Source organism: Quercus robur, chromosome 5, assembly GCF_932294415.1.
Source record: "Quercus robur chromosome 5, dhQueRobu3.1, whole genome shotgun sequence".
In the NCBI taxonomy this organism is placed as follows: Eukaryota; Viridiplantae; Streptophyta; class Magnoliopsida; order Fagales; family Fagaceae; genus Quercus; species Quercus robur.
The window spans coordinates 74,680,697-74,741,644 of record NC_065538.1 but is presented as its reverse complement, the minus strand read 5'-3'; the positions used below and the strand labels follow the sequence as shown (position 1 = coordinate 74,741,644).

General features: G+C 35.8%; 2 protein-coding genes across 12 annotated transcripts; both read left to right on the top strand.

Moving 5' to 3' along the window:
• Positions 1-9,836: 9,836 nt before the first annotated feature.
• LOC126728702 (uncharacterized) lies at positions 9,837-11,162 on the top strand. The gene has a single exon (XM_050434487.1). The coding sequence runs from the start codon at positions 9,837-9,839 to the stop codon at positions 11,160-11,162; it is 1,326 nt and encodes a 441-aa protein (XP_050290444.1).
• Positions 11,163-17,603: 6,441 nt separating this feature from the next.
• Positions 17,604-38,371, top strand: LOC126727065 (probable F-box protein At4g22030). Of its 11 annotated transcripts, XM_050432526.1 has the most exons (4): positions 17,604-17,918; positions 26,542-26,653; positions 30,923-31,018; positions 36,035-38,371. In XM_050432526.1, exon 4 carries the CDS (start codon positions 36,210-36,212, stop codon positions 37,125-37,127), a length of 918 nt encoding a protein of 305 aa, XP_050288483.1. In that variant the 5' UTR covers positions 17,604-17,918; positions 26,542-26,653; positions 30,923-31,018; positions 36,035-36,209; the 3' UTR covers positions 37,128-38,371. The 11 variants fall into 11 exon arrangements, 6 of the variants coding, with proteins under 6 accessions (XP_050288483.1, XP_050288484.1, XP_050288482.1 ...); XR_007656138.1 differs by lacking the exons at positions 30,923-31,018; positions 36,035-38,371 and adding an exon at positions 28,172-30,431; XR_007656140.1 differs by lacking the exons at positions 30,923-31,018; positions 36,035-38,371 and adding an exon at positions 27,452-28,012 and having other exon boundaries at positions 17,604-17,896.
• Positions 38,372-60,948: the final 22,577 nt, after the last annotated feature.

Sequence of the window (60,948 nt, the reverse complement as noted above, 5' to 3'; positions counted from 1 at the left end):
TATGTTTTTGGCATTAAATTTTTTTATTTTATTTTTTTATTTAGGTATGTAGCAACCTTGAGTTCTACATTTTTTTTTTTTTGGTTAATGTATCACTTTAACTATCCTTTTTTTTTTCCTTTTTTTTTTTAAATGTAATTTTGAAATGTTGGTTGTGATTGAATGTATATCTTTTTGGCGTTAATTTTTTTTATTTAAGTATGTAGCAACCTTGAGTTCTACTTTTTTTTTTTTTTTTTTTTAATGTATCACGTTTGCTCTTTTTTTTTTTTTTTTTTTTCTTTTCTTTTCTTTTTTTTTAAAATTAATTTTGAAATGTTGGTGGTGACTGAATAATTTTAAACGTGAGTAAGGAAAGTGAAGTTTGAAAAAAAAAATCTTGATAAAAGAAAAAAAGGAAAAAAGAAAAAAGAAAAGAGAGAGAGAGAGAGAGAGCGAGAGAGAGAGAGAGAGAGAACGTGAGGTGAGTTTGCTTTGTTAACTAACAGAAAGTTGTCCTATTTTGTAGGGAGTTAGATATGTATCTTTATTCTGAACAATTTTAATAGGATTTTCAGGAAAAATTATCTCATCAAAATTTCAATCAAACACAAACTCTAACAAACTTAAGCTATTATCTTTACCAACATGTATGCTAACGTTGGTTTGTTAATTATTATTATTTTTTTAAATACTTGGTTTAATCCTAATTCTTTTATCTCTCTCAGGTTCACGTATGCACAAACTTTTTGGATTGCATTGAGGAGTCATTGGAATGGAATATTAGATAAGTTCGGGTGAGAGACTTTACAAGAATTATTATATGTACTAGCCTCTGAGCACGCGTGACTCTTCTATTTTTTGGGTAAGGGTTAATTTCGAGCATTTATTATAATTTGGGATTATTACATTTTCCAATCACAAAAAAAAAAAAAAAAAAAACCTAAGGATGTGATGAGTGTCATGTGTGGAGAAATAATTTTCCAATCACAATAATTTTTCATCACAAAAAAATCTAGGGGTGTGATGGGAAAATTATTTCTTCACACATGACACTCATCACACCCCTAGGTTTTTTTGTGATTAGAAAATGTAATAATCCCAAATTATAATAAATGCTCTAAATTAACCCTTACCCAAAAAATAGAAAAGCCTCTGAATACGCGCGTGAGCACGTGCTCAGAGGCTAGTAATGTTTAAAAAAATCCCTTATAAATATATAATTATGGTTCATGACATATAGTTAATTTCTCATTCTTTTCTGATGACAGTGAACTATGGATTGTGCAATCTAAAGAATTTATACGTCATTTAACTTTTCTTTTGGGTTAATTTTATTATTTGTTTTTTTTATTTGTAATTAAAGGAAGATAAAGACAATATAATCATTTTATTATTAGGACAAAGTTTAGCTACAAACTTAATTGTAACCCTCTAAAAAAATTAACATAAATACATATTTTGAAAATATAACTATTAGATTGCATGTTTTTTTTTAATGTTGTTAACACACATATCAAATTTCGTGTCAATCGGATATTATTTATTATTTAATTTATAAACTTATTTTTTATACATAATTTTAGACTACAAAAACTTGAAATTTTAACACTTAATTGATGACATAACTATGGATGTTTGATCTTTTAGAAATTTTGCAAGTATGGAGGATACAAAAAAAAAAAATGTAAAACAATAATGGATTTGTTAGAATTTACATAAAATAAAAAGATATTAAGTGGAGTTGTAGTCTTAGGATGCAGCAAAGTTTGTAGCAAAACTTTGTTCTTACTACTATTATAATTATTATTTTTTTGATATTGATATTGTTATTGTTATTTGTTTTTTTATGCATGTATAAAAGAGGGGCTTAGTGTCAAAGTGGCTTCACAGTTCACATGGAGGGAAGTTGGATAATTGGCAACCCATCTGAGAAGTTGCACTCTTGATCATAGTTTTCAGAACCGAACCGGACCGGGAGGTCGGACCGTGACACCCGGGAACCGGGATGAAAACCGGTTTTTTAAGCCTAAAGAACCGGATTTTTTGTTAATTCCGTGAACCGCTAAAACCGGGGTTGGACCGCACAGCAGTCCAACCCCTAGCAATTTTTTTTTTTTTTTACAATTTTATTCTACTTAATTAAATTATCCATCTCTTACAAGGAATAAAAAAAATTATAATTAAAATCCTTCAAAGATATTCAAATTTACTCAAAAATTAATCATAAATTTTAATGTTTTCATGGTTATTATTTTATTTTATTAACTTTCTTATTTAATTATTAAATATATGCTTGAAAATCATTAAATTTCCCTCACATATATAGATATATTGTCAATTTTGCTAGTTTTATAAATTTAATATCTATATTTAAGCTTTAATTAATTATTAAATTAATTATGACGTCATCACGGTTCGACCCCGGTTCGACCTCGGTTCGACCTCAAAAACCTTGAACCTCTCCCTTTTACGGTTCAATGAACGGTCTGGGTCTGAAAACCTTACTCTTGATCTCAAAGCCACGAGATAGTAAGTCGCTAGTTAAGTTCTCCATCTCTTCGTACACTCTCATCAGCTAGTAAGTTCTCATCGTACACTCTCATCAACTTACTGAGCACCTTTTCCACTACCATTATTGGTGCCTTTTATATATATATATATATATATATATATGTGGGGCCCAACGATTTATAGGCCGAGCCCATTTATTCATGGGGAGCCCTAAGGCCCAAGCCGAAGAGGGTTACAATCCAAACTCAATAACGTGAAGCACAAATTGGCCCGGAGAAGCAGCCGAGGACAGTACAGTCCTCGGCTGACCCAAAGTTCCACCAAGAAGAAGGGCAAAAGCGGTATAGGGACAAACTTGAAAGAAAATCTAAAATATCCAGGAAAGGCTGCCCTTACTATCTTCCCCATACCTAGCTCTGCACCTAACAGAGCCGTATGCTTTAGCTTTATCAACCACTCCCTACGACTTTTGTCTTGGACTGACGGGACAAGTATCAGTGTAGGAAAGGTTGACCCTACACGTGGACGAAGGAAAGTGAATGCAGGCTAGTATAAAAGAAAAAATAAGTAATCTAGAGAGGGGGGCTGGGAAGACTGGCCAAAAAGGAAGGGCTTCCAGTCCACCTCCAGGAGAAAGACTCCAAGGGTGAAGGCACTTTAATCACATATGAACACCACGAAAACCACCGCTGGGTAACTAAGGCCTAGCCTTTCGAATCCACTCTCTACAAATGATATTGTTTGGGCCCATTCACGTGCGAACCCAACACTACTGCGGTTCGTTGCGGAACGTGACCCTACAATTGGCGTCGTCTGTGGGGAAGGCTTGCGCGTTAGCTCGAGCGGCGGTGGAGTTGAGCTTCTGTCGAACAAGGGTCTACGAGGATGCCTTTACGACCGGCGACACGTTGTGGTTGTTCCGACACAAGTTCCCACTTGGGGCTACGCCTCGTAGTGCCAATGGCATAGCAAGTCTAGGGGCTTTAAACATCAAGTTAGCTTCCCCCACCTTATTCGAGGAGCTAACCTTTAGGAAGTAGGTAAATTAAGAAATAGAATACAAGTTTTGGACAAAACCAAGGCCTTGTATGGTCCTCGGACCCAAGTCTATGGGGAAACCAACTACTTACAAAGAGAATACAAGTTTTGGACAGAACCAAGGCCTTGTATGGTCCTCGGACCCAAGCCTCTAGGGAAACCAACTACTTAAAAAGAGAAGAATACAAGTTTTGGACAGAACCAAGGCCTTGTATGGTCCTCGGACCCAAGCCTCTGGGGAAACCAACTACTTACAAAGAGAATACAAGTTTTGGACAGAACCAAGGCCTTGTATGGTCCTCGGACCCAAGCCTCTGGGGAAACCAACTACTTACAAAGAGAATACAAGTTTTGGACAGAACCAAGGCCTTGTATGGTCCTCGGACCCAAGACTCTGGGGAAACCAACTACTTAAAAAGAGAATACAAGTTTTGGACAGAACCAAGGCCTTGTATGGTCCTCGGACCCAAGCCTCTGGGGAAACCAACTACTTAAAAAGGGAATACAAGTTTTGGACAGAACCAAGGCCTTGTATGGTCCTCGAACCCAAGCCTCTGGGAAAACCAACTACTTACAAAGAGAATACAAGTTTTGGACAGAACCAAGGCCTTGTGTGGTCCTCGGACCCAAGCCTCTGGGGAAACCAACTACTTACAAAGAGAATACAAGTTTTGGACAGAACCAAGGCCTTGTATGGTCCTCGGACCCAAGCCTCTAGGGAAACCAACTACTTAAAAAGAGAATACAAGTTTTGGACAGAACCAAGGCCTTGTATGGTCCTCGGACCCAAGCCTCTGGGGAAACCAACTACTTACAAAGAGAATACAAGTTTTGGACAGAACCAAGGCCTTGTATGGTCCTCGGACCCAAGCCTCTGGGGAAACCAACTACTTACAAAGAGAATACAAGTTTTGGACAGAACCAAGGCCTTGTATGGTCCTCGGACCCAAGCCTCTGGGGAAACCAACTACTTACAAAGAGAATACAAGTTTTGGACAGAACCAAGGCCTTGTATGGTCCTCGGACCCAAGCCTCTAGGGAAACCAACTACTTACAAAGAGAATACAAGTTTTGGACAGAACCAAGGCCTTGTATGGTCCTCGGACCCAAGCTTCTGGGGAAACCAACTACTTAAAAAGAGAATATAAGTTTTGGACAGAACTAAGGCCTTGTATGGTCCTCGGACCCAAGCCTCTGGGGAAACCAACTACTTACAAAGAGAATACAAGTTTTGGACAGAATCAAGGCCTTGTGTGGTCCTCGGACCCAAGCCTCTGGGGAAACCAACTACTTACAAAGAGAATACAAGTTTTGGACAGAACCAAGGCCTTGTATGGTCCTCAGACCCAAGCCTCTGGGGAAACCAACTACTTACAAAGAGAATACGAGTTTTGGACAGAACCAAGGCCTTGTATGGTCCTTGGACCCAAGCCTCTGGGGAAACCAACTACTTAAAAGTAAAAACTACGTTACGTGGACCTTAGAATCTCCCCGAGGAAAACTCTCCATTAACAATTGGGTTAATTCCTGAACTACATGGATTCTCTAGTTTGCCCTCGGATCCTCAACACCAAAGGGACTAGTACGGAATGGAGCAACATGTTTCCAAAAGCATAAGCGAAGTCATTCAATGCTCGGTCACCCCCTCGGATGAATTATTTAGAATTTGTCGTTCTCAAACAGTATTCTCGCACTTATTACAGAACGTTCAACCATTATCTCGGTTAGTTTCCTAAGTTCAACTTACTATGAATTGTTATTATTATGCCTGGTAGTGTAGGCAAATTAGAATTAGTTGGATTGTGTTTCAAGGGTTTTTGCTTTAAATATCGCCGAGGAGAAACAAACACATGGAGTACACCCATTCACAAAGTGGTGTTGCCAAAAGAATAGTATTCAAAACAAGTAAATAAATTTCCATTTTTACTAAAACAAAGAAACAGTACAGCGTACAATGAAAAGCTGGAATCAGCTTATGTCAGAGCTCACTACATAACCAAAAAGAAAGAAAGATACAAGAGAATAAGATAAAGCCGAGGAAGTGGATCAGAGGAGAGGTTGGCTACTGCTCCAAGACCTTGTTCTTCCTCAATGCTTTTACATGCCCATAACTCAGTCAGCAAAAGAAACCCAACTTGAGCCTCACACCGCTGAAGGAAAGGTGTAGGGAGCCGGAAGTTGAGAAGCCTTCACCAAAAATTTGCCTGCGACAGGGCAGAGACGATGATGGCGGAGAATCTTTCTTCTGACACACCAAAATTCTGGCATGAACAGAACCTGCTTCGGATTTTGACTAGAAGAGGGAGAAACACCCTTTCCCCTCTGTCGAAGCGGAGTATTCTCTTGAATTTATGCTTCCTTTGCCCGTACTTCACTATTCTGAGTCTCAGGAGGACACGGCGCCTCTGTGGCGGAAAGAGTTTCTTCTCCCCAACCCTCGCCTCAAACATGTTATGCTAAGGGGGGATAGCACTGGATATGGGAGTTGTGATTTGGGAGGAAACTGAAGAATTGGTGCGTAGGTGAAGCAACTTTCTCTCCTATTTATTTAAAGAGATAAGGTGGTGGCATTTAATTCACGCAGCGTCCCAAGGAACGCTACAGACAAGATGGCTCTGGCTCAATCTCCAACGCCACCTGCAACCATGGGATTAAAGGAGTCTTGGGAAGGTGCACCTCGAACATTGGGACGCCAAAAAGTACTGCGTGACCAAAAACTACATAAATACCCTTTAAGTTGTGGGCCTAGTGAATTCGCGGCCCAGGCCCGTTCTGCATGGGGGCCCAGGGACAATGGCCCACGCCGAGGAATAGCCGTTGCCGAGGATAACCTCCTGCTCGGCACCTCGCGAAATACCTGAGGAAAGGGAGAAACTGAACTACAGCCTTCGGACTCAAGCCTATGGGGAAACCAACTACCTGGGTGACAAAACTAGGTTTTGGACAGAACCAAGGCGTTGTGAAGCCCTCGGACTCAAACCTATGGGGACGCCCACTACTCAAATGGGGAAAGCCCTCGGCTCAAATACTTTAAAATGTTGAGGCCGATAAAAGTGTTAGGATGATGGCGAGACGCCCCACTATTTGGTAGCCTACGGAGGTTGTTCATTCTTGCGGGAAATATGTCTTCGGATGATTACTTCTTACACCGCATAGAGCATCCAGTTCTAATGTCGGCATTGTTTTGGGTAAGTATCGTTATTCACAGATAGGCATTGCTGTGTCAAATAATGCTATTAAAGTTATGGTGACATCTTTTTATTAGCAAGTATTTCGGCCTTAGTTGTCATTGACTCAAATGCTATATTATTGTGCCGAGCAGCGCTTGTAAACTTGTAAAAACATAGAAACAGAACATGCGAAGTAAAATAACAACAATTTTTATTAATATGAAAAATTATTACAACGTACAAAGAGGAGCTTAAACAAGCCTATACAAAAGGTAAACTGCCGAAGCAACAATAATATTTGCAATATAGATAAGTAAACAGTCAGGTGTCTTTTAAACTCGTCTTCAAAGTCTCTCCAATCTCTGCCTCAGTATTGCTCATATTGAGAGAAGAACTTTCTTTAGAAAAAGTTGAAGGAGAAGGAAGAAGAAAATGAAGGACAAGGAAGAAGAGGATGGAGGAGATGAATGAGGAAGATGGAGGAGATGAATGAAGAAGATGGAGGACATGAGTAAAAGAAGGAGGAGAAGAAGAGGGAAAAGATGAGAAGGAAGAAAGAGAGGCGGAAGGAGGCGCCAGTGAACGAAGAGAGGAAGAAGCAGGGGCACTTAGTCCCTGCCCCAGTCCTAACTCCTAACACATTGGCGCCATATTAGATATGCTCATGAGAGAGCGGGTAGTACTGATGATGTGTGTCCTCGGCTCAGTCACGCCAAAAATGTGACGTGACGAGTCCCTGCTTCGGATTTTGGCTAAAAGAAAGGCGAGACAAATCTTGAGTCTCCGCCATCCTTGCCCTGATCGAGCCATTTCGAGCTTCGTTAGAACATAGTGTTTCTGGGAGGGGAATAGTTTTTTCATTGCTTATTACTACGGTGAGTGTGTTTCAGGTTAAGGTATAACTGGAGAATAAGAATAAACTCCGGAAGGAATCTAAGGGTTTCAAATTTTGGTGGGATTAAAGGAATTCATCTGTGGGGGAAACAATTCTTGTTTCTTCTCTTTATATAGGGGACGAAGAAAAGAGTACTTAATGAATTCAGATCTCCAAGGAAATCTGCAAACATGAATATGCCCGTTTCATTCCCCCACGTCATCAAAAACCGTTGAACCTGGGAGGTCTCGTAAAGAGAAGATATTAAAGGCGCGCTTCAGATAACCAAACGGCGTAAACGCATCGTGCGCAAATCAAGGGGAATATCTTGTAGACCGGTACATTCCCTGGGCAGGTGAAGAGTCGCCAGCGTCAGTCAAGGGCTGAATTAAATGAGCTATAATAAAGGCTCGGTGTTATCAAAACCCCCCTTTCCAACCAGGAAGTCGGACAGCAGGGTTTTGAGGGGCTATTGTGAGGCCCAATGATTTATGGGCCGAGCCCATTTATTCATGGGGAGCCCTAAGGCCCAAGCCGAAGAGGGTTACAATCCAAACTCAATAACGTGAAGCATAAATTGGCCCGAAGAAGCAGCCGAGGACAGTACAGTCCTCGGCTGACCCAAAGCTCCACCAAGAAGAAGGGCAAAAGCGGTATAGGGACAAACTTGAAAGAAAATCTAAAATATCCAGGAAAGGCTGCCCTTACTACCTTCCCCATACCTAGCTCTGCACCTAACAGAGCCATATGCTTTAGCTTTATCAACCACTCCCTACGACTTTTGTCTTGGACTGACGGGACAAGTATCAGTGTAGGAAAGGTTGACCCTACACGTGGACGAAGGAAAGTGAATGCAAGCTAGTATAAAAGAAAAAATAAGTAATCTAGAAAGGGGGGCTGGGAAGACTGGCCAAAAAAGAAGGGCTTCCAGTCCACCTCCAGGAGAAAGACTCCAAGGGTGAAGGCACTTTAATCACATATGAACACCACGAAAACCACCGCTGGGTAACTAAGGCCTAACCTTTCGAATCCACTCTCTACAAATGATATTGTTTGGGCCCATTCACGTGCGAACCCAACACTACTGCGGTTCATCGCGCAACGTGACCCTACAATATATATATATATATATATATATATATATTTTTACAATAATTTCTCATATGCTTAACGCCAGTTTAGTAACTACCTGCATTTGCTAACTTTCATCTCTATTAACGACTTCAATTTTAACAATTTCAAAAATATAATTTTCTTGTATTTGCTCACTTTTATCTCTGCCAATGACAACAATTTAACAATATTAGAAACATAGCATTTGTTTTTTTAGAATATAGAGTATTTTTAACACACACAAACGTGGAGAGAGGATAAAATCTCAAAAATTAGGAATTTTGCTAAATCAAATGTACTACTAAATACCTTGTAAAAGTATATGTGTTTTCTAAACTTTAAAAAATTGGACCGAACTCGATAAACCAAAGATTAATACCAAATTGGACTAAGGGTTATTTTTATCAGGAGTAAAAATGGGCTAACTCGATCTGACACATTTTAAAGTGATTTTTTTTTTCTCACATTAGATCTAGATAGGATAGTACAATATATTTATTCTTAACAGTTTTACATGCACATTTAGTATTTATAGTGATTATATACGGTACCTAAAAAAATTATGGTCCATAACATTTAGTTTTTTTTCCCATTCTTTTATGATGATAGTGAACTAAATTTTTGTAATCTTAAGAATTGATATCTTATTTAAATATATTTTTGGGTAATTTTTTTTTCCTCTTGTTTATATTGAAAGGAAGATAAAAACAATATAATCATAATCATAATCATAATCATATTATTATTATTATTATTATTATTATTATTATTATTATTATTATTATTGTTATTGTTACTCTTTTTTCTATATGTGAAATAATATTGTCAACTTATATCCCACTAAGCCCAACCCACAACTCAATATTAAAAATTGATATTTTAATGAAGAGGTGATAGACAATATGTTATAAATTTAATAAAATAACATAGAAGAATTTACATGATGGATCCCATTGATAGGTTGAAAATTCATAATGACTCCAAAGTTTTGGGGCCAATATTTTATATTGTTGTATATATAAATTATTAAAACTCCAAAAGCAGAGGATGATGTCTCTCCTCTAGGTAGGAGCTCTCTCTCTCGTTTCCTAACGAGTTACTCCCTCCCTTGGTCTAACTGAGGGTTTGTATTTTCTTTGTTGGGCGTGATGGCAGACGACGTGATCAATAGTCTAGAGAACATGAAACTTACAACGGAGGAGGAAGAAGTTATTGTGGTAAAAGATGAAGAACGGAAGGAGGAGATTGAAAGCTGTGTGCAGAGTCTTCTTGGGAAATTTCTTACGTGCAAACCCTTCAATAAGAGGGCGGTCCATAACACTCTCAAGAAGGCGTGGGGTCTACATGATGGAGTCAAGATTGTGAAAGTTGGACAAAATCTTTTCCAATTCAAATTTCAAACGGAATTTGATATGGAGAGGGTGCTCAATGGGGGTCCTTGGTCTTTTGATAACCAAGCCCTGTTGTTACGCAGATGGCAAAGAGGTATGACGGACAAGAATGTGAAATTTGAGACTGTCTCATTATGGGTCCAAATTTGGGGGGCCCCATTTGATATGGTTTCTCCCAAGGTGGCGGTGGAAGTGGGAAGGCGATTAGGGGTTGTGGAGGAGGTTGAGAAGAGGCAAAAACAAGAGCATCAAAACCTCTTCATGAGGGTCAAGGTTGCGCTTCCAATCGCGAAACCAATCCGGAGAGGTGGATTCATTGCAGGTTCGGAGGGTGGTCGCACTTGGGTTACCTATAGATATGAACGGCTTCTGGTGCTTTGTCACTACTGCAGCTTGTTAGGACATGATGTCCGCCATTGTGCTGGCTTCTTTGCGGCATCTAAGAGTGGGGGCGAAGTGGTCTGTCAATATGGAGAGTGGCTGAAATCTTTGGGGGCTCGTTCATGGCAGCCAGACAGGGGTGGACAGAGCCGGCCAAATCAAGGTGCTGAAGCGGCAGAGGAGGTGGCTGGCCGAAGTGGGAAAGAAGGAAGCACAACAGCAGCAAAGATAGACGTTTCAGCAGCAATTAATGCCCATGATTTAGGAAATAATGAGGGCACCAAAAATTCAGCAACTGGTCCAGATATTGGGGGAGTTAATGCAGGCGTGATGGAGAGGAATGAGGGGGTTACGAATTTTATGGCTTCAACGTGCATGGCTATTAATTCGGTGGGTCCAAGTAAGGCTGAAATGAGTGAAGTAGAGCAGTCCAATGTGGAATCGGTGGCTGGTTCAGTTCATAATGGGCCTTTAAAGCCTAGGCCTAAGTGGAATAGGCTTACACGCATGGAGTACGGGCCTGGGGTGGAAAATAAGGGTGATTTAACCACTTCACTGGGGAAAAGAAGTGCTTCGACGATCTGGGAGGAGGAAAACGCAGAAAGTTTGGAGGTTCAGGGATCAAAGCGTGGGAAAGTACAAGATGTGTTAGATGACTTTTTTGTGGCAGGGGTGTCGAAACACCCTTGCCAGCCACAATGAGACTTTTGTGCTGGAATTGCCAAGGGCTTGGGAACCCTTGGACAGTTCGTGGCCTTCAAAAACTCTTGAAGGATCAAGTGCCCACAGTTTGTTTTTTAATGGAAACGCGACTTGATAAAAAAAGGTTTTGAGAAGCACTGCAGGGAGATAAAGTTTGCAAATAAATTAATAGTTAAGAAGCATGATTCAGGGGGTGGGTTGGCCTTGTTGTGGAATAAGGATGTTGCAATGGAGGTGATTAATTTTACTGAGAATCACATTTTGGCAAAGGTGATTGAAGAGGATTGGTTTGCATGGCATCTTACATGTTTTTATGGGTGGCCTGACTCTAGTCAAAAATCTAAATCATGGGCTCTGTTATCGCATTTGTCTTCGTTTGTGGATGGTCCTTGGTTGTGCATTGGAGATTTTAATGCGATATTGCACTCCGCCGAGAAGCTCAGTAATAGGCCGCCTCCTTACAAACAGATGGATGAGTTTCATGAAGCTTTGGAACACTGCTCCTTATCAGATCTGGGTTTTCATGGTTATCCATTCACATGGAATAACAAGCGACCTGGACTCGCCAGTACAAAGGAGCATCTTGATCGAGCTGTTGCCAATGAGGAATGGAAAGCTAAGTTCCCACAGAGTAAAGTCACACACCTGTCATCCCACGTATCATACCATTTACCAATCATTCTCCAAACCAAGCCAGCCAAGCACCGCATATCTAGAAGCAATATGGGGTTTAAATTTGAAGAAGCTTGGTTATTATGGGAGGATTGTGAGGCCGTGGTCCAAGAAGGTTGGAATAAAAGGGACGGCATGGTTTCTGCTATGGCAAAAGTGAAAGAGAAGATTGAGGGGTGTGGTAGGGAGTTACATGCATGGGGTGCATCTAAAACACAGCCCAACACTGAAAAAATAAAGGCACTCCAAAGGAAGATTGAGGGGTTGAATAGGGGTGAGTGTACTGAAGAAAATAAAGCTGAGTTTCTAGTGGTTAGTAAGGAGTTGGATGACCTTTTGCTTAAGCAGGAGATTTATTGGGCACAACGCTCTCGAATCTCTTGGCTTAAACATGGAGATAAGAATACAAAGTTCTTTCATTCAAAGGCCTCACAACGAAGACGGAGGAATTTTATTCAAGGGATAAAGAATCAGGCCGATAGATGGGTCGAGGAAGTGGAAGAAATAGCAGATGTGGCTACCAATTATTTTGAGAATATTTTCAAGGCCGGTGATTGTGACAGATTGGAGGAGTGCCTAGCTGCAGTACAGCCTAAGGTTTCTACTGATATGCGGGATATTTTGTCCAGTGAATACAGTCCAGAGGAAATCAAAGCGTCGTTGTTCCAAATGGGACCAACAAAGGCTCCTGGACCAGATGGTATGAATGCTCTCTTCTACCAAAAATTTTGGCATATTGTTGGAGATGATGTGATTAGTGCAGTGTTGTATTTTCTGAATAATGGCATTATGGAACCTGATTTTAACTATACACATATTGTTCTCATTCCTAAAATAAAATCACCGGAAAAAATAACTGATTGCAGACCCATTAGCCTTTGTAATGTCATTTATAAAATTATCTCAAAGGTCCTGGCAAACAGATTGAAGCAAATCCTCCCAAACTTGATTTCCACTTCCCAAAGTGCTTTTGTTCCTGGTCGTCTCATCACTGATAATTTTCTTGTTGCATATGAGTCGTTACATGCCATGCATTGTAGGAAGAAAGGTAGAAGAGGTTCCCTTGCTTTGAAACTTGATGTTAGTAAAGCTTATGATCGGGTTGAGTGGGCTTTCCTAAAAGGTATCATGACATAATTGGGCTCTACACCATCGTTTTCTATCCGTATTAACGGGAAATCTTTTGGTAATATCACTCCATCCAGAGGGCTCCGACAAGGAGACCCTTTATCTCCTTATTTGTTTCTTTTATGTGCAGAGGGTTTTTCCTCTCTACTTGCAAAAGCTGAGGTGGAGAATAGGTTGCATGGTGTGTCTATATGTAGGAGAGCTCCTAGTATATCCCACTTGCTATTTGCAGACGATTCCCTACTATTTTGCAGAGCAACTCAGGATGAAGTTCATGCATTAGCAGATATTTTACAGCTCTATGCCTCGGCTTCGGGGCAGCTCATAAACCTTGACAAATCTTCCATTTACTTCAGTAGCAATACGGATGGTGGACAACGAAATTGGATTAAAACTTGGCTGAAGGTTAAGGAAGTGGACCGGTTTGAGAATTATTTGGGACTACCAACTCTGATTGGGTGCTCTAAATATCAAGCATTTGCTGTTCTAAAGGATAAAGTCTGGAAAAAGCTACAAGGGTGGAAGGGGATTATGTTATCTAGAGCCAGAAAGGAGGTATTGATAAAGGCCGTTGCTCAATCTCTACCGACTTATACTATGGGAGTGTTTCAGCTTCCTGTAAAGCTTTGTGATGAGCTTAACGCCATGTGCGCAAGGTTTTGGTGGGGGCAGGTGGGTAATGAGAGGAAGATTCATTGGAAGAGTTGGGACTCACTATCTAAACCAAAGAAGGAAGGTGGTATGGGCTTTAGGGATATCCGGTGTTTTAATTTGGCGATGCTGGCCAAGCAAGGATGGAGGTTACTGAAGGAAAAGGATACTCTGCTCTATAGGTGTTTCAAAGCAAAGTACTTCCCACGGTGTAATTTTTTGGAGGCAGGGGACGTGAATAATAGCTCTTATGTGTGGAAGAGCATTATTGCGGCTCAACCGATTCTGAAGAAAGGTTGTTGCTGGAGGGTGGGTGATGGTTCTGGAATCCGGGTGCTTAAAGACAAATGGATTCTGAACCACCCCACAAATAGGGTGTTGCATCCACCAGAGGAAGAAGAATGGGAATGGCGTGTTTCGGAGTTAATTGACTGGTCACTCAAGTTGTGGGATAGAGGCTTAATTGAGAGGAGTTTTCACCATGAAGATGCGGATGCTATACTTCGGATTCCATTGAGCCGTAGACAAAATGATGATAATCTGTTTTGGCTACACTCAACAGAGGGGGAATATTCGGTCAAAATAGGGTACCATTTGGCTAGAGAGCTTAGAAGGGAGCATGATGTAAATGGAGAGAGTTCTTCGTCGAGGGAGTGCAGCAAGGTGTGGGGCAAGCTCTGGAAACTCCATATACCAAATAAGGTCCGGATTTTTGCATGGCGAGCTTGCCATGATATCCTGCCAACTTGTGAGAAGCTAGCTCGACGTCAAATTGTCATCGATGGCAGGTGTAGACTTTGCAAAAGAGGCTTGGAATCTGCAATCCATGCCTTGTGGGAGTGTAGTGTGGCTCAGGACATGTGGGCGGGGTGTGCGAGACGGTTGCAGAAATGTGGGGGAGTATAGTTTGATATGCTGCAGCTTGTGGAGAAGCTAATGGAAAAATTAAATACCGAGGAGCTCGAGTTTTTCTTTGTCCAGGATTGGATGATTTGGAACCAACGGAATACAGTTTTCCACGAGGGAGCTTGCAGGACCCATCTCGGCTAAACAAGAGAGTAGCTGACTTCTTGAAAGAATTTAGAGAAGCCCAACAACACTTGGTTACTCGAAGACAAGTTGCCAGAGAAGTTCAGTGGAGGCCACCGCCAAGAAATGGGTTTAAACTAAACTTTGATGCAGCCATTTTCGATGAACTAAATGCGACGGGTTTCGGAGCAGTAATTCGCAATGGGGAAGGAGAAGTAATGGCAGCCATGGCAGCGAAAGGACCACCGGTTTCGGGTAGTGAGGAGGCTGAGGTGTTGGCATGCCGCAACGCCTTGGAGTTCGTTGTGGATGCGGGTTTCACCAAGCTGCTAGTAGAGGGAGATAATGTCTCAGTTATGCAGAGGATTTTACGGTCTCAGCCTAATGGGTCACGACTTGGGCACTTGTATGAAGATATAAAATGTTTGTGTGCTGGTCTACGTGTTGTGTCTGTTGAGTGGGTTAGCCGTACAGCCAATGAAGTGGCTCATTGTTTGGCAAAGCATGCTAGAGGGTTAGTTGATGAGAGTGTTTGGCTAGAGGAATCTCCTCCTCCTGCACGAGAAGCTTTGTATCTGGATATGCTTAAAATTTAATAAAAGTCAGTCCACTTTCAAAAAAACTCCAAAAGCAGAGGAGCTTTTAGCTTTCCACGGTCAGTGATAAAAGGAACCGTTATAATCACCTACTTATCAAACCAAATTTTCTATAGCAGAAAGGGCAATGCATTGTCAATAAAAAGAACAAATCCTGTTTAGCCTAGCTTGGACTACTGGTACCGAGACCAGCAAGAAGAGTAAGATTTAAATATTTTATTCAGAGTGTGGATTGCCTTAGTTAAGGGAAGCTCTCTTCACTGATTTTGAGGTCCAACCCAAGCATATATATATATATATATATATATATATACACACACACACACAGAGTGTGGATTGCCTTAGTTAAGGGAAGCTCTCTTCATTGATTTTGAGGTCCAACCCATGCATATATATATATATATATATATATATATAATACTAGTCGCTAACTCATGCATTGCACGTGATTGTTTTAAATTAAATGTTAACATGTTCAAGTTTAAACATTTCTCAAATTTAATTATTGAAAGCTAAATTGGCTCTAATATAAGATGAAACATGTAATATTATGAAGTAATATTAAAAATGAGATAAATACAAATATTATGAAGTAATATATTACAATAATCATAATGTGCTCTTACATTTGGTTTAATAAGTATTACAAAAAAACCAGTAAATAGAATAAATATACAATTGTGCTTACGTCTTCAAGCTTTTTCAAATACTTTTCAAGAATGTATTTCCTCCCTTTCGTAGGCTCTTTTCTTTTCTCAACTTCTTCAAGCTACTTAATTTTTCGCCAAATTAGTATAAAGTATAACACTAAATTATACCAATTCATCAAAGATTTACAATGTAAAACCAAACACTCTTAATGTCAATAAATTTCATAATAACCCCACCCCAACTATTGAATTATTAAAAAAGTTCAACATTTCTATAATCTTCATGAAAATAAGTTATAAATAGATTATTCACACACAAAAAAACTTCAATATATCCAAGTTATAAATAAAATACCAGTACGAATTGTGCTAAGGTGGAACATGTTTAAATTGTACTATATGGTTTTATTCAAACATTAAGAATACAAAAGCCAAAAATCTAGATATTTATGGCATTTGTTTCAAGTTTATGCCATACCAAAACTAAAGGCATGCCTGATTGCAGTTCAAAAAGGCTTTGTGGCTTGGTAGTGTTGTCAAAATTTATGCAGTCTTCCAAACAAAAAAACTATCCAAAAGGGAAAAAAAAGTGAAAATCTGTGTGGTCTTCCAAACTAAAAAACAACCCTAAATAAATAAATAAAGATGCAGAGAGTTAAAGCAAGAACTGGGTCTTTTAAAGGGAAGGGAAAGGTCTAGAAACCATAAAAGGTGCAGGTTCTAGGGTTTAGAAAGAAGAAAATTGAGGAATAAAATCTCACCTTGGGTTAAATATCCTACCTTTATTTTTTAGAAATGACAAAAAATGAACTACAATGGTCTATATCCAAATAAGGTATGTCCAACTACTGCAAATGAAGCTAATTGAACTACCAGAATGCAAGCGACTAGAAGACATGGGGAAAATTGATAACCCTAAATTAATTTTAATTAAATAAAAAAAATTAAAAACAAAAAATTACAGATCTAAGAACATAAGAACTTGTTCTTCAATGTTTTTCCAATTACCTGGATCATAAATATTTGAAGGAATATGATTCAACATGTCATTATTATTTTCATTTTCTTCTAGTTGAACATCATTATGGTGAACTTATTCATTTGTGACATTTTCATCATTATTTTCATTTTCTTCTAAATTCTTTTGAAGTTCATTATTAAGATTTGTTGTATTGCAAAATTGAACATCATTGTTATCTTGCAATTGTATAATTTCATTATCTTCTAACTCTTTTTGGTGAATTTCTTGTTCATTTGTGATACTTTCATCTAAATTTTGTGTTATATTTTGTTTATTACTAATAACAAATTTATCTGTTGATCATTTTTGAGACTCAATTAATTTTTTTTAAAAAATTTTTCATATCCAGATGCATATTTTCTAGTAGACATTTCTAATCAAACAATATATTTATAAAGACTATAATAAAAAATAACTTTCAAGTGTAGAGCAAATGAGAAATAGAACATAATTTATATAAAAAGTATTGTCGTAATTTCACCGAATAATAACAAGATTTTAGCAATCTCAACTTACATAAATAAAGATTTATTCATTATATTACCGATCACTAAAATATATATATAGAAATACAAGATTAAAATTAAAAAAAAAAAAAAAAAAAAAAATCACAGCCATAACAAAAACAAGCCTAGCCCAGCCAAGAACCACCCATACAAATCATAAAACAAATCCTATTACATTTACACCTATAACCAAAAAAAAAAAACAAAGCAGCAGCATGGCCCAACCCTCTTAACAAATCTAAAGTAGAATAGAAAGCAAGCCTAAGCCTTCACGCGCCAGAATCAAAACCCATTATCCATTACCCTGCCAGAATCAAAATGCAGCACGGCACTAACGGCTACAGCGAAAAAAAAAAAAAAAAAAAAAGGCAGTCGGCGGAGGAAAGGAAGCTTGAGCCAGCAGCCAGGCCCAACAACAGTGGAGAGAGAATGAGAGAGGCGGAGAGCAAGAGTTGAGAGAAAGAAAAATGAGAAAGAGACGGTAAAATTTTTAGAGATTTAAGGTATTTTTATTTGTTTTGATTATTGATTGTTTTGTGATTAATTTCTTAAACCGAATTTATAGTTTATCTTGTTGAATTTTAGTTTGTCTAGAAGATAATAATGTTATTTTTGGGACAATTAATTTTATTTAGAACATTTTTTTTTTCTTTTGCTGTTTAACTGGGTATAACAGAAATTTTGTTTTTTTGTCATAAGCATGTTCCGGATTTTGTTAGATTCATCTTCAACCATTTTTTTTTTTTTTTTCTAAAATTTTGGGACCTCCCTTCCAGCAATTGCCTAACTCGCCTAGCGGAAGTGCCGGCCCTGTGGCTCATCATCCACCTCATGACCTACAACTCTAAACTCAGGTGCCGCCCTGACAGAACGGCCACAGCCAAAGTAGACTAGAAGGGCATAAGTCCAACTAGAAAAGCCAATACAAGACAAATGGTAAAAATCCTGACATCATGTCAAAAAAAATGAACCCACAAGTATCCTAAACGGACTTCGACCTCCATTACCCAGAAAAGTCGGTCTCAACGGAGCGACCACGCGCCTTCACGCGCCGCTAAAAGCTTCGAAGATCGCGGCCTACTCTTTCATATTCGTACAAATCCATACGTCAGTTCAAGGAAGTGACATTACCAGTCGATCCAGAAGGCCCCGATCCGCAAAACCTGAAAATTTTGGGTCCAAAATAACGTCCACGCGCCGCTAGAAAATCCGGCGTCACTGCCTTCAAAAGCACGCGCCATTTAACTACCCACGCTCTCACACGCGCCGGCATTCCCAACCGCTGACTTGCGCCCTTCAGTGCCATGACGTCATGGATGACGTCATCTCTCACTACCGTGGTTTGACCCGTTTGTGCTGGTAGACCTGGTTGGACCCGTTCATCTTGACCCGGATCCGAACCTCCTGTAAATAAAAAAAAGAAAAAAAAAAGCTTTGGGTCTTTGACCATGGTTGAACTTTGACTTTGACTAAAAAGTCAAAATTTTCAAAACAGACCTGTCTCACTTAGTTTTTCGAGTACATTCCGATTTTGGGATCCGTTTCTTCATCCAAAACTCAAAAATTGCGCAAACATCAAAGTTTTAGAAAGTTAACTTTTGCATAAATCTTGATCGAAAGTCAAAATTTTCAAGGACCTGTCTTGCTCAATTTTTCGAGTAGATTCCAATTTTGAGATCCATTTTTTCATTTGAGAATCCAAAAGTGCTCAAATAGTGTGATTCTACAGCTGTTGACTTTGATATGAACTTTGACTAAGAATCAAGATGTCCGAGTAGAGGTGAGTAGAAAGTCACCGGTACCGATCCAACCAACCGGCACCGATCATCCTGCACCACCACTGCAACCAACCAACGAAGCTGATGCCGGCGATCGGAGCGTAAAGGTAGTTCCGATGCCGGTGCGGTGCAGTTGTCGGAGCTGGAAATCCGAAACCGATATATGCCAAATCGAACCGATTAAGGGCAGCTAAGCTATACGTTCTTCAGTTCTTCGTTCTCCCTCTACCCTTTCAGTCAAAAAAAATTCTTCGTTCTCTCTCCAAGTTTGGTAATTGGTACATGTTCTGATTTTTTTTTTTTTTTTATTAATAAAACGTTGTCGTATGGGGGTGTAAAAAAAAAAAAAAAAAGAAGCAAAATGGTGCGTTTTATGCTAGGTTTTCAGATTCTGCAACTAGTATAAATTCATTTTTTTTTGTCTTAGAATCCTTTAACTCTCTCTTTCTCTCTCGCCTCCTTGCTGCTGGAACACTGAAGATGCTGCTCATGCTCACCCCCTGCCAGTCCGCTGCAATACTGTTGGTGAGTTTCATGGTCACAAACAATTAATCCGTTTCTTCTCTCTCTCTATACTCTAAGTCCACGAGTACTGACATCTTTTTTTTTCTTTCCAACAATTTGATTTTGAGGGAGACTGAGAGAGCTATCACTCTTCAATCATTCACTGAGAAGGATTTTGAGCTATAATCACTAATGATTCAAAATATTGCTTAGTATTTTCAATATTTTTCTTTTCAGGATTTTTGCATTTTTATTTTTATATTTTTTGACTTGGGGATTTTGAGCTACTTAGTGGAACTACTGTGGTACTGCCATACTACCTATTAGGCATTGGCTTTTGTTTATTTGTTATGATATATGTTCATTGTAAAGCATTTCTTTGGTCAAAAAAATTATTGATTTATTTATTTTTACATGGAAGTCGATATTAATTTTATTTGCATTACATTCTGATTTTAGTTGTTTAGGTTCTACCTCTCTATTGAGTTGATATATATTGAGATTGAATAATGTATATGCTTTTGGGTGTTGGCTGGATGTAGAAAAATATTATTGGGCATTTTTACTTTTTTTTTTTTATTTGACTTTTCTTTTGCTTCTGGTTTATGTGAGACTAGATTTTTGATGGCTTGCTAAATAAAAAAAATTGTTTGTATTTACTTGAAATCTTGAACAGGTTGATATATTGATATTGGGCTTGAAAGCCCAATTTTTTTATTATTAAAAAAAACAGTTTTTTTTTTAATATTTCAAACTGACCAAACCGACTAAACCGACCGCAAAAAACTGACCCTAGGCGGTGTGCTTCGGTTCCAACTATGAAAAAACCGATCTCTATTGGTTCAGTAATAAATTTGGAAAAAAACCGTACCGACCGAACCGCGCACACCCTTATGTCTGAGCAAAGCTTGTCCCACTCAATTTTTCACGAAGATTCTGATTTTGAAATCCATTTATTTGTTTAGGACTTGGAAAACACCCATTTGACCTACTTCTCCAAAGTATTGGCAGTGTCCAAAACTCAAGCTCCCAAAATCAAAATTTGAGATTCATCCATTTAGTTTGAATTCTCTCAAGGTTATCCTCCAGACTTTGTAAAGGCTTTCCTTTCAAAGAACAGATGAACTCTCACAAGTGTGCCTTAAACTTGAAATTACATTAGGTTACTAGTTCAATCCACCATTCTCGTTCGATGCCTACCATTCTAATCTACCATTCTCACCAAAAATAAAATTCTCATCCGCCATTCTCATCTAACATACCCATCTACCATTCTTCATCTCCCCACTATAAATAGAAGGTTTGGATTCATTGAAGCTCATCAAGAAAAACACACTGAATCATGAAATGAAGATTTGCTTATTTCAAATTTTCAAATCCTCCTTCTCACGGCCATTTCTCGCTATAGCTGCATCATTCTCAATACTTAGCAACCAATATTGCTTCATAATTAGCTTGAACCTAGCCTTCTCATGATTCAATAGAAACCCTTTTCACAACATCATTGTAGTTTTGAGATCCAAACAAACTTTGTTTCTCCACTTAATGACCACATTTGTCCATAAAATTTCACATAACCTAAGCCACATCATGACCTCGTGCAGCCTCAGATCTACCTAGCTAGAAGATCTAAGGCCAACTAAATCGCTTGTTTCTAAGCTCAAGAAGCCTCCTAATTGCTTTGAGGACCTCATAGTGTCTCTCCAATGCCTTGGTCTTACTACGGAAGCAGAGGTTCGGAACAAACAGCAACTTGACTGGTTTCTAAAACCAAGATCACAAGTTAGCTCCATCTTTCATTTTCTGTGCTTTTCCAACTTGTTGCAAGACCAGAACTCCATATCTCTCAGCTGACCTCCTGACTTTGTTCATATCTTTCAACAAGTTTCGTTGGTTAAGGGATGAAATGAAGGGAATTAAGTCGAAATCCCAACCTATGAGAAACAAAAAATAGAGAAAACACACGCCAAAGAAAGCAATCAAATGCACAAGACAATATTTACGTGGTTCAGCAATTTGCCTACGTCCATGGAGTTGCAGGGATTTCACTATTATCAGGGAAGAATACAGAGTACAACTTGTGTCTACAATATTTTCTCTCTATATAAAACACGGCAACAACACCACACTAAAAAACCCTAATTACAAAAGGCGGTTCCACAATGGGCTAAACTGGCCAAAAAAATTTTCACGAGGGCGTTGCCCTCGGACCCCTAAGAGGCTTGTCCATGAGCACTCCGGAGGCCCAAGCCTTCGCTCCATGGACTAAGCCTTAGTAAACTTCTCATTAAAAAACCACACAATATTATTCGGGTCGGGTTGGGTCATCAAACCGGATCAAACAAAATTAGGTTCCACAAAGCCCAACATGAAAGGTGTTAGAGCATCCTAAAAATTTTCTCCCATCCAACACTCATAGCAATCTTCCCGGTCCCAGCTCATCAGCAATCAGCCTCTGGTGTCGGTAAATGGTCGCCAAAGCCTCATTCCATGTTCCCCCCAGTGTGGGACCCAAAGGTCATCATTGCTGGTACCTCAGAACACACTTTTTTGGAATTACTCCAACTTAAATTATGTTTGATGTATTTCAGAAAGTACTCTTCTAAAATTACCTCAACTTAACTTCCGTTGGCATGGTCCCACCACATAGGCACATTTGACAACTTGCCACCAGACCTCATTCAACATGCAATCAGTCCCGTATTCCAAAGTATACTCCCCAGAAACATCTACACCAGAAAGTCCCCGACGTACAGGGGTGCTGTATGTTTCACCCATTCACTTTGCTTCATCTCCATCTTCTTTACAAGCACCACTAGTAGACCAAAAATCCATAAGCTTCTAAAATTACCTCAACTTAACTTGAGCGATACAATGACGCACGCACACTTAACCACTTTCCCACATGTCCCCTTCGTAATCCAAAGTATATTCTTCTGAGATAACTTCACCAAGGGTTCTTTAAAACACGAGGCTAGCCCCTTAGCTCTGCATGCTATACCCAGCCAACATCCTTGCCTCTTCCCCATCTTCTATACCTTGTGATCGCCACCAATGACCCAAAATACTCATCTGAAATTACCTCAGCTTAATCCCTGCCGATATGATTCAATCACCAAGTACATTCAATTACTTGAAAATGACTTTTTGTCCCACTGACTCATTTCAAATACCATGGAACACTCTTTTGAAATTACTTCAACTTAACCTTTGCTAAGAAGGCTCGGTCATGCAAGTACATCCAAATACTTGCAGACCCCTTTTCGGTCTCATCAAAGCCTTTCATATGGGTGGGTCTACTCTTCTGAAATTACTTCATCCTGTTGAAAGCTTCACCACCTTCAACTATTTCACTTGAAGAGTCAAGTGTAAAAATCCTTTTTCGAAACTCATTCTCGCACCACACTCGAAACTGTGTGCGTGAACAAGTCTCGAGGGAGCATTTGTAGAGAGGGAAAATTTCTGACTTATCACAAGCTAACACATCATGTTACCAAGTCCACAAAGTATACCTAATTACAAAGCATCATGTACAGTTACGAGAAATTTGCCAAGTTTCATTAAGGTAAAAACATGAAAAGCATACAAAATACTAATCGCACATCAGCGCGTGTAAGCGATTACATAAGCAGTCCAGCACGAGTAAGCGATGACGTAAGCAGTCCAGCACGTGTAAGCGATGACGTAAGCAACCCGGCACGTGTAAGCGATGACGCATGCAATCCAATCGGGTGTTGACGTGTAAGCGATGACGCATGCAATCCAATCGGGTGTTGACATGTGTCACCTTGAAAATCAAAACATTTTGGCCAATCAAAAGATGCCACATGTCTTGGAGAAAAAGTCTGAAATCTCCTCCAATCAGATTGACACATGTCACCAATCAAGTTTTGCCACGTGTCACCCACCCCCTAAGCTCCTATAAATAGAAGTCTTCCTAAGGCATTTCTACACACACCAAGACATCTTAGGAAGGACCAAGAAGACATCAAAGAAGATTTAGAAGTATAGAAGCTCTGCTGGAATCAAGCCCTGAAGCATCCAAGAACTTCAAGAACTTCAACCTCGAATGTGAAGAACATTCGTAGCAGAATCATCCAAACTGCTTGCCTCGATCTTAAAGTTTGCTGAAATCAAGCCCAAAAGCCTTCAGAAACTTCAAGAAACCACAAATTGGTGAAGCTCTACGGATTCAAGTCTCCAAAGCCCCGAAGAACTTCCACTACAAACCTTCAAATACGAAGAACTTCCACTACAAACCTTCAAATACGAAGAACATTCGAAGAGGAATCATCCAAATCATCTTCCTAAATCTCGAAATTCACTGGAATCAAGCTCGAAGGCCTCCAGAAACCTCAACAAACCATAAATCAATGAAGTTCTACGAATTTAAGCCTCTAAAGCACCAAAGAACTTCCATCACAAACCTTCAAAAAAGAAGAACGCACGAAGAACGCACGAAGAACGTGAAGAACAAAGAATTTCTAACAAGCTCATAGTCAGAGATTCAATATAATTCCGTTTCAAAGATCTTCGATCCATTCCTTAGCCAAATTGAAGGATATCTTGTGTTCAAATCAAAATCACATCACCACAATTCCAATTAACAAATCTTTCAAGGGGATCGAATCAAGAGATCACTCTTTTGTAATCACAGAGAATTATACCACATATTCATCAAAACAAATTCGCATTTGTGAAACTATTTTTACTTCTTTGACTCTATTTCAAACTAGAAATTTAGTCGTCCACACCTGTCATCTTAACAAGTTGTGAAAAAAATTGTATAGTGCTCTTTAATCTTTATATATAACAAGGCCAAAGGACAACTCCACCCCAATTCACCATATTCATCCGCTAGTCAAAACCATTCACAACACCATCAAAGCCTGGAGAAGAACTCAATAAAAGACCATTATTAGATTGTGAGCATGTCAATCCTTCAAGCTCCAATATTCTTGTACTCAACGGGTCCATTTTCACCATGTAGTTGTAGAAGAAGTATTAGAGCCACAGCCAATGCACCCAAAACCAAGATGAGTCCTCCGGAAGCATTGGTGGTTGCTAAGTTTTATGCAATCATGGAGGCTGTTGCTGATAGAGTGGAGATGCATAAGAATATTGGAGCACAACGTGACAACTGGAACCACCTGTTGCTAACGTCTATAAATTCAATAACTCTGACTGCTGCAACCATGGCTGGACTAGCAACAACTGGAGGCACTGGTGCACCTCTTGTGGCACTAAAGGTATCTTCTACCCTGCTATATTTATCAGCCACTGCCATGTCGGTGGTGATGAACAAGATACAGCCTTCACAACTAGGTGAAGAACAGCGCAATGCTGCTAGATTATTTAAGCAGCTTTATAGAGAGATGCAAACAACTATGTCTCTCTACAAGGTGACTAATATAGATGTGATCAATGAAGCAATGGAGAAAGTTTTGGCATTAGATAAGGCATACCCACTTCCTTTACTAGGTGCGATGATTGAGAAATTTCCAAAAACTGTGGAACCTACAGTGTGGTGGCCTCCAAAAAGACACAGAAGATTAGAGAGACTTGGTGAAGAAATAGATGGGAATGGCTGGGATGGAAAGTCGGAAGAGGAAATGAGAGAGATTGTTGAGGTTTTGAAGAGGAAGGATGCGGCTGAGTACTTGAGGTTGAGTCAAAAAGCCTTGAAAGTTAACAAGATCTTAGCAATTTCTGGCCCTTTATTGACTGGCCTTGCGGGTTTGGGGTCTAGTTTTTTGGGCACTACTCATGGGGCATGGGCTGTGATGCTTGCAGTCATTGCAGGAGTTTTGGCAAGCGTGGTAAACACATTGGAGCATGGATGGCAAGTTGGGATGGTGTTTGAGATGTATAGGAGCAATGCTGGTTTCTTTAGGCTCATGCAAGAGATTATAGAATCAAATATAAGTTTGAGAGAAGTTGAGAGAAGAGAGAACGGGGAACTATTTAAGATAAAGGTGGCACTACAGCTTGGCAGGAGTCTTTCAGAACTCAAGCATCTTGCTGCATTATCTTCTTCAAGAAATGGGGAGGAGGCCATTGAAGAGTTTGCAAGCAAGCTATTCTGATGATATAGTTGTTCATTAATTTATTTGAAAATTTTCTTTTTGGAGAGAAAATTTACTGGATAATTATGTGATCTAATCTTGTACATAATGCTACTCTTAAGTTTGGTAAACATTAAAATTATTTGGTAGGTATTAAAACTTAGTTGAAGTTACATTTGGTGTAACGTTTGCCTCTGTGATAATCTATGTACATCTAATTTCTAACTATTTTAGTGTTCTCTTTACATTTAAAGAACTCATGAAACTCAATTTGAATTGTAACTTATCATGTATAAATAATTTTTTTTTTTTGAATTTTAGTGTACTTATATTAGTTTTTGTAGAAAAAATACAGCTTCATGGTTTATGTTGTGACTGTGACTTAGAATAGTTTGGATTTCTTAACTTTTTTTGAATTTTAGTGTAGTTATATCAGTTTTCGCAAAAAAAATACAGCTTCATGGTTTAGCAAACCCATGTAGCCAACCCTTCTAAGATTTTTTACCCTAGCTTCATTGATTTCTGTTTTGTATTCTAGAGTTGATTGAATTGTAGTTTTAGCTGTGTTTCTCTTTGTATCTGTAGAATTTTTTAGCTGTGGAGCTGTGTATCTGTAGAAACACAGCTTCATTTTTTACCCCAGCTTCATTGAATTTTTTTTTCTTTATGGAAACTGAGCTATGGGTTTGAAACATAGCTTCATTGATTGAATTTTTTAGCTATTCTAAGTCACAGTTTTAGAGTAACACAGCTTCATTGAGTTCTATTTTGTATTCTAGAGTTGATTGAATTGGTGTGGAGTACATTTTTGGCTCTGGTGGAGTTATCAGCTTGCTTTCATCACACAACATTCCTGATAATCTTAGCGAAATTGGTGTGGAGTACGTTGAGGTTAGACATTCATTACATTGTTCAAATTGTGTGTTGCAACACAATCTAAATTTTATATGTTGAGGATGCTATGCTACCTTAGCGAAATTGGTGTGGGTAGATTTTTTGTAGCCCATGTGACCCAAGTGTTTAAAATAATTTTCAACACAAATAGAAAATTGTAGAGTGTAGCTTAACATTGTTTAAATTTTAGAAATGCCCTTGAGCACAGTGTTGTTTAGTTTTTCAGATTTGAATATTATATTGCTCAACAACATTATTTTTGTCTTCAAACACATGAACGTATGGACATGCAAGGTATGATGCAGCTGACACATTGATTAGATAAGATACATTCAAATACTTGCAAGGCTGCAAGACTATAACTGAAAGTAACTGCGTAAAACAAAATGGAATTCTTAAATCAATTAGAGGATTTAGTTTAGGCTTTTGCTTTTAATATTTGGGTTCCTTTGCCTCTATAAATTAATGGTCACTATGGAAAACATGAGTTGAAGTTAGTTGAAAGCAGCAACTATGGTGATGCAGGTGATTGTTTTTTCATTGGATAGAAACATTGAAATTTTTATGCTAATCTCTTTAATTCTTGAAGAAAATAACATATATAGGAAGAGTTCTCATTTTTTTTATGAGGGTAAGTTGCCTGCTCTCACAATCAAATTGTTTGATGATATGAAGGAGATTAAAAAAGAAAGGAAGAATTAAGATCAAACAAGTAGGGTATTTGAATATTGTAGTAATAGAATTAAGAACATCTGTTTCAATATCACGTTGATAACCTTATGTACATTTTGGAAGGTACATATTGTACTTTGTAAGTGAAAGGAGAAATTGGAGTTCTTTCTCAAGTGCAAATTTCTTGATTGATGCCTCAAAAAATTGTGTTTGAAGTGGTGCTGACAGGAGCAGATTTCTCTCTTGATCATCAACTGTTATCTCTACAATTTTATGCGCGTGGCTTTCCTTGCATCATTCCATTCTATTTGATGTAGTTTTGGTTTATTATTTTGTCTTTACAACTGTTAATGTTGATTATAATTTCTCTGTAAGTGAACATAAGCAAAAACGCATTTAGAATATATCACTAAATCAGTTACCTATTTAAATAATCTTAATTTTTTGGTGAGTTTTTATAATTCTTGGTAATTCATGTTGACAATGACACTGATTTTGGGTTTTTGCTCATTTAATTGGATGTCTAATACCATCCTATCTTAGCAACTCGATTCATGAGAAAGTCAAGAAAATTGTTGGAACCACCTTGCTTGAGATGGTTTTGTAAAAATCAAAATGATCAAGGAATCAAATGTCTCGATGAGAAACATAAATGTCATGACTATAGAGTATGTCTTTTAAATAAATAAATAAATATATATAAATACATATATATTTTCAATACATGTGTTTTTTTTTTTTTTTTTTTTGATAAGCCAATACATGCACTTATATTATATGAATTTACACTGTAACATTGGAAAAATTGAATAGAGGAAATGAAATAAAGCTTACACTTTGCAGATCAGTTGCAAATCAAGTTGAGAGCTTCTTTACTGAAAATCCAGGCCCTTTTATCATAATAGCTACATGTTTGACTGTCAAGACTTTTAAAGGCAAGTTCATTTCTTTTTTCTATTTCTCTTTATAAGTAATTATGCACCCAATCCTTGAAGACAAAAACGATTTTGAACTACATGAGAAATCATCCAATTGTTTGAAATACAAAGTATTTTGGTTGAATTATTATATAAGCATCCAATTAAGAAGTTGTATAACTAGCTAGAAACTCATATTTAGTTTTTTATTTTCTATTTGATTATTGAATGCCTTGTAGATTTTATAATTTTGAATTTGGTTGGAAATTTTTATTATTATTTGTGAATTTGAAAATTTTGGAGTGGGAGCTGGTATGGGGCCCAAAAAGACTTAATTGAAAACAAAAAACTTTTATTATGTTTATCTTTTGCTGGTGAAGAGGGACTAGGGGAGAAAATTTAGGTGTTGAGGCTGCTAGAGCTGGGGTTTTTCTCAAGCTTTCAAGCCTCTTTGTGAAGATATATAGGTGGGTCTTGGTTAGGATGTCTCTAAATTGTAAGCTCTTCAGCCTTAATGGTAGATTACCAAATTGTTCCAAGCTAAAGAAGGCAAAAGAACCTTTACATGGGCCTAATTCTGTCAGAAAATGGAGAAGAAAGCTTCTGTTTTTCTTCTGTCTTTTAGTTTCTATTGTTCTGAAATAACTTTTAGATCAAAGTTGTGGGCTCCCATTAATTCAACTCATAATTTTTTAGTCCTTAGACAAGGAACTTGAATTCAATTCCTACCTAAACAAAAAATTAATTGATATCTTAGCCTGATGATAAGGGTTATAATCATGAAACTAATGTCATAATTTTAAATAAAAAAATCCTATAGTAATTATTTATAAAAATAAATAAATAAATAAATAAAATAAAAAGAAGAAGAAAGATTTACATCAAAGTTAAAAACCTAAAAGAGGCAGTGTAATTTCTCAAAAAGACCTGAGCATCTAACACTGAAAGCACAATTGGTATCAAGGCCAGGTACTAGCTTTATGCTTTAACTTCTTTATAATTTATAATTTTGTATAGATTATAAACCACTAGCTTTATGCTTTAACTTCTTTATTACCTGAATCAGATCAGGTACAATTTTGTAGCTTTTAAATTGCATCTTTAATAGCTCTAGCCTCTTATTGTGTTAGTCTTGACTGTTTCATTTGGCTTGAATTGTCTTTTACGGTGCTTTAAAAACAAATTTTGTATTTGTAGAACCAATTTTGTAATCAACGTATGATCTTTGAGTTAATTATAGTTTAATTGGACTGTAGTGAAAATTGGAGTACTTATAAAATAAAAAGAATAGAAGAAGAAAAACATTTTGAATTGGACTATGCTGAAAAAATTGGTCAGAAATGAGAGATGGACTAGGGATGCAAGGTGGTTTGAAGCTGAAAATAGGATTTTAATACAATGACCAGTTTTGCTATTATGATTATGGTTTTTTATGTGGTTGAATAATTGAGTGGCAAAAAGATCACACTCCTCTTCAAATTCAAATAAGGGTAATTATGTTATGGAAATATTCTTAGATAAGCACATATTTCTATGATTACACTTTACGGCAGATACATTACAAGGCTTTTTTTTTAAAACTATTGATCACTGTGTGTGATAGATCTCTCTATTGAATTGGCTTTTAAATGTAATTTCTTCCTTCTAATTTGATATACAATTTAAAGAATCTATGTGCAAATTTTGGATTGGATATTAGCTTTAGGATGTTGATTATAATGACAGAATTTTGTATAACCTTATACACATTCTTATATAGTGACCACATGGCACTTCTTAAAGTTTTTGAAGGATAGAAGGATGCAAATAGTAATGAAAAGAGTCCTGTCACCTTACAAATGACAGAGGATATGAGAATACAATTTGTAGATCTATTTAGCATTGGCTTTGTAAACAAATTGATGAGTGCTAATATAAGTTCTTTAAGATTTTCAAATTTTAAAGCATTTGATTTGCTAAAATCTTTTAGTTACTAAAAACTTTCCCGTACAATACACGGGTTAGCGACTAGTAAATATATAATTATGGTCCATGACATAGTTTATTTTTCATTCTTTTCTGATGACAGTGAACTATGGATTGTGCAATCTAAAGAATTTATACGTCAACTTTTCTTTTGGGTTAATTTATTGTTTGTTTTTTTATTTGTAATTAAAGGAAGATAAAGACAATATAATCATTTTATTATTAGGACAAAGTTTAACTACAAACTTAATTGTAACCCACTAAAAAAATTAACATAAATACATATTTTGAAAATATAACCATTAGATTGCATTTTTTTTTTTTTTTAATGTTGTTAACACACATATCAAATTTTGTATCAATCGGATATTATTTATTATTCAATTTATAAACTTATTTTTTATACATAATTTTAGACTACAAAAACTTGAAATTTAAACATTTAATTGATGACATAACTATGGATGTTTGATCTTTTGGAATTTTTGTAAGTATGGAAGATAAAATAAAAAAAATGTAAAACAATGGTGGATTTGTTAGAATTCACATAAAATAGAAAGATATTAGGTGAAGTTGTAGCCTTAAGCTGCAGCCAAATTTGTAGCCAAACTTTGTTCTTACAACTACTATTACTATTATTATTATTTTTATTTTTATTGATATTAATATTGTTATTGTTATTGTTATTTGTTTTTTTATGCATGTATAAAAGAGGGGCTTAGTGTCAAAGTGGCTTCACATAGAGGGAACTTGGATAATTGGCAACCCATCTAAGAAGTTGCACTCTTGATCTCAAAGCCATGAGATAGTAAGTCGCTAGTTAAGCTCTTCATCTCTTTGTACACTCTCATAAGCTAACAAGTTCTCATTGTACACTCTCGTCAGCTTACTGAGCACCTTTTCCACTACCATTATTGGTTTTTTTTTTTTTTTCCACAATAATTTATCATATACTTTAACGCCAGTTTAGTAACTACTTGTATTTGCCAACTTTCATCTCTATTAACGACTTCTGTTAGGTTCTAAAGACTTAGGTTTTTATGTATTTAGAACTCTAATGTGTATTGTTGGCAAACCATGATCAAAACAATATATTTAGTCATATTTAGACTTGCTCAAAGTTGGTTTGCTTATGTAAAGTTAGAATAAGTTGATGCAGGAACCATTTAAGCTTCTCGGCCTGGTTCAATCGATTGAAGCTTAGGCTCAATCAATCGAAAATTGGGTCAGAGGCGTTTTTCTGCAAAGTTCCAACTTAGCCCTAGTTTGTTTAAAACGTTTAGGGTTTTTTAATTTGTCCTAAGTATAAAAGGCAAACCCTAACCACATTTTAGTGTTGCTCATATTGCTGCTTGTGTAAATCTCTTGTGAAATCTAGAGGAGCTTTCCTTTACACAAACTTAGGGTTTTTAAGGAGGAGATATTATCTACACCTTGATTATCAATTCAGTTGCTACCATTGAAGTTTAAAGAAACACAAGCGGGTGTGCTTGTATCTGGTGGTGAATCCAAGAAAGAAGGAGTCTATGGATTCGGAGCTTGCATGTGGTCGTGTCAGTAAGTTCTACTGGTGGGTAGCAATAAGAAGTCGAGCGTGGGGGCTTGTAATTCTTATTGTATGAACTTCGATTCTTTCAAGATAGTGGATTCAGGTTTACCTTGAGGATAACTAGGTTAAATTCTCTTCAGGTTTTTACCGGTTTGGTTTCCTGGGTGATCATAGCTTTGTGTTATTTATCTTTCCACTGCTATGCATGATATGATTGTTGTGATTGTGATAACCTAGATTTGTTAAATTGGACTAAGTAACAACTTGACTAATTACCTAGGTTAATCCAATTGAGTTTTTAAGGGGTCTAAAAACTATCAAGTGGTATCAGAGCGGGTTGCTCTCTTGTTGTTGATCTGTTGATCACTGAGCTGATCCTTGACCCCTATTGTCATGGAACACAGACACTTTCTTGTTATTCCTCCTCACTTTGATGGGAATAATTATGCTTATTGGAAAGTAATGATGAAAACATTCCTGAAATCGATTGATGAGAGAGTCTGGAACTCCGTTGAATACGAATGGGAGAAGCCCACTACTCCTGTTAGTGAGTGGCAAACTTCTCAAAAAGAAGCAGCCACATTCAATAGCAAGGCTATGAATGCTATCTTTAACGATGTTTCTATGGAGGAATTTAAGAGAATATCTAATGTTGAGGTTGCTCATACTGCTTGGAATATCCTCTAGACTGTGCATGAAGGCACAAAGGCTGTCAAAATCAACAAATTGCAGCAGTTAACTTCTAAGTTTGAAAGCATTAGGATGTTTGATAATGAATCTTTTGATGAATTCTATGCTAAACTTAATGATATTGTTAATTCTACTTTTAACTTGGGTGAAATCTATGATCAACCTAAAATTGTTAGGAAGATTCTTAGATCGTTAACTGAAGACTTTAGACCCAAGGTGACTGCTATTACTGAGAGTAAGGATGTGGACTCCATCCCTGTTGATGAACTTGTAGGATCACTTCAATCTTATGAGTTTGACCTACCCAAAACTAACAAATCCAAATCAATGGCTCTTAAGTCAGTTGATGATGTTGAGATTGGTGGATTTGATGATGAGCTCTCTGCTACAGAGATTGCTTACCTTGCCAAAAACTTTAGAAACTTTCTCAGGAATAGTAATAGAAAGGCAAGAGGTACGAACACTGTTGAACCTAGAAACTTTAGGAAGAATGATCTCACTAAGGTTAACAATAATGATAAACCTAGAGAAAAAGTAGGTCAATCTTCAAATAATTCTATGGGTCCTCAGTGTTTTGGATGTCAAGGGTATGGTCACATGAAATCTGAATATCCTACCTATTTGAAGTCTAAGGGTAAGGCTATGGCCGTAATCCTTAGTGATGGTGAAGTTTTTGATGATAAGTCTAATTGTGACGAGGATGGAAACTTTATTGCTTTTACTGCTACGACTGTAGTCAATGAAAGCATATCTGCTGAAAAGAACCCTTCTGATGGGGAACTCTCTGAGGATGCAAATCTTCAAGAGGCCTACAATAAACTTTGGAAAATTGCTGCAAAGGATGCTATGAATATTGAACTTGGCCTGAAGAAAATTGAATCTCTTGAGCTTGATAAGAAGAATTTGCTTGTAAAACTGTTCAATGCAAATACTTTTGAACAATGTGAAAACTGAGAATATGCTATTACTTGATAAAGTTAAATCTTTGGAACTTGATTTATCTGTTGCTAGATCTGCTAGTTCTAAACTTGATCAAATGCTGAGTGTTCAAAAATCTCCTTCTGACCAATCTGGATTAGGTTTTGTTGAAAGCATCTCTGTGTCTGCTCCCCATTCCACAAACTTTGTCCCTTCATCTTATTCTGAACCTTCTGTGAGTGAGATTGTGTGTGAAACTGTCAAACCCCCTGTAAGTGAGGTTGTCAAACCCATAGAAGTTTCACCATCTAGGAAGATTATGGTTGATCTAAAAGAGTCTAAACCTAAGAAGCCAACCCTGTCTAAGGACAAGTCATATGATAAACCTGCATGGGTTTGTCATTTTTGTGGAAAGTCTGGACACATTCGTCCAAACTGTTACAAGCTGCAAGCTACAAGCTGCAAAGAGAGCAAACAAACCAAAAGTACCTGTGCCTCAAGCACAAGATCCTATGGTACTCATTGGTGAATTGGTAAAGGCTTTAAACCTTTATTCCAATCCTAGAGTTGGTAATCATTCCCAAGTAAATAAGAACTCCAATGCTCATGGTGCATCTAAAAGGTTTTGGATGCAAAAGACTCAAACTAATTGAGTCTTTCTGACATGGTCCTTGTGCTTTGTTACTCTACTCTTTGTGATCTTTTGTTCTTTGGTTCTGTGTTTTTTTCTTCTTTGTTTCTATGATTTGCATTGCATAACATTCATGCATTTCATTCTAGGTGTTTTTTTTAATTAAAAAAAAAAAGAGAATAAAAAGGAAGCAAATTGTGTTTTGCACTATTTTCTTGGTTTTTGAGAACAAGGTTGATCAATTTATTTTCACATAACATGTCTTTTGTATCTTGTTTAGTTTTGATGAGCTTACTTATTGCACTTTACTAGTTGAAGCTTTGTAGTGCATGTTGTATGGAAAAGATGTTTATGGTTTTGATCACTTTGTCTTGATCTTGAAGTCACATGTTTTTTGACTGTCGAACTTAAACTTTTAGAGAAAGGCATAAATAATAATCTCACCACTGTTCACTAGCCAATCATGAACACCTTAGTGCATATTGTAAGATTTTGTGCTCGATAAAGTGTAGCACATGCACAAAAAGAACATAAGGTGTAGTCTCGGTTTAAATGTTAAAATTGGTGTGTACATTATTAGACTTAATGATTACATCTATCAACTAAAATTGGTGTGTACATTATCCCGGCTATTTTAATAAGTTTCTGAATAATTAAAATTTGTGTGTACAATATGAGGCAAACTCAAGAAACTTACATGATTGCAAGCTTATGATCTAGGAGATGTGGGAGTTGTATGATGTAACTCTTTAGGTGATAGTCTCTTTTAAATTCAATTTGATGAATTTTGTAGACTTTGTGATTGATTTCTATTTACATATCACCTCACATGTATCTCAAGCTTTTGCTAGTTGCACACACTATACAAGTTACTCTTTGCTAAACATTGTACATGTTATTGTGTGTGTCTTTGGTCTAACCAACCAAGTTTGCAAATACTTTGACTTTTTTTGCAAATACTTTGAGTTTTATGCAAAACTGATTTGATGCTTGAAAATTTATGGAGAATGTAAGAAATTTTAAATTTGGGACAATTGGGCTTCAATTCTTGTTTTTGAAAATCATATCATCACATACTCATGCATTTTGTTCCTTAATTTCAATGCTTTGAGATGTTTCTAAAACTTTTTCAAAAACTGTGTTTTCTCAAAAAATTGTGAGTCTCTGTCTGTTTTGATTGATCGAGTCTGTTTTTTGATCAATCGAAATTGATTTTAAAAATTTAGGTGAGCCTCTGTTTGTTTTGATCGATCGAACCTAATACTTCGATCAATCGAAAATCGTATGGGAAGTTTTTTAAAAACTAATTTTCAGTTGAGACTAACACTTTTTCAAAAAGTTCTTTACCTTTTCTCTCTCCATACGACTCGGTCAAGGCTCAATCTCAAATTTTTGTAGTTTTCGTCCATTCTTTTTGCAAGGTTTTCCTCTCCCAAGGCCGGTAAGACCTTTATACCCTTCCCTTTGCATTTATTTTCATGTTTTCATGCATAAACTCATGCATTTTGTTGGGATTTTCGGACCTTTTCAAATTTGGGATTTTTGTTGAATCAAGCTTCTTTTTCTGAAATTGATCATTGGGTTTTGTTCCTATATTGTTATAATCATGTTATATGATGGTCAATTTGATCAATTTGGGGTTTTGTGATAAATTGAAAATTCTAGGGCTTGTATTGAACCCGATTTGGGGTTTTTGTTCAAATTGGTTCAATTGATGAAATTGGCTTGTTGTAGTGATGTAATTGATCATTATTTTATGTCATCTATCTTATGTAATGATCAATTCGTCAATTTATTACAAATTGATCAAGTGGTTTTTCAAAATTTTGGGGTTTTTATTAGAAACTCTATGCTTAAGCCAAATTTGTGAACTTGAACTTAATTTGAACTTAATTGCACTGCATTAGGCCATGCATCACTACATTTAATTTGTTCATGCATCATATAGATTTTTGTTCTATATTTTTTTGTGCTAACTTGCAGTCTGCCCTTGGTTTTTTTTCTTTTTTTGCTTTGTGTCTTGGTCCTTATCCTAGCACCATGCCTAGGAAGACTAGAGCCCATAGGACCCCCTCCATGTCCTCTGAGTCTCCCTCTAGGAGTGAGGTGTTTAGGAATGACAAAAGCAGAGAGGCCTTTGAGAAACTGAACTGTAAGCGTAAGATTTAGGCTTAGCGTTCTGTGGTTTTAGATGAGATTGATCCAACCATTATGGATAACTTTGAGTCTAGAGGTTGGTTGTCCCTATTAGAGATAGATCATCCACCCCCGACCGCCCTGATTAGAGAGTTCTTCTCGAATCTCTCTTTCCACATCTATGATTCCAACGCTCCTGTTAGGAGTTGGATACGAGGTGTTGAGTTCACTATTACTCCTCGGGTAGTGGTTGAAGCTCTTGGGGTTCCGGTCGTTAGGGAGCCTGACTATCCCTATGATAAGTCTCCACCTTTAGATGTTGTCATGTCATACATCACTGGGTCTTCTATCCAGTGGGGTTCTGATCCTCGGATCATGTCTGCTGAGCTTACTGAGACTGCCTATCTTTTCTTTAGGATAGCGTGTCATTCTTTGTGGCCTATTTCTCATCTCCACACCATCCCTCTAGAGCGATGTGTGTTTTTGTATGCTTTTGTTTCTGGTGCGTCTATCAGCTTTCCTCATCTGTTCCTTCGTTCTTTGAACGAGGTTCATAGGAGTTCTGCCGTAGGGCATGCGCTTATCCATCCTATTTTCATTCATAGGATTTTGTTATTTCTTGGTCTAGATGGTTTCCCTTCTGGTGAGTCTATTCATGTTGTTGCTCCCATAGGTGCCACCTTTCTTAGGCAGAGGGCTGCTCACTTGAGAGTTGATCCTACGCGTCCTAGAGGTGGGCCTTCTGGTGTTGTTCCCCCTCCTCCCTCTTCCACAGGTGCTGATGCTGCTGAGACGTCTGGTGGCGCTGCTGCTGATGCTGATGTTCCTCCACTGACTACTTCGGATGATTCAGACATTCGACATACATTGGATCATGTCTTGACCGTTCAGGCAGTTCATGGACAGATTTTGGTGGACGTGCTCGATGAGATCCGTGCTTTGCGCCCAGAGTTGGCACAGTTTAGACGATCTTCACCGCCACCTCCCTTTTGATGATGATTTTTGATTGCCCTTTGGCATTCCGTCACAAAAAGGGGAAGTACATATTTGAGCTCTTGTAGAGTTTTGTCTTCAGGGGGAGAGTTTTTTTTTTTTTGGTTGGAGCTTGTGGAGTTTAGATTGTATCTAGGTGCTTCACATTGTATTTTATCCTTTTTAGCTCTTGCCATACCTTTGTTGGGTTATGCATGTTAGGGGGAGTTACTTTTATTGCTTTATATGTTTCTTGTTTTCAACTGCTTATTAATTTATATTTATGAGTTTTTCATTGATATATGTCTTTATTGTGTGTTGTTTGAAATCAAGAATTTATTTTGTTTACTTGTATTTTCCATACATGCAGTTATGCATTTTGTTTAGTGTTTCAGGAAGTATACAGGTTGATTCAATTGAGCTGCTATCTACACTTGCAACTGATGGATAGTAGTTAGGATTGGATTTGTTTTATGAGCATTTGTTTTGTAAAGGGCTTTTCTTTGTAAACTTTGAGTTTCTAGTTGTGTTTTGTCACAGATTGCCAAAGGGGGAGTTTGTTAGGTTCTAAAGACTTAGGTTTTTATGTATTTAGAACTCTAATGTGTATTGTTGGCAAACCATGATCAAAACAATATGTTTAGTCGTGTTTAGACTTGCTCAAAGTTGGTTCGTTTATGTAAAGTTGGAATAAGCTGATTCAGGAACTATTTAAGCTTCTCGGCCTGGTTCGATCGATCGAAGCTTAGGCTCGATCAATCGAAAATCGGGTTAGAGGCATTTTTCTGTAGAATTCCAACTCAGCCCTAGTTTGTTTAAAACGTTTAGGGTTTTCTAATTTGTCCTAAGTATAAAAGGCAAACCCTAGCCACGTTTAAGTGTTGCTCATATTGCTGTTTGTGTAAATCTCTTGTGAGATCTAGAGGAGCTTTCCTTTACACAAACTTAGGGTTTTCAAGGAGGAGATATTATCTACACCTTGATTATCAATTCAGTTGCTGCCATTGAAGTTTAAAGAAACACAAGGGGGTGTGCTTGTATCTGGTGGTGAATCCAAGAAAGAAAGAGTTCGTGGATTCGGAGCTTGCACGTGGTCGTGTCAGTAAGTTCTACTGGTGGGTAGTAATAAGAAGTCGAGCGTGGGGGCTTGTAAGTCTTATTGTATGAACTTCGATTCTTTCAAGATAGTGGATTCAGGTTTACCTTAAAGATAGCTAGGTTAAATCTTCCCCAGGTTTTTACCGGTTTGGTTTCCTGGGTGATCATATCTTTGTGTTATTTATCTTTCCATTGCTATGCATGATATGATTGTTGTGATTGTGATAACTTAGATTTATTAAATTGGACTAAGTAACAACTTGGCTAATTACCTAGGTTAATCCAATTGTGTTTTTAAAGGGTCTAAAAACTATCAACTTCAATTTTAACAATTTCAAAAATATAATTTTCTTGTATTTGCTCACTTTTATCTCTGCCAATGACAACAATTTAACCATATAAAAAACAAAGCATTTTTATTATTATAAAATACTAAGTATTTTTAACACATACACGTAGAGAGGGGAAAAAGTCTAAAAAATTAGGAATTCTACTAAGTCAAATGTACTACTAAATACCCTGTAAAAGTAATGTGTTTTCTAAACTTTAAAAAATTGGACTGAACTCGATAAACCAAAGATTAATACCAAATTGGACTAAGGATTATTTTTATCAGGAGTACAAATGGGCTAACTCGATCTGACGCATTTTAAAGTGATTTTTTTTTCTCACATTAGATCTAGATAGGATAGTACAATATATTTATTCTTAACAGTTTTACATGCACATTTAGTATTTATAGTGATTATATACGGTACCTAAAAAAATTATGGTCCATAACATTTAGTTTTTTTCCCATTCTTTTTTGATGATAGTGAACTAAATTTTGTAATCTTAAGAATTGATATCTTATTTAACTATATTTTTGGGTAATTTATTTTTTGTACTCTTGTTTATATTGAAAGGAAGATAAAAACAATATAATTATAATAATAATCATATTATTATCATTATTGTTATTGTTATTGTTACTCTTTTTTCTATATGTGAAATAATATGGTCAACTTGTATCCCAATAAGCCCAACCCACAACTCAATATTAAAAATTGATATTTTAATGAAGAGGTGATAGACAATATGTTATAAATTTAATAAAATAACATAGAAGAATTTACATGATGGATCCCATTAATAGGTTGAAAATTCATGATGACTCCAAAGCTTTGGGACTAAATATTTTATATTGCTGTATATATAAATTATTAAAACTCCAAAAGCAGAGGAGCTTTTAGCTTTACACAATTAGTGATAAATGGATCCGGTATAATCACCTACTTATCAAACCAAATTTTCTATAGCAGAAAGGGCAATGCATTGTCAATAAAAAGAACAAATCCTGTTTAGCCTAGCTTGGACTACTGGTACCGAGACCAGTAAGAAGCGTAAGATTTAAATATTTTATTCAGAGTGTGGATTGCCTTAGTTAAGGGAACCTCTCTTCACTGATTTTGAGGTCCAACACACGCATATATATAATACTAATCGTTAACCTGTGCGATGCACGAGATTGTTTTAAATCAAATGTTAACACGTTCAGGTTTAAACATTTCTCAAATTTCAATTATTGAAATCTAAATTGGCTTTAATATAAGATGAAACATGTAATATTATGAAGTAATATTAAATATGAGATAAATACAAATATTATGAAGTAATATATTACAATAATCATAATGTGCTCTTACATTTGGTTTAATAAGTATTACAAAAAAACCAGTATATAGAATAAATATACAATTGTGCTTACATCTTCAAGCTTTATCCAATGCTTTTCAAGAATGTATTTCTTCCCTTTCTTAGGCTCTTTTCTTTTCTCAACTTCTTCAAGCTACTTAATTTTTCACCAAATTAGTATTAAGTATAAGACCAAATTATACGAATTCATCAAAGATTTACAATGTAAAACCAAACACTCTTAATGTCAATCAATTTCATAATAACCCCACCCCAACTATTGAATTATTAAAAAAGTTCAACATTTCTATAATCTTCATGAAAATAAGTTATAAATAGATTATTCGCACACAAAAAAACTTCAGTATATCCAAGTTATAAATAAAATACCAGTATGAATTGTGCTAAGGTGGAAAATGGTTCTATCTTTTGCCATATATAAATACAACATGACCTGAGACCTTAAAAGCTTATGTGAAACATGTTTAAATTGCACTATATGGTTTTATTCAAACATTAAGAATACAAAAGCAAAAAATCTAGATATTTATGGCATTTGTTTCAAGTTTATGCCAAACCAAAACTAAAGGCATGCCTGAGTGTAGTTCATAAAGGTTTTGTGGGTTGGTAGTGTTGTCAAAATTTGTGCAGTCTTCTAAACAAAAAAAATAATAATAAAAAAATAAAAAAAAATCCAAGAGGGAAAAAAAAAGTCAAAATCTGTGTGGTCTTCCAAACTAAAAAACAACCCTAAATAAATAAATAAATATAGATGCAAATGATATGTAAAAAGATGGGTATTTAATAATGAAAATTAAAAGGGTGTGAGTTAAAAGGGAAAAACCCTTGGGGGAGAATATAGTGACAAAGCAACCCTGCAAAACTATAGAGGAAATGTATTTATAATCAAAACTATAGAGAAATAAACAATAAATAAATAAATAAATAGTCACAGTCACATGTTCATACTAAACAAAGGCTAGACTTGAGACATTGTAGTTCATGATGTTATGGTTGGAATGACAAAACCTACAAACAGAGAGTTAAAGCAAGAACTGGGTCTTTTAAAGGGAAGGGAAAGATCTAGAAACCATAAAAGGTATAGGTTCTAGGGTATAGAAAGAAGAAAATTGAGGAATAAAATCTCACCTTGGGTTAAATATCCTATATTTTTTTGAAATAACAAAACTGAATTAAAATAAATAGTTTTATTATTTTATTATTAATCAAAAGTGATAGAATTTTATTGGAAATATTCGAAGTGTATAGGTTCCTTAACTCCTTGGCATGATTAGCCAAAGCATTGTTTAACTTATTACACTGTTTAGAAACTGTCCTATAATATACATTTTCTGCATAATACACAAAAGCATGAATATGTTCTAACACATCTAAAATCTCCTTAAAGCATGGTTCCTGCAAGTGAATTAATGCCAGCAAATGTGATGCTCTCAATAGAGCCGTAGCAGCCATCCACAATGGGTCTTGGGAATTAATTCACTATGGGCTATATAGGAGAACCACAACTATCTCTAACAATATTGATTAAACCTACAAAATTCTTGGCTTTTGAAAAAGGTCAATGCCATTTTCATTTTGAATAATCATTTGAATAATAATACTGACTTTATAGTTTTCTTATTTATGTCCTATATGCATAAATTTCTAAAAATATGGTAGAAGAGTAAATTGAAAACTGAAATGGGATGGTGAAGCTAATTTAACAATCCCAACTCCTATAAGCTTTTATCAGGATCCAAGACAATTTCAATTCCTAATATCCAAAACAATTTCAATAACACCAAAAGCATATCCCAAAAATATACAAATCAAAGAGAAGAAACAAATTAATAGGAAACAAACACTTACAAAGGGACCAAGGATCTTGTTCTGTTAATGCCATCCCTACTAAAACTCTCATTGCCTACAATTTCTCAATGGTGATCTCGCCTACTATATTTGCTATTTATTTTTAAAAAGTCACAAATTTTGGCCAATAAAAAATAAAAGTAGAAAACTTCTAAAAAATTCATTCAAGCATTGCACAATGTAGGGATGTGTGATTAAATAATATATATATATATATATATATATGTTTCAAGAAGTTGCAACTTGCAAGGGTACCAAAAAAAAAGTAAAAAATAGTGATACCAATATCACATTGCACAACTTATTATTGCTAGAACTACCAATATAGTAAAACAGAACTCTGTTGCTCATAGTTTGGATTCCAAACTTTTTAGTGTGGATGGAGGATGTTCCACCATAAATTTTTTCTATATTTCAGGTTGATTTAGCCAATCTTTTTTAATAATATTATTCAACTTCTTTCTCAAAAAAAAAAAAAAAAAAAAAAAAAAAAAAAAAAAAAAAACTGTGACACTAAATATGAAAACAAACATAACAAATACAACAATTTATTTATATGGTTATGCCCTCCACAAAATAGGTTTTTGTTTTTACCTCAACAAGCTGCCTGAGGTTGATCTTTTGTGTTGGTTGTATATGCCTGGAATCACTCACATTATTAAAAGACCACATAAAACCCAAAACCCAAAATCCAATTTGCATTTAATTCTGGCAGGAAAATTTTGTGGGATATAAATTTAACTAAAGCAACAACTAAACCACAAACCCAAAAATTAATCATTCATATTCTAGATCCCATCAAGTTTCCTATCATGGGCTAACCACAATTCAAATAACACCAACTAAGAAGCCCTACAACCATAAATTCATTGACACAACTTTAATAAGTATAGTTTACATCTTTTGTTACGTTAGAGAATGAATAGAGTATCAAGCATAATTGTAATCGACCGATCAACAATTTTATCAACACAAATTAAGTTTGACTCCATGACATCTAAATTGTAATCAAATAGTACTAAGAAAAGAATTGGTCTACGTCTCAAAACACTGACTAAATTTGAGAAAATATTATATAATAAAGAATTAAATACAAAACATTACCTTATGCAACATCAGCAACAAAAGCAAATTGAGAGTGGTGATGGATTTGGTTGAGATTAGAGAGAGAGGATAGGGTTTGAGTTTGAGCCCTAAGAAAATAAAAAAGAAACAAATCAGAGAGAGATTATAGGCACTGGTTAGCTACATCCTTTGATATTGAGGTGAAATTTCAAACATGATACAATACTTCTTTTAGGCATTTTGTCATACAGATGTGTGCCTGAGCATATAGGGTTCGATAATTCAAATAAATTACTAACTATAAGAGACATTATGATGTAAAAAAACAATTTAACATATGGTAATCAAAATTTAACATACTGTAGAGAGGGAAAATTCCCGACCTATCACAAGCTGACACGTCACATTACCAAGTCTACAAAATACAGCCAATTACAAAGCACCACGTATTGCTGCTAGGTTTTGCTATCACTATTCAGAAACCAACAGAAATTTGCCAAGTGTCATGCCAAAAAAAAATCACACATCAGTGCATGTAAGCGATGACACAAGTAGTCCAGCACGTGTAAATGATGACATAAGCGGACCAATCAGGCTGTGACATGTGTCAACAATCAGACTCCGCCACGTGTCGCTCACCCACCCCCAAACTCCTATAAATAGAAGCCTTCCTAAGACATTTAAGGGAACCATGATTCAAAAGTGAAAAAGATCTTCAAGAATCAAACCTCAAAGCCTTCAAGAACTTCAACCCCAAAATCGAAGAACATTTGAAGCAGAATCATCCAAACCATCTGCCTAGATCCTAAAGTTTGCGGGAATCAAGCTCAAAGTGTCTGAAAATATCAACAAATCACAAATCAGTGAAGCTCTACGGATCCAAGCTTCTAAAGCCCCGAAGAACTTCCACCACAAACCTTCGAAGATGAAGAACACATTAAGAACACGAAGAACATGAAGAACAAAGGATTTCTAACAAGCTTATAGCCAGAGATTCATTGTAATTCCGTTTCAGCAATCTTCGATCCATCCCTCAACCAAATTGAAGGATATTTTGTGTTCAAGTCAAAATCACATTACCACAAATCCAATCAATAAGTCTAGCAAGGAGATCGAATCAGAGGATCACTCTTTTGTAATTTCAGAGAATTGTACCACACAATCATTAATACAAATTCGTATTTGTGAAACTATTTTACTTGTTTGATTTATTTCAAACTAGAAATTTAGTCGTCTACACATACCTCCACTTTTTGAAATTCCAATAGAAGGTTTATCAGTTCCAAAGCTAGTCTCTCTTGCAACAATGCAAGAATTAGCTTGAGTTAGGTTTTGAATTATTGAAATCATATTGTATTTTAAATACAACCATTGGTACCCTGCCTAAAATAACCCTAATTAAAAAAAGCAAAGGCTTTACAAATCAATGTCAAGCATCAGTTCTTCCTAAATCAAAACCAATCAAACCACAATACCAAAACCTAAATCATATTTCTAAATTATATATATATATATATATATATATATATAAAGAGAGAGAAATATTTCCTCTGTTTTCATCATTAAGTAGGCCTCCTTTCCTCTATTTGGTTTCAATTGAAAAACTTAAATTCAGAGAAAAGAGAAAGAGGAAAGCAAGCGTACCTAGGCATTGGGTATGGAGTTTGATTTTTAATTGAAAATAATAACAGGTAGAGAATGAATTGCATAATATAGAGAGGAAAACCAAAAGATGTAGTGGCAGTGATCCATGGTGGCGGCGGCGATGGTGGGAGAATCTGAGTTTCGGGTTTTGATTTTGGGGGAAGGAAAGGGTGAGTTTAGGTTTAGGGGAAGAGAAGAGAGATTTTGAAAAAGTATCGGTTTTAGGTTTAGGTTTTGAAGAAGTATGGTTTTGTAACGTGTATTTGGTGGGGGAAATAATGAGATTTAATTTTTATTTTTAATAATGTTGACGTGAGTAAATGGGTTGGAAAATCAAAACATATAAATCAAATTAAAAAAAAAATTTTAATGCTGACGTGGAAAATTGTGGGAGTTTCAGAGGTTTTGATTATATATATATATATATATAGATTAGACAGAGCCTAAATTTCCTTTGTTAAGTTTGCAATATGTGAATTGATCTTTCTAGATCTAATAAAATTTGAAATTTTCATGATATACATTTTTCTTCAATAAAATGAATATGAAATCTCTCCATAGGTTTATATTATTATTCAAATTTGTATTTCATGCAAAACTCCATATAGGTTATTTAATGAACAATTGTCAAAAATTCATTTAATTGTTTTTATTTAATAAAATTTTAATTCTAAGATGATTTTTTTTTTTTTTTTGAGGGGATAATTCTAAGATGACTATACTTTGCCTTAGGTACTTTTGCACAAACTTATCATTGTAACTAAGTATCTATTGCTTAAGGCCACATGTGATTGTGGGTCCTAATTAGCTTAATTAATAAAATTCTATTAAAAAAAAATATCACGTGTGGTTTTTTTTTTCTTTTTCGAAGCCTCCACATGTGATTTTTAGTATGCCAATTTTTTTTCCCCAATGCCTATACGATTTAGAAACCCATATAATACAACCAAATACCAATAGTTCATGTGAGTTAACTCTTAAAAAATATAAAAAGAAAATACACAATCCACTTGCAGCTAAAAAAGAATAAACACAATACTTTTCAATTAATAATTGGAGGGAAAATTAAAACACCACACAAAATTTATATATATATAATTAAAGTAATTTACTATTTTTTTTTTGGTTCATCTATAAATACTATATAACCGAAAATTTTGACTATTTGTTGAGTTTTTGAGAGTGTGCCACCTCAACTTAGCAACCTCCACAATTTTACACCTCATTTTTCAAAAATAAAATTATTTAATTTTTACTATTAACACACAAAACCTTTGAAAAACAAAAACAAAAACCCGAATATTACCAACCTAAAAACCCAAGTAGTAAACCTTCTTCTTTCTCACTTCAGTCTTCATCTCCAATGATCCAGAAAACCCAATCACTGCTTTGATGTGCGCTTCTTTGCCTCTTTCTTTGTTCTCTTAATTCAAGTTTTTTTTTTCTTTTTTTTCTTGCAGAGTTTCCACGCCTTCTTCTTCTTCCTTTGTTTTCAAAGCTATGGCAAAGAAGAATCATGAAATTTATGGTACTGGGTTTTCTTTTTCCCTTTTTTTTTTTGTATGTGATGTGCATTGATAATAACTTGATTTTGCATATTTATATCATCATTAGAAAGCATTATCATAATCATTTTGTGTTAATTCATGCATTTTATGTTTGGTTTTGGAATAATGCTGAATAATCAATTTTGTACTTGATTGAATTTTATTGCGTGAATTTGTCTTTTGTAAGAGAATGGAATTAAATAAGTGGATTTGTGAGAACAAAAGCTAATAGACTTTCCTTTTACAAGGGTCATGATGAAGTTGAAGAAGGCTAACCCAATTAAATTTAAGTCCAATTGGAGCAAGGAATCAAAGGAAACTTGCACCAAATTCAAGTCCAATTTGGATTAGGATTCCAGCCTGCACATTAGTCAGTATTTTCGGCATAACTTTCGGTTCAGATGTCCAATCCAGATGATTCAAGTTGGGCTGGAAATTTAACTTAAAGGGCTACAACTTTGTAGTTTACCAAAAGTCCGAAATCTGATATTAAATGGGCCAAAATTGTCAGTTAAGAGAACCTTAAAAATCTGGGATTTTTTCCAAACGGGAATTCAACTTGTAATAAGATTTCTTGACCTGTTTAAAGGCTCTTTAGAGAAAAATTCAGGGAGGCTAGTGCTAGGGCTGGGGGCTGAACATGGAGAGTGCGGCTACCTCTTTGGTTTTCTTCCATGACAGTTAATTTTATTTTATTTGTCTAGTTTAATGTTTAGTATTTTATTTTTGTATTTTCTTTCTATATTTTCTTTCAATTACTTTGAGTAGCTAAATTTATAATTAGGGTTGAGCATGCTTTAGATATTTAAATAGAAGTTTTAATGATAATATTTTTCATGATAGCAAGATTGATTTCTAGATTATCATGCAATAGTTGGAAAAAATTAATGATTGTAAATATATGCTGATATGAATTAACAAGACAGATTCCAAAACCTTAATTCCTTTCTTTAGATTGTTACATCTCTTTACTGCTTTATATTATATCTTTGCTTAGTTTAATTATTTATTTAGTTTATTTAATTTCAAAACAACCAATTTTTATTAAACTAGATTAGGATTAATTTGGTTAAGATTTGATTAATTTTCCTACGTTCATTCAAGTCCCTATGGGTTCGATCTCGTTCTTGTCAAACCATACTTCGGTATGGTTCGTACACTTGCAAGTACTTTAAAATTTCACAACTGTATGCAATATTTATTGGATTTTTGGTTTCCTAGGATTCTTCTATTTGGTTTCAATTCTGGGTTTGTTTTAATTTGATATATATAGCATTTTTGTCATTCTTCATTTTACATTGGTTTGGATTTTCTTTCTCCCTTTTTTGGTTATGCAATTTTTATTGGATTTTTGGTTTCTTAGGATTCTTCTATTTGATTTCAATTTTGGGTTTGTTTTGGTTTGATATATAGTGTTATTGTCGTCTTCATTTTACATTGGTTTTCCCTTTCTATAAATTATTTTAATCTCTGGATTTTCTTATATGATAGCCTATGGAATATTATGTTGGGGCTACCGCTATTTTGGATTTTGTGACCATTTTTTTTTTTTTTTTTTTTTAAGTTTGGGGTTGGTTAGTATAGTTGTTTGAGATTGCTGAACATGTGTTTGATAAAATGCTGGTGAACTATAACCATAGGTGTTTGTTATATGTTAGTGTGGTAGCAATGGTTGTAATACATGCATTTTTTGTTCATGGAATTTTTTAACCTCTTAACCAAACTTGCCTATTTATGTGGTATCAAAAATATATAGGTACCTACAAAAACCTCATTCCATGTTTTTCAATTTTTAGGCACAAAGGAGCTTGCATAGGCCTTGAGAGAGAAAAAACAACCATTGGTTTCATGGAGGCTGGTGTTGCTGCAACACCGTACTCTTTTTTCTTTTTAAAATTCTCTCTTTTATAGAGTTTTTTTGGAAGTTTTATAGTGGTTCATGACTATTGTCCTACTATTTTAAAATAGAGTAAAAGATCATTCTCATTGATGTCCACTTTCATTAAGTGTTGTTTTTCTTATACGTACACAAGCTGCTTGATAAAATTCCTAAGTGATTTTTTGTTGTTATTCTAGAAGTCATAAAACATGAAGAGTGGTAAGGTGGAAGATGAGTAAGGAATGTGATGCCGTGTTGTTGATTTAAATAGGGTGAGAAGTGTTTATTGACCTTATTTTCTTAATGTCAATTTTTGTGCGATGTAAAAATTGAAAATATGACTGTCATTTTTTTTATGCCTTTTCAGTTGAACCATGAAAGATCAAATAGTGTGAAACACTTTAGCTAATTTAGACCTCCAATTTTAAATTACGGCTTGATTACTTTTACTTTAATTTAACTAAGTGCGGAATAAGAGTAAATGAATTGTAATAAAATCAGAACACTACTCTAAGGCATAAGCAAGTACAATAAAAAATGAATGTAAAGCTTAAAGAGTAGGGAAGAGAGATGCAAACACAAGATAACACCGAGACGTGTTATCGAAGAGGAAACCAAAGTACTTGGCGAAAAACCTCTTTGTGTCCCTTCAAGCCAAAATCAATCCACTAGTAAATGAAGTTGGAGTACATGAATATCAAAAAGACCTTCCAAGCCTAATCTACCTAATGTACTTTAACCCTCCAAGTTCCTGCTACCAACGGGCTTCATGAAGCCATGTCTTCACTAGTTGTCCGGATCCCGCAATCAGCTCCAAATTACATCTGCCACTCAATGGCTTCTTCCAATGCTTCCCATATGCACCAAAACTTCTCTCAACACTCAAATTGGGTGAGGTAAGTGTTTGGGTTAAGAACCTTTCAAGGATGTGTAGATGGAGAGGTAGGAGTAAAGGAAAACTTTAGAGAAATGGCGTAGATGATTGTGGGTATACAATCTCCAACTCTTAAGTGTTTAGCTAAGGTTTTCTCTCTTAAAAGTTTCTTGAAAAAACTCCGTACAATTTCATGGGTAATGAGGGCTTATATAGTGTTGGTATAGGTATGAGAAAAAGCGCACTCAAAAAACTCCAGGCAGAGAGTTTCGCTGGTCACTCACAACTTGGCCTAAGTTGTAAAATGACTTGTGAAATCCAACCTAGCAAAGACTATTCAAATTTTAGCATGTGCTTCTCATGTGGCCTTTTGCGGGTTGGCACTCACGAGCTAGTCGCAAGATAGTTGCAAATTCTTCATCTTCACAGAATCTTCACCAATCTCTCACACTCTTATATTAAATCCCACAAAATATAGGGAAATTATGAACAGAAATACAATCAAGTTTGACACGGAATTAAAGTCAACATAACAACATAGTTGTAAATCACAACTTTACAAACCAGGATGGATTTGTTTCTCCAACTTAAAATGAATGACTGGCTTTTATGTACAACACCTATTCTTTGAACTTGCTTTCAAGTTTCATATGATTATATTCTTTAAGAAAACATGTACATACTCCAAATTAAAAGGTAGACTCTAACTATTTGTATTAAAAATTTGTTGTTTTTTTACCTCCTGGAATATGTTCTTACATCCTTTATGAGATTTTGTGTTACCAAGATTTGCTATAACTCAGTTTGTTGTATTTTTTATAGTGGCCAAACTATTGAGTGTGTACTTTGGTTTCTGCAATGAAAATGATTGGTTTAAGATCTCTAAAAAATGGCAAGAATTATTTGCGAAATTGTGAAGTTTTGTTTAATGGTGGGGAAAAAAGTTTTGTGTTGGGCAAGAAGCATAGATAACCACAAAATTTTAGAGGGTGGTTAGAGATGATAACCCAGAATGGAAGTGGTGGCTAGATGCCGAATGGTATAGATGATATAATATATTAAGTAAATGTTTTGAGTTATTGTGAGAGTAAATAATATTTTTTTTTTCACTTTAATATTAGAGAAATCATTGCATCAATAATAAATTTTATATATTATTTTTATTAATATATTTTATTTTATTTTCCTCCTTCAAATTTTGAGAGAGATGTTAGTAACTTCAAAGCATACACATGTAATTTCTTCGTATTATTTTTTTTATATAAATTTTTATTCTATCATCGTCACCATTATCAATTCATCAATTTTTTTTTCTCGAAGTCACAATACATGTAGTGTTAATTCTATGATTTTCCCTGGGTTGTCCTACCAATTTATTGATTTAAGTTGAATCTTTGAATTGAATAGTGGGAGCTATCCCCAATTCATAAGCTTATTATTGTACAATCTATTTGTATTTTAGATTGAGTTGATCATTTAAGAAGTGCATTGAAAATGGTTTTTTTTTTTTTTTGGCTAAAAAAAAGAGCCCAAGTTTTTGGGAGGTGATGCTTGCTATTGACACGTGTTTGAATTTTTTTGGAGGACTTTATTTTTTCTTCACTTAAACCGGCCTTCCTCCTAATTTTATTTATGGTTCTTGGTTGGATATAGCACTAAGAAATTTAAATCAGTCAAACTACACAAATTTGAATAGTAGACAACATTGAATATTGTCTATTTTACGAAGGGATATATTATAAAAAAAATTAAGTCATAAAAAAGCAACATATTTTGTAAAATTATTATGTTTAGTTTTTGAGTTTGGTTTTTTTTTTCTTAAAAATAATCCTCGGTAGGCTTTTATAGAGCACATAGCTCAAGGGCGGGGGTTATTCACAATATTGCATTGATGTTGCCAAAGCCTTGAGGCCCAATTCCATGTAAATGTACATGATATGGAGGCAGTTGTTCATGTTTGTGAGCTTGGAACTAAGTGGTGTTGAACTTTCCATTGATATGTGGTTGATTTAGGGCCCATCTAGATAAACTGTTTGAAAAAAGGCGTTTTTAAATAATAGCGGTTTCAAAAAGTGTGTTTTTAAAATACATCTTTTAAAATCACAATTAAGTGTTTGGTAAAATATATTGAAAAGTGTTGTTTCTATTCATTGAACATTTAGATAATAGGTGCAATTACTATAATGGGCTTATCGTAAATTGCAGCCTATTAGCCTCTCTATGGCTGTAGCATAAGTCTCACCGTTTCAATGTAATGGTTGCTGATCTTTTATTGAAAGTTTGGTAGACTATTCATAAAATAATAAAAACGAGCCCTTAACATTTACCATTATTCATGCATGTTATCCATATGCCAACTCCAATTCCAGCATTACATGGATTTGTTTACCTGGAGTTAAATTAGAGTGCCACCTCATTGAACCAAAACAAAAATGAAAATGATAGAAAAGAAAAACTAAAAATATGAACCCTGCCCCATAAAAAGTGGGATAGATGCGTGACTCGAATCATCTATATAGGTGCACGACTAAACAAGGTAGTGACACAATAGCAGGGGCTGAGATGATAGAGAATAGAGGAGATTAATGAGAAGGGAGGGTATGTATTTGAAGGTATATTCAATATTTTGAACCCAAAACAAGTGAAATAGGAGAATGTGATATCAGTTTAAATTAGCGTTTTGAAAAAAGTTGACCGATACTGTGAATTGATAACGCGCTTTTTTGGCGTTTTGTAAAAACACATTTCCTTATAAATTTCCTAGCCAAACAAATTATAATCAGCGTTTTCATTAAAAATTGCGTGCTTAACCAGCCAAACCGCCTAACCAAATGGGCTTTTAGTTTGTTATTGTTGTTAATATCTACGTAATGTTGTAGTGTAGATATTTACACACAAGTGTTATTTGATAATTACTGTTTGTTATGAGATTCTTCTCTCTTTATCGGTCATTGTATTATCTTGATATTTGTTCCTTTTGGCTCTTATATTTTAACTTTATTCTGGTCGTTTAGAGTTTTCTTATTAGCATTAGTGTTAGGTTCTAAAGTGTAGGACTTTATGTATTTAGAACTCTAATTTGTATTGTTGGCAAACCATGATCAAAACAATGTGTTTAGAAGTATTTAAAACTAGCTCAAAGTTGTATGTCAATGTAAAGTTGGAATCGAGTGTAAAGCAGAAAGCACTATGGCTTTCGGCCTGGCTCGATCGATCGAAGCTTAGGCTCGACCGATCGAAGCTTGGGCAGATCGCTTTTCTGCAGAATTTTCCAACTCAGCCCTAGTTGTTTTAAAATGTTTTTAGGGTTTCTTATTTGTCCTAAGTATAAAAGGCAGACCCTAGCCACGTTTTAGTGTTGCTCATATTGCGGTTTGTGTAAATCTCTTGTGAGATCTAGAGGAGCTTTCCTTTACACAAACTTAGGGTTTTCAAGGAGGAGATATTCTCTACACCTTGATGATCAAAACAGTTGCTGCCATTAAAGCTTAAAGAATACACAAGCGGGGGTGCTTGTAGCTGGTGGGAATCCAAGAAAGAAGGAGTCTGTGGATTCGGAGCTTGCACGTGGTCGTATCAGTAAGTTCTACTGGTTGGTAGCATTAGGAAGTCGAGCGGGGGTGCTTGTAAGTCCTTTTGTATGAACTTCGATTCTTTCAAGATAGTGGATTCAAGTTTACCTTGAGGATAGCTAGGTCAAATCCTCCCCAGGTTTTTACCGGTTTGGTTTCCTGGGTGATCGTATCGTGTGTTATTTATTTTCCGCTGCTTTGCATGATTTGATCTTTATTATTGTGATAACCTAGACTTGTTTAATTGGACTAAGTAACAACTTGGCTAATTACCTAGGTTTAATCAATTGTTTAAGGGGTCAAAAAACTGTCAAGTGGTATCAGAGCGAGTAGCTCTTTTGTTGTTGATTCTTTGATCACTGAGCTGATCCTTGACCCCTGTTGTCATGGAACACGGACACTCTCTTGTTATTCCTCTTCACTTTGATGGGAATAATTATGCTTACTGGAAAGTAAGGATGAAAGCTTTCTTGAAATCCATTGATGAGAGGGTGTGGAACTCCGTTGAATACGGATGGGAGAAGCCCACTACTCCTGTTAGTGAGTGGCAAACTTCTCAGAAAGAAGCAGTTTCGTTTAATAGCAAAGCTATTAATGCGATTTTTAATGCTGTTTCTATGGAGGAATTTAAGAGAATCTCGAATGTTGAGATCGCTCATACTGCTTGGAATATCCTTCAAACTGTGCATGAAGGCACGAAGGCTGTCAAAATAAATAAATTGCAGCAATTGACTTCTAAATTTGAATGCATTAGGATGTCTGATGATGAATCTTTTGATGAATTCTATGCTAAACTGAATGATATTGTTAATTCTGCTTTTAACTTGGGTGAAATCTATGATCAACCTAAAATTGTTAGGAAGATTCTTAGATCTTTGACTGAGGACTTTAGACCCAAGGTGACTGCCATTACTGAAAGTAAGGATGTGGACTCCATCCCTGTTGATGAGCTTGTAGGATCTCTTCAATCCTATGAGTTGGATCTACCCAAAACTACCAAATCCAAATCAATGGCTCTTAAGTCAGTTGATGATGTTAATAGTGGTGGATTTGATGATGAGCTCTCTGCTACAGAGATTGCCTATCTTGCCAAGAAGTTTAAAAACTTTCTCAGGAATAACAATAGAAAGGCAAGAGGCATAAACACTGCTGAACCTAGAAATTTTAGGAAACATGATCCCACTAAGGTTAATAACAATGATAAACCTAGAGAAAGAGAAGGTCAATCTTCCAATAATTCTTTGGGCTCTCAATGTTTTGGATGTCAAGGGTATTGACACATGAAATCTGAATGTCCAACCTATTTGAAATCTATGGGTAAGGCTATGGCTGTAACCCTTAGTGATGGTGAAGTTTCTGATCATGAGTCTGATTGTGATGAGGATGGAAACTTCCTTGCTTTCACTGCTACTGCTGTAGTTGATGAGAGCATATCTGTTGAAGAGAACCCTTCTGATGGGGAACTTTCTGAAGATGCAGATCTTCAAGAGGCCTATAACAAACTTTGCAAAGTTGCTGCAAAGGATGCTATGAATGTTGAACTTGGCCTAAAGAAAGTTGAATCTCTTGAGCTTGAAAAGAAAATTTTGCTTGTTAAATTGTTTGATGCTAATGATCTTTTGAACAATGTGAAAACTGAAAACATGTTGTTGCTTGATAAAGTTAAATCTTTGGAACTTGATTTATATGTTGCTAGATCTGCTAGTTCTAAACATGATCAAATGTTGAGTGTTCAAAAGTCATCTTTTGACAAAACTGATTTAGGTTATGTTGATAGCATCTGTGTGTCCGCTCCCCATTCCACTAAGTTTGTTCCTTCATCTTCTTCTTTTGAACCTTCAGTGAGTGAGATAGTGAGTGAAACTGTCAAACCCCCTGTGAGTGAGGTTGCTAAACCCTTAGAAGGTTCATCATCTAGGAAGATTAGGGTTGATCTGAAAGAATCTAAGCCTAAGAAGCCTACCCTATCTAAGGATAAGACACATGATAAACCTGCATGGGTTTGTCACTTTTGTGGAAAGACTGGACATATACGTCCAAATTGCTACAAGCTGCAAGCTGCAAAGAGAGCAAACAAACCAAAAGTATCTGTGCCTCAAGCACTTGATCCTATGGTACTTATTCGTGATTTGGTAAAGGCTTTAAACCTTTATTCCAATCCTGGAGTTGGTAATCATTCTCCAGTGAATAAGAACTCCAATGCTCGTGGTGCATCTAAAAAGTTTTGGATGCAAAAGACTCGACCTAACTGAGTCTTTCTGACATGGTCCTTGTGCTTCATTGCTCTACCCTTTGTGACCATTGTTCTTTGGTTTTGTTTTTTTTTTTTTTTTTTGTCTCTAGGATTTGCATAGCATAATATTCATGCATTTCATTCTAGGTGTTTTTTTTATTTTTATTAAAATAAAATAAAAAAGGGGAAAAAGGAAGCACATTTTGTTTTTGCACTATTCTTCTTGGTTTTTGAGAACAAGATTGGTCAATTTATTTTCACATAACATGTTTTTTGTAACTTGTTTAGCTTTGATGAGCTTATTTATTGCACTTTACTAGTTGAAGATTTGTAGTGCATGTTGTGTGGGAAAGATGTGTATGGTTTTTGATTACTATGTCTTAATCTTGAAGTCACATGTTTTTAAATGTTGGACTTGAACTTTTAGAGAAAGGCATAAATAACCATCTCACCACTGTTCACTAGCCAATCATGAACACCTTAGTGCATATCATAAGATTTTGTACTCGAGAAAGTGTAGCACATGCACAAAAAGAACATAAGGTGAAGTCTCGGTAAAAGTGCTTAATTCTTAAAATCTAATTGGTGTGTACTATTAGGCTTGATGCCAAACTCACATAAACTTAAAATTGGAATGTATATTATGAGGCATAAATACAAGAAACTTACATGATTGCAAGCTTATGATCTAGGAGATGTGGGAGTTATATGATTTAACTCTTTAGGTGATAGTCTCTTTTAAATTCTTTGTGATGAATTTTGTAGACTTTGTGATTGATTGCTATTCACATATCACCTCACATGTATCTCAAGTCTTTGCTAGTCGCACACATTACATGAGTTACTATTTGCTAAACATTGTACATGTTATTGTGTGTGTTTATGGTCTGACCAACCAAATTTTTTGCAATCACTTTGAATTATGTGCAAACTAAATTTGTTGCTTGAAAATTTGTGGAGAATGCAAAATTTTGTTTTTGGGAATATTGGGCTTAAAATTCTTGTTTGGAAAATCATATCATCTCATACTCATGCATTTTTGGTCTTAAATTTTAATGCTTTGAGTTAAATCAACTTGTTTTTCAAGAATTGTGTTTTTCCTGAAAAATATGGTTAGCCTCTGCCTGATTCGATCAGTCCATTCTGTTTTTCGACCGATCGAAATTTTTAAAATTTTAAAATTTTTGAGAAAGGGAGTCTCTGTTTATTTCGACCGGTCGAGGCTGATTTTCGACAGATCAAAACTCATGTATCAGGTTTTTCAAAAAGCAGAATTGGACTTTTTCAAAGTCACTATTCAAACTTTTTCTTGCTTTTCTCTCTCTCCGCGTTGGCTCTTGGCTCCACCATCAAATTTTTGTCATTTTCCTTCAAGATTTTTGCAAGGTTTTTGTCCTTAGAAGCCGGTAAAACCCTTTTGCCCTTCTTTTTCAAGTTTATTTCTTGTTTTCATGCATTTTTCATGCATTCTCATGGGTATTTTTGGCATCTTCAAAAATTTTGGGGTTTTTGATGATTCAAGCCTATTCTTGTGTAATTGATCAATGGGTTTTTGTGCCATGATGTTATATTGATGTTCCCTATAGTTTAATTTGATCAATTTTGTGGTTTTTGAAAAATTGGAAATTCTAGGGTTTTGAATTTGATTCGAATTGGGGATTTTGTCAAATTGGCTTAAATTGATGAAATTGGTTTCTCCAATTGATGTAATTGGTCATTATTGTTGTTATTCTATCATGTGTAATGATCAATTCATCAATTTTTTTAAAAAAATTGATCAAGTGGTTTCTATATTTTGGGGTTTTTGTGTTGAAAACCTTTATGTGCAAGCCAATTTTGTAATTTGAATCTTTTTGACTTGATTCACTGCATTAGCACATGCATCATGACATTTAAACTTGTTCATGCATCATATAGATTTTGATTCTATTTTTTGTTTTTGTGCTAACTTGCAGTCTGCCCTTGGTTTTGGTTTTGTGGTTTTTGTTCTTTCGCTCTGTGTTTTGATCCTTATCTTAGCACCATGCCTAGGAAAACTAGAGCTCATAGGACCACTTCCACTTCCTCTGAGTCTCCACCTAGAGTAGAGATGTATAAGAATGATAAGTATAGAGAAGCCTATGACACCTTGAACTGTAGGCGTAAGATCTGGTCTGAGCGAGCTGTTGTGTTAGATGCGCTTGATCCGGCCATTAGGGCCAATTTTGAGTCTAGGGGTTGGTTGCCTCTTGTCACGTCTATGATTCCAACACCCTTGTTAGGAGTTGGATACGAGGTGTAGAGTTCACCATTACCCCTCGGGTGGTGGCTAAGGCTCTTGGGGTGCCGGTTGTTCGGGATGCTAACTATCCCTATGATGAGTCACCCTCTTTAGATGTTGTCATGTCTTACATCACTGGGTCATCTATCCAGTGGGGTTCTGATCCTCAGATCACGTCCGCTGAGCTTACCGAGACTACCTATCTCTTCTTTAGGATTGCGTGTCATTCCTTGTGGCCTATCTCTTACTTCCACACCATTCCTTTAGAGCGATGTCTGTTTTTGTACGCCTTTACTTCTGGAGCGTCCATCAGTTTTCCTCACTTGTTCCTTCTTTCTTTGAACGAAGTTCATAGGAGTTCTGCAGTAGGGCATGCGCTGATTCATCCTATTTTCATTCATAGGATTCTACTCTAGTTAGGTCTAGATGGTTTTCCGTCAGGTGAGCCTGTTCATGTGATAGCTCCCATAGGTGCCACCTTTCTTCGTCAGAAGGCTGCTCAGTTGAGAGTTCCTCCTTCTCGTCCTAGAGGTGCATCATCTAGTAGTGTTCCTCCTCCTCCCTCTTCTACAGGTACAGCTGCTGCTGAGACTTCAAGTGTTGCTGCTGTTCCTCCACCGACTGCTACGGATGATTCAGACATTCGTCGCACGTTGTCTTGACTGTTCAGGCGGCTTCAGGACAGATTTTGGTGGACGTGCTTGATGAGATCCGTGCCTTGCGTTCGGAGTTGGCGCAGTTTAGACCACCTCCCTTTTGATGATGGATATCTTATTTGCCCTTTGGCATTCCATCACAAAAGGGGGGAGTACTTGTAGGTTTTTGTTTTTAGGGGGAGACTTTTTGATTTTGGTTGGAGCTTGTGGAGTTTTAGATTGTATCTAGGTGCTTCACTGTGTACTTAACTTTTTTAGCTCTTACCTTGTTTTTGATGGGATATTCATGTTAGGGGGAGTTTTATGTTTTTGTTGGTACTTTATTTGTTTCTTGTTTCAAACTACTTATTGATTTATATTTATGAGTTATTCATTGACATATGTCTTTATTTGTGTGTTGTTTGAAATCAAAAAGTTACTTTGTTTACTTGTATTATTTCCACACATGCGGTTATGCATTTTGTTTAGTGTTTTAGGAAATATACAGGTTGATTCAATTGAGCTGCTGTCTACACTTGCAACTGATGGATAGTAGTTAGGATTGAATTTGGTTTATGAGCATTATTTTGTAAAGGGCTTTTCATTTTGTAAACTTTGAGCTTCTAAGTTGTGTTTTGTCACGGATTACCAAAGGGGGAGTTTGTTAGGTTCTAAAGTGTAGGACTTTATGTATTTAGAACTCTAACTTGTATTGTTGGCAAATCATGATCAAAACAATGTGTTTAGAAGTGTTTAAAGCTAGCTCAAAGTTGTATGTCAATGTAAAGTTGGAATCGAGTGTAAAGCAGAAAGCACTGTGGCTTTCGGCCTGGCTCGATCGATCGAAGCTTAGGCTCGACCGATCGAAGCTCGGGCAGATCGCTTTTCTGCAGAATTTTCCAACTCAGCCCTAGTTGTTTTAAAACGTTTTTAGGGTTTCTTATTTGTCCTAAGTATAAAAGGCAAACCCTAGCCACGTTTTAGTGTTGCTCATATTGCGGTTTGTGTAAATCTCTTGTGAGATCTAGAGGAGCTTTCCTTTACACAAACTTAGGGTTTTCAAGGAGGAGATATTCTCTACACCTTGATGATCAAAACAGTTGCTGCCATTAAATCTTAAAGAATACACAAGCGGGGGTGCTTGTAGCTGGTGGGAATCCAAGAAAGAAGGAGTCTGTGGATTCGGAGCTTGCACGTGGTCGTGTCAATAAGTTCTACTGGTTGGTAGCATTAGGAAGTCGAGCGGGGGTGCTTGTAAGTCCTTTTGTATGAACTTCGATTCTTTCAAGATAGTGGATTCAAGTTTACCTTGAGGATAGTTAAGTCAAATCCTCCCCAGGTTTTTACCGGTTTGGTTTCCTGGGTGATCATATCGTGTGTTATTTATTTTCCGCTGCTTTGCATGATTTGATCTTTATTATTGTGATAACCTAGACTTGTTTAATTGGACTAAGTAACAACTTGGCTAATTACCTAGGTTTAATCAATTGTTTAAGGGGTCTAAAAACTGTCAATTAGTATGATAGAGGAAGCTTTCAGTAAATATTTTTCATTCTTTTACCATTTTTGCAATAATTGATACAAAGCAGATTAATTTTCCTTTAATGTTTGATTTCATTTTAAAACAATTTTAGTTGACTTTTGTTAAATTATTTAGTGCATCGCATAGGTTAGTGATTAATATTATATATAATGAAACAAATAAAAATGAAGTATATCACGTGGCAACATATTAAGGGTTTTGTGATTGACAGAAGAAAAAAAAAATTGTACAAACTTTTAAGCTGTGATATGAGATCTAATATATAAAAAATAAAAAATATTATTTCAAAACTTCCCATCTGTTATATGAATTATACCTATATTTATATCACTAAATTTCAACGAGTTTTATTGTGAGTAAATATATTTCATATATTTAACAAAATATATCATATACCTTTTCGTGTTATTATTTCATTTTCAGTTATTAAAGTCAATTGAATATAATAAAAAAAATCTAAATTGAAGTTTGACAAATATATTTGTCAAGTACTTTTTAAATTTTTATTTTATTTTATATTTTTTACAAGATAAAATTTCTACTCTAGCCTAATCTAAGCGTATATGTGTGTGAAGCTCCTTTCTGGAGACTTAAACCTGGGTTCTTACTCCCCACACCTCACAAGCACTTATACTTCTGAAATGACCACCGCATTAAGGGTGCATGGTGGTATTTGTCAAGTACTTTTCAAAAGAGTATGAAATGAAGAAAAAAATTCCCCAAAATTACCTAGTTTTCATTCATATATTTACAAATAAATAATTAAACATAAACTTTGCAAGGCATTCTTGGACGTTTAAAAGAAGCTGAAATTAACTTCAAATTTATATGATATAGAGAAAGAAAGAGAGGACAGAAAAGGAAAATCTGAACAAGAGAAATAGAAATATGATGGTGCTACATATTGTACTCTCTACTTCAACAACTTAAAGACACAAGAAGATTTGCAATTTAAGGGAGGAACAAGAATGCAATATATGAGGCCCAAAAACTAAGAGTGACGCCGGTGAGTGGAGAGACCAAGAGAGTGAGAACCATTATTATTTTTTTATTTTTTTTTTTTTCGGTCACATATGCATTTACATGCCAAAATCCGATATTTTCTCTAGTACGGTTGAAATGATTTGGTATGGGCCAATATTTTAACTGGCAAGAAATACCGGTTGTATTGGCCTGTTCGGTATGAAATTGACTTCTTTTGTTTAAATCATTTCTCCCAACTAATGAATTATTTATATAAAAGAACGTTATTTAAGAAGCTTTCCACAGATTCATGAATATCAATTTCTGGATTCAAGATGAGCAAATGTATTTTTCATATAGTTCTATCTTAATTATGGTAGAAGCTTTAAGTTATTAGGAGTGGTTTAACCATTACAAAAATCCATACCATTGTCCATATCCATAGGACTCTTTAAGTCTAACGTGGCCTCTAAAACTCAAAATCCAAACAAAGTTATTCTACGTACAATAATATAAAACATGATTGAGTACCAACCCCGAGTAAGGTAACTAGGATTGCTTTATATGTGGTAAACTATTTTATGGTGGCAACATCCTAGCTTAGTGTGAAAGGCGCTTCACAGAGAAGGAACTTGGATAATTGGCAGCCTATGTGAGAAGTTGCATTCTCGATCTTCAAGCCATGGAATGGTAAGTCACCAGTTAGGCTCTCCATCTCTTCACTAATATGACACTCTCATCAGTTTACTGAGCACCTCTGCAATTGTCATCATTGGTGCCTTTTTTTTTTTTTTTTTTCAATAACTTTCAGACAATTCATTGCCAGTTTAGCAACTTTTTTTGTATTTGCTCCCTTTAAACTCTATTAAGAGCTTAATATTCAAAATTTTGTAAGAGTTTGTTTTCTAAGGAAGAGATAAAATATTCAATGAGGTTACTCCATTCTCAAAATCTCCTAAGAGGCTAAAAGTGCATGGATTTTTTCT

Excerpts from the sequence above, each read along its gene's own strand:
- LOC126728702 (XM_050434487.1), top strand. The coding sequence starts at position 9,837 with ATGGCAGACGACGTGATCAATAGTCTAGAGAACATGAAACTTACAACG.